The following is a 67,873-nucleotide window of genomic DNA, read 5'->3' on the forward strand; positions in this document are numbered from 1 at the left end:
TACTACCGCTACTCCTACTCCATCACTACTGCTGCACCACTGCTACTCTACATCTATACATCAAACTACCAAAGGCTGTAAATTATCTCCAACTTGAGCAGCTACAGCAATGACTTGCATAATAATACACTGGTATTAATTAAATCTAAAAAGGATCATTCTGCATTATGACTTTTTAAAAGTCTTACAAGTATTTTTTGTTAGTACTTCAGTACTTTTACTTAAGTACAGTAAGAGTTGCCATGCAGGTCTTTTACCTCTAGTGAACATTATTGTTTTTCTAATTTTAATCACTTTTACTTTTACTTGACTACACATATTTACTGGAGTAACAGCAGCAACAGCAAAGCACCACCTGCACCTGGTTTGAGCATCTCTAAGGGAAAACCTCCATCACCTTGTCCATGGTGTTGACGAGTATCTGTGATCCGTAGGCGAAGTCCTCCACTGAGTCCACCCTCACACTGCCACACTGAGGAGAACACACATTTATACTTGATGTATTGATGCTTGGTACCTGCTGCCATAGACCAGAGGTTCCGCTACTTTACTGGATTTTGAAAACTTTCTACTTTTCTTCTATTCGATTTAAGATGGAGGAGGTAAATATTGTTCTATTTGTTCCACTAGATTTCTGTTTCAGCTGGAGTTCATGTTCCTCCCTGCTTCTTCGCTTCTTTTAGTTCTTCCCTGGGAGTCAGTCTTCCTTCCTTCCTTCCCTCTGTCCTCTCAGCTCTTACTTATTTCTTTCCCACTTTCCTTCCTCTTGTTCTGCAGATGATCTGAAGCCACAAAATCCCCCCCAACTAACTTGGGGTAACTCAAGGTCCTCTTAGCTGTAAACCACATCTCACTGTCTCCTTCAGCAGATTGAGTTTGGAGATTTACTGTAAAGATTAGTAACTCTTCAGCACAGTGAGTTCATTTACTTTTGATTCTTTCTGCTGCTGCATTAAAGGATCTGCGTTCTTCTTCCACCACTGTCGACACCGTTTGTGTTGCACAAAAGAAATGTCTGTATAAATGCATTTGTCTCACCAGCCTAACAAAGCACAGCGGAGCTGCTGCACTGAACACTCTCACATCCCCACAAACTCAGCTGGTGCCGTTTCAGCTAAATAGCTGTAAACACCTTCTGAAGATCTTGACCCAAAGAAAATGTCAAACTGGAACTGCTAAGATAAGATCATGCCTCACAGAGCAGATCCTGGGATGAGCAGACGGGATGTTTTGGTACCTTGGCCAGTACTCCCAGGAGGAGCCTGCTGTTGGTGACCATCTGTTTGATTTGAGTCTGGTCACTGGAGATGACGGGCATGATGTCGGGGATGAAATGAGCTACTCTGGGGAGAAGGAAAGGAAAGGAATCAAGAGGAAGAGGAAGAAGAGGGATGAGGAGAAACAGAAAGAAAGGCAGAGGCAGCGATTTGGATCAGCATGACTCAAATTTGAGCTCAAAATACATTTAAATGACCTTTCTGAGGATGACTTGTGGGTAGTAATAACATCAGCATCACTGAAGCTTCAGACTCACCTGCCTCCCCCCAGGTAAATCCCAAAGTGTGTGAACAGAGTCCTGGGAACCTCCAGCAGGTCTCCCCTCTGGAGCTTCAGCTCGCACTTCCTGTCTGTCCTCCCCACTGTCTCTCCATCTGCCTCCTCTTCTTCCGCCGGCCTCTTCTTGTCCTTCACATCGTGTCTCTGCGTGGAGATGAAGAGCAGAGCGAGCAGCTGCAGGGGAAACATGGCGAGAGAAGGAAAGCGAAGCCGTCACCGGGTGGTTTTTATTCTCCGGCTGGGAGGGATTAGTTAATGCTGCCACGGCTGGTCCGGGATCAGAGCTGTGAAGCTTTAGTCCGCACCAGCTGAAAGTCTTGATAGAAAAGCAACAGTTTTAGCAGAGAGTTAGCAACAAATATAGTGAACGAGCAGCATTTCTCAAAGTGAATATTGTTTAAAACACACCTGCTCAGGATAATGACGTCATGGCAGAGGTGGCGGTGAATTCCTGCACTAAGTTAAGTGAAAAAGCAGCATTGCAGTGCAGAAAAACTCTCTATCACAAGTAGAAGTCCTGCTTTTAAGTAAAAATTTTAAAAAGTATCGACATTAAAATATACTTTAAAGCAGGCTGCCAAAAGAAAAAGTACTCATAATGCAGAATGGCTCATTTCTGAATTACATATTTTATATTATTGGATTATAATTAGTGATGCATTTATGTCTTCATCACTTTGGTGTTGCAGCTGGTAAAAGTGAAGCTAATTTACTTTTTATTTAATTACTGGGTGGCTTAATCAATAACACAGTACATCATAACTTACATGTTGATAATATTTAGTCTTAATAATCTAAAGTAACTGAAGTTATCAAATACACATAGTGGAGTAAAATAGTTTGATGTTTTTGCCTCTAGAATGTAATGCAGTTTAAGTAAGTACAAGCAGCTCAAATGAAGTGCATTTTACAGAGTGGTGAAAGTAGGACTGCAAGGTAAAGGTACTTTATTGTCACGTACACATTCACAAGCAGCCAGAGCTCAGGGAGGCAGCTAAGACTTTCTCAGAGTTTTGCTGAATCGCGTAAAGCTCTGAACAATAGAGAGCTGAGGATTATTACAATTAAGCAACTTCACTGTGACCATTTCTCAATTAAGTTCATACTGTGTTTCTCAACAGCAGCACAGAGAGGGAAAAGGATTATGAGACGGATAAGGACAAGGTGAACACAGCATTTCAGACTTTTATAGCCTACGTATTGCTGACGGAGTATAAAGTACACTCACTACTTCAGTATGAAAGTCCTTTTTTTTTGTTCCTCCACTGCATTTGTTTTCATATTAATCTGCTGAAGGAGGAGAGTTTCTCTGAGCTCACCTTCCTGCAGGGTTTATGACATCACAACTAGTTTGGAGCCAATCACATTCCAGTATCAAACTCACACATATGTGAGGTCGAGACTTGAAGCCTCCAGGTCCCAAACACAGAGAGTGGACTGTGACCAGCTGTTAAACGTTTTTTCACAAGGGAGGAACCACTTTCTTTTGCAGAAAAAAAACCATTTGAGACTGAATTATAATTCAAAGCAGTGTTTCTGTGTGTCCTAAAACATACTAGAGACATGACCTCTGACCTCTGGGTGTCCAAAGACAGAAAATGCTAAAGAAGTTTAAATCAAAAAGAGAATTTAGTGGGTTTTTTGTTTCTGTTTTCACAAGATGTTTCTGTGCCAGGTCACTGCTCTGCACTGTGAATGTATTTTGTGCAGGACACGGCTTGCTGTTGTTCACGCTGTTGTAATTCCTAGAGTCTGCCAGTAGAGAGAGATGAAGGTCACAGATGTACAGGAGGACTGTACTAAATATTTCCATGAGTAAGACCCTTTCAACTGTCCTGAAATGTGATTTTACATCTAAGAAACTTCAACAAGAGATTATTGTGGAGCACAAAATATAATTTAAAATATATTATAATTATATTGAATACATTTTATGAAGTAATTTTTACAGATATGTAATTCGCTTTACAAAAAAACCTCCAGTGAACACGTAATTCTAAATTAATTATCTTTACATGGAAAATATCTGGAATAAAAATGTGAAATTTCACATACTACTTATCATTAATTATCCTGGGGGGGGGGGGGGGGTTCAATCTTTTGCATGTTTAAATCTCTAAAGAAGCATTGTTGTTAGTTTGATGTACTTTCTGCACAATCTGCTACAAAACAATGACTAAAACTGTGCTTGCTGCACAATGTTCTGAACAAGAGCTATATAAACACAAATTAATGTTTATTAATATTTTGGAACAGTCTCCTTGGTATTTTACTGCCCTTTACAGCACAACGTGGCCCTGAGGCAACACTACACTCCCTCGGTGGAGGAGTGACCATTTTCATAATTGATACATTATCAGAGTCTTAATCCCTCAAATAAATAGGATGAAACTATCACTTTATGAAAAACCATCATGTGTGCATCAGTAGAGGGTTGTAATCCGTGAGTATTATTTGGCTAAAACCAATAAGATGTTGCTGAAAAAGAATTCAAATTTCACTTATTTATTGCTTTATTATTTTTCAAATAATTAAAATAAAATGTAAATATCAGAGTTCTTTTAGGATTCTTCTGTTTGAATCATAGATTTTTCAAATATTATTTGTAACCTTTTCAATTTCTAAAGAAACCCACTGATTTTAATGCCAAATGCTGCATTTAATTAAAATTGTCAAACTGAAGGTCCAGTTCAGACAAATAAATGGTTTGATTTACCAGAAAATTACTGAGGGGACCAAACAAAAGTTGAATTTCAATACAAAGACCAAAATTTAGCGTTAGCTGTTGCTCTTCTTCACTGATGACGACTTATATTATTGCCTCAATCACAGAATTCAACAAGTCCTTCGTAATTCCACTTCCTTTATTTACATATAAAACAGAGTATAAAGTGTTACAGAGTCATAAAAAATAAATTCTGTACAAAAGTTTGTGACTGTTAGAGAACAATCAGGTTGTGAAAGGATATCTACAGATATTTACAGAAGAGCTTCACAGTGCAGAGGGGCTATTCAGAGATATTCTGGATGTGTCCCGTGTGCTTTAGTAACGTCAAGATGGCAACCACAGAGTCAGAGTTTCTCAGTGTAAATATGTTAAAAGGTGTAGGGTGTTCATTCTAGACCTTGGAAACAGTAGTATACAGGATTTTTCCAGGGCTTTCAAGGCCGCGGGATGCAGTTAAAAGCTCTGGGAAAAGCTAGTGAGTCAACCTTAGTTTCGGGCTCCTTGAAGAGTCAAGAAAAGTTTTAGATTTTCTCCAAATAAACTACAAAAAAAAGCAGGTTTTCTTTCCTTTTAAGGAAGTCGTTTAAGACAAGTTGATTTTTTTTTTTAAATAAGAGGCTTTCGCAGGACTGCAATGTGAACTGCTGGGTAAATAAAAGTTCATTAATTTATGTCAAAGACTTGAAACGTCTCATTCATATATACTCTGGTTCAAAAACAAGATGTTCTCAGTATTTCTGCAAGTAAATATAGAATAACACCAGACTTTGCTCTCCCAGTACCGCCGCCTGTTTGTCTAACAGAAGCTTTAAATGACATAAACTGGCCTGATTGGACAGATTGGACAGCCAATCAGGACTGTGATGCTTTTACCTGTGTCTTCATTAAAAGACAGCTCACATTATGTGAAAGTGAAATACTATAACGAGTCCATCTGAAGCAACACTTTTAAACTGGTCACTCCGACTCTGCGGTTTCCAGACGTGTCATGTGATGTTGGTGAAATGATTACGAGTGACAAGCCGCCATATTGGAAGACGACAAAGGTTATTTCCTAAAATGACTCCTTCGAAACAAAACCTGCAGCTTATTACATGATCTTTGGTCTCTTTAACACCGTATTTTAAAGTTTAAAAAACACCTTTCACTGTTTTAAAGTTGTTTCTAAGTGCTCACCACCTTGTGGGCGGGACTAGGTGATTTTTTGTCTTTTCTGCCATTTTAATGTCTTTCTTTTTATTGGTTCAGTCCTGGTTGCTAATGTCGCTCACCCTAACTACGCTGATCTTCTTCTGTTCATTCTAAACTACTACAAGAGTGTTTAGGTTCAGTCACTATTGCGATATTAACAATAAAATGTAGTGTGATAACTACTTCCTGTCTTTCGGTCTTCCAACATGGCGGCCCAGCCTGAATTGAGCCAGCGGTGAGTCTCAAACGCTGACGCCGAGCTTCTAGCTGCACATCCACAGCGTGAAGGGGATGAGGAGGGTGGGCAGGGCGGTGCAGGAGGATATACCCAAACACACCATGGACAGGAGTCCCAGCAGCGCCGTCAGGACAATGTTACGCTGGTCCTGGATCAGCGACTTCAGCCACTCACAGAACTGCAAGAGGAGAAACCACATTTAAATTGTTAATTTGAAAGAAAAACATATTAGATTCGCTTGATAAACAACTTAAACAATTATACAAATCATCAATATTGATGGGCTACCTCTCACCCAGCTTTAGGTACACCTCGTTTTCAAAGGTAGGAGCTCTAATGCTTAACCTTTAAGCTAACACAAACAAGAAGTACTTAAAGTGCTGAAATGAGCCACTACACTCCGCTGATGAAGACCATGTCATATGGTCGAATGCTCCGGGGGGAAGGACCGCTTACTTATGCAGATTTCTCTTTGAGCTTTTCCAAACATTCCCTTCTCTCACTGAGCTAACTTCTTGTAAAAGCATCAAGAATATAATTGACCTGTTCTTTATTTTACTTTGGGCCCCCCTGAGGCCCCTGTAAGAGCTCACGTTGCCCCCCCCCCCCCCGCCCCCAACCTTTTTTAATGAACCTGTAAGAAGCAGACTTGGCTCCTGAACTGCAGGCAGGTCAAATGTTTAGGTTAGCAGTTACAGGAAGTGAAACTCGATGAGGGAAAGCTCTCTCTGCAGCAGGAGGGTGAGTGGACAAACGGGCCACACGCCCCCCTCACATCCCCCACGTTCCTACACTCAGAAAGACGTCCGCACACTAAGTTAGAGTCAAACGCCCAACTGTGGTTCTTTCTTGCCGATGGTCTGCCTTAAAATGTCATTTTATCACGGGTACAAATATATAATCTGCACTACTGTATTTTTAGGAAAATGTTCGACTTTGCTTTTTTTGTGCAATTGCCGTTCAATATATTTACATTCTGGGATTATATCTCCATACAATTAGTGGTAGTCCGCCATTGCTTTGCTGGGTTCAAATGACCTACAGACGAATGAGGGTTTGACAGGAAACTATGTGTAATCCAGTGTTACTGTTTGTAATTTGATATCAGCCTCACTTTTTCCTCTCCTGCAGCTGAATCAGAGCTGGATTGAGTTTTCTGCTAACGCTAACACAACACTTCCTTCTGCTGCTGCTTCACATTAAAGGTACTGGACGAACATGGCTTGGCTTTGATTGTGAAGCAGCCACAGGACACACAATGCTTTTACTTGTTGCTGAGCATCTACAAAACAAGACGGCAACGGCAATTTAGATGACATTGTTGTCAGCTATTTACAGAATCGCCAAAGAGTCTTTGAACCACCTGGATGAGGAAAAAAACTGTCTGCTGAGTGATTAAAAAAAACCATTTAATACCATTTCCCAAGCTGTGCGTCTGCTTATAAACCAAGACAAAGATGGCAGCCCACCGGCTACCAAAGTCTTAACTTGGGAAACGGGTCAAAGGTCTTTTATTATTATTCAGTGGACGGATTATTTTTTCATCCAGATGGTTAAAAGTCTTTGAAGAGTCTGGAAACCCCCTTTTAAACAGCCTTCTGGCTTTTTCAAACATCACTGGTTAATTATCTTCTAGAGAAACTGATGGTTACGTCTGAATGTATGCTGACAGATGAGAGACACAAACCGGGGCTCAGTGCCCTCCTTCATCATCATCAGTCGGGATTGACTCTGACTTGCTGCTGCGGTTTTGGTTCCTGGCAGGGGGCTCCGGTCTGAATGCAGCTCTTGTTCTCTCCCTGGACTTTTCCGAGGAGAGGCCCAGATTTTCCTCTTGTTTAAAAACAGTCTCACAGGCTGAAACACTCCCAGCTTCAAGCTGAGTACAGAATTTGACCCTCCTTTTAAATTGTAATCTTTTACACCTGAGCAATAAGACGGTGGAAGAAGTAAACAGATCATTTACTCAAGTCAAAGAATCATCACAACTATGTAAAAATTACTCCATAAGTACATTAGTATTATCAGCTAAATGTAGCCTACTTAAAGTATTCCCTCTGACATTATTACATTGTTAATACTGATGCATCAACGCTCACTCTAACATTCACTGTTAAGTAAAGAACTGATCTTTACTCAAATCTGTATTTTGCAAGCCCATCATATGGTTTTATACACAATCTTAATCTGAAATGTTAGTAGTAATAATACCTTTCAGGTAACTGTAGTACAGTACAAAGTACTGATAAGTAGTGGATAAGAAGTATAAAGCAGCAGAAAATGGAGATAATCAAGTAAAGTAAATCTTAGTTCAACACCAAATCTGCTTGTAGAACATCTGTAATAGTTTTTTTTATTTTAGGTTTCTGTAAAACAGATATCTTAAGACATGGGACACTTTTATAAAAGCAGCAATCAGATCTGTGGTTTCCTGCATGGGGTCATGTGCAGGCTATGATCCATTTTAATTTCTCTACTTCCACAAACGGTTCGCTATTCTCCCCCAAACCTCCCCCACAGGAAAGCACTCCCTTTCAGACCTGATGCAGAAAATAGACACACCTTCACAGATCTCGACAGCAGCCCGCGAACAGACTACAATTACAGCCTAATCCAGAACAGACCGGTCTTTCTGCAGTTTCCGAGGCTGCACGATCCGACACACTGCAGCAGGCCACCCTTTGTTAAAGCTCAAGGGGTGCGTAAAAACGCACGTGTTGGGGTCGCTTCACTAAACCAGAATAAAAAGTTCTGCACCTTCAGATACACCGAGATGAGTTTAAATTATTGTGTGTAATAAATGTGATTATAGCAGGTAGGAAACACAAAGGCAACTTGCAGGAAGTTTAGATGCAAAGTAATTGAATGTTCCACTAATGCAAATTTATTTTTAACGTCTTCAGATTGAATATATGCTGCTTCTTGGTTTAGATTATGTCTCCATTATGACGTTTAAACCGCGCAAGAACAGCTAAAGATTTGCTGTTATGAAGAAACTCCATCTGTCTGCGGCGCTCTGCACCACAACAAACTGCTGTCACTCTGCGTGGCTAGTGTGAAAATGCTGAAAGTGCATCAGTGTGAAAAGTAGAAACCAGGAAGAACCTTAGATCGATTTAACTTACGCGCGCAAGACCTACATCAAAGCATCCGCCTGCAGCCCTGCGCGTAAAAACTGTTAAAGCACGCGTAAAAAGCGCCACCCGGTGCCGGATTCTCACCTTGTCGGTCTGCAGGCTCTGCGCCGTGCCGTAGCGGCAGAAGGTGACGAAGTGCTCGCAGTTGTTCCACAGCAGGCTGTAGGACACGGCGCCGACCAGCCGCTCCGCCCGCCGGGCCACCTCCTCTCCGGACAGCGGACTCCGGCCCACTGCCCGGTCCATGGCGTTGAGCAGGATCCCGGATCCGTACGCGAAGTCCTCCACCGAGTCCACCCGGATGCTGGCGCGCTTAGCGAGCACCCCGAGCACGAGCCGCTTGTTGGTCACCATCTCCTGGATCTGCCGGCTGTCGGCGGTCACCACTGGCAGGATGTCCGGGATGAGGTGCGCCACCCGGTTGTCGCCCAGGTAGATGCCGAAGTGGATGAAGAGAGTCCGCGGGACCTCCAGCAGGTCTCCCCGCTGGAACTTCTGAGGAGCTCCGGCGGGCTGCGCAGGAGGTTCATCCCGGTCACAGCGCCTGGTGAGCGGCGGGTCTCCGCACTCTTTGCCCGGAGGAGGCAGAAGGCTGGAAAGCTTGATGTGGGCGAGGAGGAAGAGCTTCTGCAGGAGGAAGGTGAGCGTGTCCAGCATGACTACAAAACACCAGAGGAGAGAAAACTACAGAGGAAGAAGAAGACGGAGATCTGTCTCTGTTTGATTTCTGTTTTGATTTCTCCTCTGGCCTCTGGTTCCCTGTGTGCCCCCTCTCTACGGTCTGAAGAATTTTCCTCCTCCAGGGATATTTGGAGACTGGAGGGAGGAGGACCGCGTGACGTCATGACCACAGAGACAGACTGGATGAGGGGAGAGAGAGAGAGAGAGAGCGTAAAAGTGAAAGGAACAGAAAAGGGAGGAAAATAAATACACTGACATCGAGATTTACTAAAGAGTTGCTTGCCGAGGTTCAAACAAACCTGACTTTGTTTTATCAGAAAAAGGTTACCTTTGCTGTAACCACCACAGCTGTGTTAGCAATAAATAAAACAGATATGGACGATACAGTTATTCACTAAAACGGCAATGTTAGGCTATATAAATGTTATATTTAAAGCACATTTCATTCAAATGAGTAAAAACAGTTCAAAAGCATACAGCAACAAGAAGCATGTACAAACAAAAGGGTCTCTAGCTGTGCTGACTTGAGTTTTATCCCAGCAACAGATCTTCTGTTCAACAAAATCCAGGTCACTGCAGTAAATTTAAATGAGTGTGTGACCGCAGCTCAATCTGCAGTCAACAGGAAACTGGACACACTGAACCACCTGGACGTCGCTCATTGCAGCCAACTGCCTCGACGCGCTGGGTTGCGGAGGTGAAAGAAGGCAGTCAGGGAAGTTTGTTTTATGTGGGAGTTAAAGGACATATTCTGCAGAATACTGAAAAGGAGGAAAATAGATGATAAAGCAGGGTAGGCTTTAGGGAGGGGATGTCACAAGAACCGATACACCAGTACCAAGTCGATACCAAAATTCTGAAAACATGGTGATACTCGTTTTGCTAGGTACAGGTGGTACCGGAGATCCAACACGTGGAAATAGCGACCAGTACAGCTGCAGCGACAGCTCCGCCTCCAGTCATCAAATAGAGAAGAGTATGGAAACCGAGGAAGTTAGTTCGTGACTTCCACCTGTGAACTCCCTCCCTGATCGTTTGCCTGTGCATTTAAACCCTCAGTTCAGTTTTGTCTGTGTTGCGTTCTTGTCGTCAAATGTTGAGTGTTCCTGCCTGTTCTTTGTTTCATGGATTTATTCCTGGCGTTTGGATTATTTCTCAGCCCTGTTCTGGATAATTACTCTGTCTGTTTGGAGATGCCTTTGTTTGTACTTTTTACCTGCTGTGTTCCTGAGTAAGCCTGTTTTAAGTTGCTAAATAAATCTTTGGTTTGAACTGCATCCTTCTTGTCATCGTCTGCATTTGAGTCCACACTTCAGTTTACTGCTTATTTCACTCTACTAACCACAACAGAGATTCCTCAAAGTGGAGCGGGAGGACAGGGGTGGTGCCATCTAAATCTTTAGATAATGTGTCTCAGAGGTGTTTGGCCCCCCAGTACAATAGCTTCAGTTTAAGAAAAGAAAATTGCAGGGCATCCAGGTTTTATATTTACGTACATTTAGCTGACACTTTTTATCCAAAGCGACTTACAATTGCTATACATGTCAGAGGTCGCACGCCTTTGGAGCAACGAGGGGTTAAGTGTCAGGGACACAATGGTGGATGGGTCACAGTGGGGGATTGAACCTGGGTCTCTCACACCAAAGGTATTTGTCTTATCCACTGCTCCATCATCACCCCATGTTTACACATACTGGCTTAATCAACAGATATAATTTGGTATCATCTGCATAACAATGAAGGTTTGTGTCAAGTTTCTTGATAATATAGCCTAAAGGAAGCACACATAAGTTGAATAGGATTGGTCAACTTTGGCGTGCATGGAGGATTCATCGTTGTACAAATTGAGATTGATCTGATCAATTAGGCGTAAACCAGAGGGAAATTCAGATCAGGCTCTCCGACAATCTCTGATGTGGTCAGAGCATTCTGACTTTGTGCAAAGGTACAAGGTGTAAGCTGAACTGCAGCAGAGATCCACACAGACTTGCAATGTGTGGATGAATGGTGACTGTCAGAAGAGCTATAAATAGACACCGTGCACACAAACATGAAGCAAATAGTGCTATATTGCTCAACAAATGTTTCACAAGGGTCAGACAGACTGTGAGCAACTGGAGTGGAATATTTCACTGGCCGCTGATTTAGCATGGGAGGATCTGGGGCTGTGGGTTACAGCTAGTATGGAAGACCACTGGTGGCAAGAAACGCAAACATCAGACGGCCAATAAAAAACAATGTGCACTAACATTCAATGCAGAAAGAAGTTCAATTAGTGTCAAAACAAACACACAAAAAAGTAGTTTCGTCTATAAAATAAAAAAAGCCAATTATTTTAAAAGTCGACAGCTAATCGATTAATCCTTGCAGCTCTACTGACAGCTGACTCACATAAATTTGCCAACAACTCTGTGGGCTCAAAGCAAATATGAGAGGAATAATGCTTGGAGATTAACTGGTAGTAATAACGCATGGCTATCGTCCATGTAAGGAACCAGACGAGGTTAACCTGGGGGGGGGGAGGAGGGCACTCTCATATGCAGATAATGTTGACCAACAATCCTTATCCTTTGCGGGGTCCCGGGGGGCTGGAGCGATCCCAGCTTTTGCTAAGAGGTCACCAGTTCATCACAGGGCTGACGAGATAAACAACCGTTCACACCTAAGGGCTCCAGTGAACCTATAAATCTGCATGTCTTTGGAATGAGGAACATGCAAACTCCACACAGAAAGGCCCAAGCAACATTTACAAACTCAAACCCGGAACCTTTTTTCTGTGCAAGCCCCTGCACCAGCATGCCGACCTTTAGTGCTGGTCCTATTATCTTCTTTTGGGTGCCAATCACAGTGAGCCTGCAGCACTATCAACAAGATAAGGCAAGGCAAGGCAAGTTTATTTGGATAGCACTTTTCAACATCAAGGCAATTCAAACTGCTTTCCATAAAACATAAAAACAACACAGGGAAATATAAAAAGTGTCAAAAGAGTCAAATAGAAATTAAAATTTAAAATTTAGTATACCTAACCTAATTTTTTTCTAAAATGGTTTATGAATAATATGAATAATCAGGCTTTTCACCTTCCATTTTTTTAATTTCCCATCTCTCACACCAGTCAAACCTGATACCTCTTTATCATACGGTATTTATATTTATTTCCTCTTATTTGTGCTCGACACTGTGAATCCAGATTGTTTGCGCTACAATGTTGGTAAAAGCTGTTAATCTACATAAATGAACTAAACATTTGGCACAATGAGCAAGAAAAAGCAGGAGAGAGAGAGAGAGAGAGAGAGAGAGAGAAGCTGTGGCTAACTGCTAAGCTAAAATACAGTAACTAGCAAAACTGAATAGCGTTTGAGATTTAGTGAAAGTCGCTAAAAGAAGGAGAGAGTCATGAGTGCTTGAGCAGAACTACAGTAAAATTAAATGTACAGTGGATAATAAGCGTCTGTAAAGAAGAATCTTACGTCACTTTTGTGTTGAAAAGTGGTGGGACCTCAAGGCTCCGATTAGGGGCGTTATGATACAAGCGTGTCACGAGACCTGATGATGGTCAAAAACTAGATGAGAGCATTTTATATAGTATTTTGATGAGACATGAAATGCAGAAATATATAAGTGGGGGGTCTGTGGGTCTTACCCCAGAAGATTTTGAGCATTAAACACTTAATTTTCTGCATTCTGGAGACATTTTCTGCACCAATTTATAGTGGAAATATCTTTATTCATTTAAATAGAAAGAAAAAAGTTACTTTTTTGGAAAATGCACATTTGTTTCTTTTATTTTTAAATTGCATTGCATGTTTTCTTTTTGTGCAAGTAAAACTTTCTCAAAGCATTTTCATTTGTAAATTAACATTTATCGTTGCAAGCTATTTTTCAGAACATCAAATTATGCTTTCAAAAGGCGATGGGGACAAATTCAGCCATTTCAAAACATATGTAAATGACACCTATGCTACCAATAACACAAGAACCGGCAACTGGAAAGCACGCTAAGTCAGCAAAAAGTGATGATTTACTTTTCCTTCTGTATCTTCCTCTTAAATGTACTAATACCATGCTGTGAAAATACTCCACTTAAGTTAAAGTATACATGTATAAGAAATCAGGTCGGCTGAGTCAGTTAACTATTTTAAGTCCCTTCTTAAAACATGATTTTACAGGAGAGCATTTCCTGATTTTAATTTATTTTATTTTATATATTTTTGATATTTACTTTAAACATGTATTTTACTCTCTAAGTGTTTTTTTGCTTTTATCAAGTATTTGGTTTTGTGTTTTATTTTGTATTTTTTTTTTAATTTGTTAAAGCACTTTGTAATTTGTTTTTGAAAAGTACTCTACAAGTAAATATTATTATTATTATTATTATTCTCTGTCAACTTATCAAAAGTACAAGTACTCATGCTGCAGTAAAATGTTCCCTGTCAGTGTTTCTCTTCTATGTCTGCTGTTTCTGGATTATTATATTCCTGCTACATTAATGTGTACGCTGCATTTTACTGCTGTAGATGTTTAAGGTTGAGCTCATTTTAACACTTTATATCCTCTTGGGTAGTTTGATGAACAGCAATGCATCATGGTCTATAAGATGTTTGTAGCATCGCTGTCCTGTGAGAACCATATATCTACCATATTGTCACAAAGCTGTGACGATGCAGCTGATCCAGTGGGGGTTTAAATATTTAGCTAAAGGAGTAGGAATTTCTCAGCCTAACAAGGAACTCTTCATCCTGCACTTTATCAGAAACATACGACATCACCACATCTGGAGATACCTGGTTTTCACTGGACAGGAAGGGGATGAATATTTGACAGGACGAAATGTCCTCACTTTCCAAATCTGAGCTGAAACCTGTCCTCACTAAGTCAGAGGTACAAGAAAACACACAGAAGGTTTCCCCTGCCAAGCCAACAGACTGCACTCACAGTTTCCACCACAGCAAATGTTGCTCTCCCACACACACACACACACACACACACACACACACACACACACACACACACACACACAGACATGAGTGTGGAGCATCATGGGAACTCTGCAGCGACCGGTTGACACTCAAACGGAGCAATGTTGAGGCCAAAACCACCAAATGGCTCCACACACACACACACACACACACACAGCTGTGTGTGAACTGCAGACTCAGCTCTTTGTTCAGCTCCTGTTGGTTAAACAGTGGCGACAGAGACTCTCTGACTCTGCAGACGCTCACCACCGACTGTCAGTAATCAGGCCTAATAACACTGTCACTGCTCCTGCTGCATTGTGGGAAAGTGCCTCCAGTGTCCACAAATTATTCACCATTTTAAAGTTCTTGTACGGCTGCCTGTTTAAAGGATAAGTCTGGTGATATTTTTTTACATTTTTCAACAAATCCAATGAATCAAACTAAGAGTGAAAATATCTGCTAAGGAATAGTAGACAATGCACCTTTGTGTCAGTTTAGTGGTCCTAAAAAAGTTTGAGAACCACTGCTTTACACTGTCGCTTAGGGACTTTTGGTTTTGTTAAAGCGGTCAGCCGTAAGTAAAGTGTGTGATTCAGTGAAACATGTCAAAGTGAAGAGGGGAAATGATCTCATGTTGTGAAATCGAAGCATGAAAATTGCAAATTTGATGCTGATCTTCAGGGAATATTTCACAAACATGGGTGGGTGAAATGAGGAAACCCCTTGCCTCTTCATTTGAACTGTTACTGCCTCCCTCTATTTAATAAAAATAGATAACAATCTTTATTTGTGCCTCTAACAATTAAGTTTTAGGTAATGCACATATAAAGCCAAACAGGCAGGATATTCAGCTTGTCTGGTCTGCCTAATTTATTCGGTGCAGGGTAAGTTTTATATCTCTTATGTATATCTCTATTATGTATATCAGTAGCCATATTTCCATCTAATTGTCATGCAAATTGTAAGTGGACTTTTAAAATGTTGCAAAAAATAAATGAAAAATATGTGCATTTACATCAGCTGGTTTGGAGTGAATAAACCAGGATACGGTGTTACACATGGCTGTAATAAACAAGATGTATGGGTTTCAAACCAGAAACAAAACCAGTCGCATGGAACTGAAGATTGGCCATCTTAGAAAAATGGTGAGAGGTCCTCAGGAATGTGTTTCAAGTGGGCAAACTGCTACCAGCCATGTCTCAGCACGTTATGGGAATATCCAGCAAGACGCCGACAGCAGAAACAGCAGATCAGACGTGAGTTACAAGTTCGCTACATCAGAACTTATTTGGCAAAAGTGTTTCCATCTCCCATTTAGCGCATTTACTCATTTAAAAAACCAAACTTCAACTTAATTTTTTTTGCGTGCAAAATTATGGATTTCCATCAACCTTTTCTAATGCGATACTTCAAAATATGCGTAAACAAACGTTGATGGAAACACGGCAAGTGTGTGTATTACTATGTTTATCAGTATGTCTGTTGGTTCTCTCTGTGTCGTATGATGTAAGGCCTACGTGATTGTGCTGCAAACTGATTTCCCAACGGGGACATATAAAGAAATAAAGATTGAGATTGGTTGGCAAATCATCCAAATGGAGTCAACATCTTAAAATCTTGTGTCACAGTTGGTGTTGTAAAAGTTAGTGTTGACTTATTACCCCTCCAAAAAGTTGTAATATTACTTGACTTATTACGGGGTATTAAAAATACTTCACATTAAGCAGCTCATTTTAGAAATGAATGCAAGATTCATTCAAGAGCAAGATAAACTTTATTGTCCCCTCAGGAAATTTGTCAGACTTCAGAATCACAGACAGATCCTGAATACAGCCTGTTCCAAACACTAACATAGTATTGTTGCAGCAGTCTAGGAAAATTACTGTAAGGCGCCACAAGTCAAGATATTAAAGGGAGAGATTCTTCAGAATAAACAGTTTTGTCAGATTTCATCTTCATCATCTTCCTCTCAGTCTGACTGTGTGGTTTCAGTCAGAGAACAGGACTCTGAAACACCAGCATTGTTTTAGTCTTTGCTCCATCATCCGCAGCTCGTCCAAGTGTCTGAATGCTGCTGGAGGGACGCCACCCCCCGGAGCATGATGGGTAATTCACTGACTTGTTACACTGAGGACTGAAGCTGCTTCTCATTTCTGACACTCACTCATTCAACCTCCTCCTGCTTCCTTTTACTTCCAAAGAAGAAGAAGAAGAAGAGGATTTTGGGGGATTAAGGGTAGATTATGGACACACACACACACACACACTCTGAGCCTTCACCCCCTGCTGACTGGTGTTGAATGACAGTGGACGGATGAGATTTAGCTGCTGAATGCGTGTTGATGTGACCCCGACTGAGCCGCAGGAAAAAGGTGAATGGAGCTGAGTGACAAGATCTGGATGCTCATTGTGTGTGTGTGTGTGTGTGTGTGTGTGTGTGTGTGTGTGTGTGTGTGTGTGTGTGTGTGTGTGTGTGTTGTTTTGCCTGGTGTTAATGCTCTCCAGCAGTTTGGGGAGGAGATGTGGGACATTTTAAGAGGATAAACCTGCAGCTTATTACAAACAAAAACTAAATTAGCATCCTTCTCACAGGGGAAACTGCAGGTTTTTGTCTCTGCGTCGGTCTCAAACAAAAGTCAGAATTTTTACAAATGTTTTCTTCACCTTGTGAAAGTTATAATGTGATTACTTCCGCTCCTGTTTTTTAGGATTGTTCATTTTGTCCCCTTTTTTCCACCTGTGGCAGACAGATGAATCCATCCCTGCTCCTGATGGCTAAACATCTGGAATTAACACACAAGATGCACCAAAGTGAAGCGTTTGAAATGTTGTCAATATTTTTTTGAGCACGACAGATGCACAGTTTTGTTCAACCGTTTAAGACCCACAATAACCAAGACTGTTTGAAATATATAAACAAATAAAATTTAAGCGTGTTTTATAGTAACTGTAAAGGCGTCAGATATGAGAGCTGATTGCAGAACAGTCTCATAACTGATGAATAACACAGGCGAGGAACTGATAGAGTAAAATAGCAAAGAGGCAGATATTTAATGAATTTAAAACAAAAGGACACAACCAAAAGTTGCTTGGATCGCTATGAAAACACACAAGGAGGAGTTAAAATCAAGTGCATTTTGTTCAAAAGAACCAGGACTTTTGATTTCTTGATTGACAGCCAGATAGACCAATCGTTTGTGTGCCTACTAAATGTACTGATCGGTTGTCAGTGAACATTTTACCGACTCGTTCAGTGTTAGCGACCGCCTAATTTACAGGAGACAGGGTTTTGTCTGCTCGCTGTCAGTAACATTTACACCCAGCGATATCGTTGTGATTTTCTTTCAGAAGAAATGATGTATGTTTGAAGCTGCTAGTCTCTGGTTAGACGGGCACCTTTCATGATCAATTAAGAAGTTCAAAGAGTCTTTGAGAACATGTCAGAAGAACTAAAATCTAATGTTTCATCAAAAGCCAGTGCCTGAAGTTAAGTTACGAGCAGAGTTTGATTTGAACATTAGAATCATTTGTGATTATATCAAAAAATATTGACCAGTTTCACAATAATTTACAGATGTAAACATACATTTAGCACATTTAGAAATCATTATTAACTCTCTCTAGACACAAGCTGATACAGACGCTGAAAGCTCATCTGAGCTTCAGTTTGTGTATTTTACAACTTGTCAATGATGACGTGATCAGTCAGCCATCTGGTTTGTGTTGTGCCTTTAAGTTGTGATACTTTGGTTCTGTTTCCTTGTTTGGGCCCCTCAGTTCCCATAATTCAGCAAACTGATATCTTGAACAATAGCTGTCTTCTAACTTTGTGTCAACAGTCTGTCCACTTCCTGTTTTAACATGACACAAATCAGCCAGACACAAAGAACCTGATCAACCCGATCCAACACCTTTGGGATGAACTGGATCATGAGCCAGACCTGATAACCCAACATTAGTGTTGGACCTCACTGATGCTCTACATCTGGTGGAAAGACATAAACACAGAGAGTGGAGTCTGTTAGAGAAGTCACAATCACATGTTCACCTATCACATACGGGCCTGTTAGGGATGGTGAGACTAACATCGGTGCTCCAGCATAAAAGTTCAAGATGAGACTGGTCCGAATAAAAAAAAAAAACAAAAAAAAACAATCGTATGGTATAAAAGTGGTTACCTTACATTTAGACTGAAGTGTTTCTCTAATCTCCACCACTGTCAGCTACTCCGGAGGTCGAGGTGTGTCTCTCAGATTAACACGGAGGATGAAGAGTTACATGTTCCTCCGAATTCCTACAAATAACAAATGTTTGGGGACTGGATTTTTCGAGAGACAAGACGCCTTCAGTTGGCACAATATGCCGCGTATAAAGTACACTGACAGCACGACTAGCAAAGTATTGCATCTTCCTAAAACTGTTTTAACTGTTAAATGTGTGAGGGGATATAAATGTGTAACTGGAGACAAAGAGCAGGAAAGAAGGACTGCTTTAAAGCAAGGTCCAGGCCCAGTTTTATTCTCTCTTTTGTCAGATACATTTGTTAGAGTGAGTTAAAGTACTAGAGAAACGAATGTTATGTCATTTATGGTTTACTTTATGATTAATACATCCAAATCAAATCAAACTCTCTATACCACATTCCACTCTGTAGCTTGTGCTTATACTTTTGCATAATGCCTGTGACGGACCACCGTCACTACGGTTGAGTATGCGCTGCGACTGCCATACCAACAAGCGTTGCGGTCAAGTTGCATGTTTGGTAGCCTGTAGGCCCGGATTCAAATCCAGGTGGGGTGACTGCTCTTGCCCCTCTGTCACAATGCTGTGTTGAATTGCAGAAATGGGGTGAATCGCACAGTTCTGCATTGGTAGTTGCTTCATTTGTACCTTTAATGTATCACATTGTTGGCAATGCATCGAGATGCTCATCCCTAGGGTGTAATGTTTTGGATGTCCTCATACTTTTGGTCATGTTGTGTAATGTATCTGGTTAAATGAAGCAGAAAAAGTCATGATTGTCTTAACGACAGACGGCTTCAACTTCTGTACAGTCGAACTTTGGGAGTCCTCGTGTGTGCAGACAAAAAGAGAGAACGGGACACCAAAAGAGGCATAAAGACAAAAGAATAATGACTGACGGGATGTAATTTATCTCCCTTTATCCTCCATGACAGAGGGAGAGAGAGAGAGAGAGGTTATGAATGTGTTGTTTCACCTCACTGTCCGTCAGTCTGAGCAGCACAAAGGCGACATCATGACAAACGATACAACAGACGACCTGCAGCTCTCACACTGATTAATGGACACACACTTGTTCCCAAGCTGTCTGCATGTGATGAATGTTAATCACAATCTTTCATCCGCAGTGTGTGGGAGTGACGCTGAACCTGCTGTTTGTGGGAAACAAGCTGGTGTTGAATCATTAAAGGATCCGTTCATCCCTCCGTGCAGATGGTTTGGGTTTCACTTGTTTTCTGCCTCCACACAAAAACAACTGGAGGTGACTGCAATTTAGCTTGTGGTGCTCGTTAAAAACATCATGAATCAATCAAACAGCAAAGTCTTTTCACAAACTAGATATTCTGCTAAGAAAGAAAGTGGGTGAGTTTCATAAGAACAGTAAAGCATTTTCTATTGAAGAAATAAGTTTGTATGAACTGTTGACATAACAGTGAAGTGGGTGAATTAAAAAAACACAAGCTCACGTGAAAAACAAAAGATTTTTTTGATTTGTGTGAGGCGAAATGCGAAAAGGGGGCGGAGCACGAAAGTCTCTTTACAGAGTGTTTGATCATCATTTACATTTTAAGATCTTAAATTAACAACATATTTCAGATTTTTGTAGAGCCGATCATTAAAAACGTCTTGAAAAGTTGATCAATAAAAACAACAAACTCCAAATACTGGAGGAAAATATACGCAAAGTTCTTACATAAAAATAACCACAAATTCAGACTAAATTCACTAAATCAATTAAAACAGACTGTTGGAGAAGCTGCTGTTTCTCTACCCAGTACAAAAAAAACTGCTGGCAAAAACTTGAATCCACAATTGTAAATAATCTTTTGAATTTAAACAGAAGTTACAACATAAAATGTATGATTTTAGGGGAAAAAAAACAACTCTTGAAACAGACCAATATTCACCTGGTGTCTTTGGACTAGAACAACATGATGCTACAGAGTGCAGCCTTGAGAAGAAGAATTAATGTCTAACTGATGACTAATTGGTTACTCGGGTTATCAGTCACATCAACCAGCTGATCCTCCCATCACTAGCATTCACTTCAATACAGCTAAAGTATTTATTTCACAACAAACATGGAGCACACGATAAATCTGGCACATGACAAAATTGATAACATATTGTGTATTTAAGATTACAGATTCTGAATTTTATACCTGTAATGTGCAATTATACATAATACTTCTTATGCACACATTATTAATACCTGTACTGTAGATCAATATTTTTGGAGTCTATATTACCTCTAAACTACATTAAAAACAATGTAAAAAAAGTGTCGGCTGTGGATTGTTCCTAATGTAATGTTAGTTAGCTAACGCTAGCTAACTTCCTACTGAATGTAACGTAATAAAGCCCTACTGTTCTGCTTTTTTAATGAATAGAGGCCTACCCAGCTGTACAGGAACAGTGTTGATCGTTCATTTCGTTGTCTTTTGTCTTAATCGTCGGGGGATGCGGTGGTTCACTTTTACTCTGTGATTGGTGGGCTTTAACTTCTATCTTTCATTTTTTTCACATCCATTTGTTTAACTTATTTTTTATTTGTCCTGGAATCCACATTTAAGCCAAGCTGTTGTTACTACGAACAAGAAAACAAATGGTATTGAGCTGTCATTAATGCTTCAGAATATACACACACACACACACACACAAGTTTCTGTCTTGTTGCTGTCGACACCTTTTGCTGCTCGGCTTCCTGTGAGACATTTACTGGTTAACAAGCCTGAGACACACACACACACACACACACACACACACACACACACCTTATTGAAGTAATGCAATTCCTATACCTTAACCATCACAACTGCATGCCTAAACTTAACCCAATTGACCCTTCGCTAAGCCACGCCACGAATACACAGCTGTTCAATCACAGCGCAGTATAGGACTCTCTCCAGCTGTACAGGAACAATGTTGATCCTTAATATCGTTGTCTTTTGTCTCAGTCGTCAGGTGATGCGGTGGTTCACATCGACTCTGATCGGTAGGCTTTAGCTTCTGTCTTGAAGCTGAAACCAAAACTGAAAAAAATAAACTTCAAATGTATATTACAACTGCAAAACGGTCTGCTTCTTTCTGAGATCGTTTTTTTCATACAATTAGACAATATTTCTCCAGGGAGTGCAGTAATAGACAGTGGCAGCACCGTGATAAAAGTCCGACAGGTCCGACAGTTTGTCGGTCTTAGCAACAGTAACTATGCGGCGCGTGGCTTAGCGTAGGATCAGTTGTAACCGGAGTCCTAAAACCACCTCTTAACCCTCAAAAAGCATGTCTACCTGTCAGGACACGAGTCCCCATTGGCTAGTGTGTCCTACCAGGATGTAAAAACATGAAAACACAGAATCAACAACATTAATTTAAACAGACGTTTTGTTCAAGAAAATATTTTTAATCTCTTCAGTTTAGTATCTACAAGATCATACAGAAAACAACTCACTCTTTAAATGCATTTAGTGATTTTCTTGAGTGCAGAAAGCAATCAATAATAAATCAAATATAATATATATTTATAAAGAATTATAAAAGAAGGCAAAGTAATTGTTTTCTTCTTTACAACATGCTACAGCTTACAATTTACATTTTGAGTCATCTAAGATCTTTAATTACAAGTAATCTTAGTACAGTTGAGTTTCAAGTGTAAAGTTAGAATTGAAATGGACGAAGAGAAATAAATTGTAAAGAAGTGTTCAATTTGAAGTGGTGCTCCCTTTCAATAAAAACAACACAGTGATACAAAAAGCACCTGTGGCTCCACAATGAGGACCGTCCTGCAAAAAAACGTCACCTGAAAATCCGACACCGTGACACTGTGTCGTTTTCCGATGCAGTTCGGACATTTTGAATAACGCATTGGCAGTTCGGTCGCAAAAAGAGACGCGGCAATAGAAAGGGTCAGCGGTTCAATAACAAATAAGCAAAGTTCAATAAGATGCCGATGAGCAAGGCACTGCAGCTATTAGTTGCCATCATGAGCTATTTCCAGACACGGGAAACGCAACATTGTTGGCTTCATTTAACTGTCGAAGTGATGGCTTTTTTGTCTTTCATGACAGGAGACCTTTACTCAAATGTTCCTTAACAAATAACCCCACAATGCTCACTCGATGTATTTGGCAGCTAGTGCTTAGAGAGGAAGTGGTGTTGATGCTGGAAAACAGCTGTGAGTTGAAAAGTTTAATTATTTAAGGACAAATGGCTCACTGATGTTTTACAACTTATTTTGCAGTTGAAGCTTTAAGTAATGACCAGTGTGAGCTGATGGTTTTCGAGAGAGACATCTGCCTACAAGAACTTATTTTTAGTTAATATCTTTACTGCAGCTGGCCATTTGGACATAAGTTGAAACTATGAGGAAGGTTTGATTATTACAGAGCAGACTGATCTGACATGATAAGAATCTCCTGAACAAATCAGCTGCTCTTTAGTGTGTCATAGCTTATTAAACAGATTTTCTTTGAGCACAGGCGATGATACCTGCACAGTGATCTTTCTCTCTGTGTATGTAACCTGGTGCTGTTGCCTTCACGTTAACCCGATGCCATACAATTCAGACTTGAGTTCTGTTGAAAGTGAAATGTTACTAGGTTTAACCTAGTAAGACTGCTGTTATGACTTATGTGTATAGTCACTTTTACATACAAGAGGCAGACAAGTGCAACTGACCTCACATTTAATTAAAGAGTGGCATGTCTAAAAACGCTGCTATAGAGTTCAATAACAATAACAGATTTTCTCCCAACTTACACAATTTGAAGCTTGCTGTTGTCTCCATTAGTAGATTTAAGTGTTAAAAGGAAACATTTTCTCTGGTGTTCCACAAGGCTCAATGCTTGGACCTGAAAAAGTTAAATAGCACTGGATGGATTAAACTGAGTTTTGGTGCAGACATTTGTGGTCATCAGTGTCTCAAAATAATGAAAGCAACTCAGATTAATATTTCAGAGTTTGACCAAAGGTAGTCAAAAAACTTGAGCTGCTTTACGTCCAACTCAAAATAATTTTTACTATAAAAGTTGTGACGGACATTCATACTCTTCAGTCTCTTAAAATAAGAAAGGAATACAAGCTCTTTCCTTGACTGATCTGGCAGAGTTTGACTTAGAGACTGAACCTGAACTGCTTTAACTTTAAACGTGGTGCCTTCATGTTTCTATTGTTTTCAGAATAATAAAAGCCACACTGGTGTCGTAAAAGGTTCAATGCTGGGACACTTTCGGGGGGAGATGATGGTAACTTAATATTCAGGTTATCTAATTGAATTACTCATTTTCCTATTCATTGTAAACTGCGAGATAATATAACTACTGACGTATGTATTTGCACTTATTTCCCATCGTCAACCGCTTATCCTGTGTACAGGGTCGCGGGGGGCTGGAGCCTATCCCAGCTGACATCGGGCACAAGGCGGGGTACACCCTGGACAGGTCGCCAGTCCATCACAGGGCCACACATAGACGAACAACCACTCACGCTCACACTCACACCTACGGACAATTTAGGGTCACCAATCAACCTAGTCCATTTTAGTTCTAATTTAAAGAAACTTGATCATTGTCAAAAGTGGACAAAAAGTCATACTGGTAGCAGATGATAAAAGCACCTTATATATGAAAAGACTATAATATATTTCTTATAACTCAGCGTCTCAGATTAATGTCCTTATGAAGGTCGGCATGTTACACTGGCCTCTTCTGCTACTTTAAAGAAAAATAAATTGAGCATTGTTTGATGATGATGAGGATTTCCCAGAGGTCGGATGTGCCAGAGCGAGGCTCAATAACAATATGTGCTAATTCTGAAAACTTATGTTTAGACCCAGATATTGCCTGAAGCAAGGTCTGATATTTATTCATCATAGACAAAAGACAGCACCCTAATTACTAAAAGATGCTCAAAAAATGGGCAACATTTGATTTTCTACACACTCACGGCTCATTGCTTTTGGGTAAACATTAAACAGTCTGTTATTTTGGGGTTGAATGAAGAATTGGATGAAGTGTTTCTCCAAATAACTCACGCACAGTGTTGAAAATATTTGCTGGAAATCACGAGGTTGGAATTCTGGGAATGTGCGGGACAGATCTTTTGCTCTCAAACCTCATCTGCATCATTAAAATGTGACCGCATTTTCACATTTCATATAAAGTGGTGAAATCACAGCATGGATCTATTTACAATTTGGGAAAACGAAAACAGGAAATGAGCGGGAATTTATATTTTAACACCTCACTCTACACTGAGCACTTCTTTTCTTTTCCCCTTTAATTGGTCTGATTTATACTCATGCAACTCTGCTTTCAGTTCATGTCTGAAAGGATTTATATGTTGTCATTTATAATGGTTTGACTGTGTGTAAAAGTCTTTAAACGTCTGTTTAGAAGACCATTGATTAGTTACTGTTCTAAGCAGACTCTCTGATGTGGCTTTTCTCTGGGTTTGGTTTCACCCATTTGAGGAAAAGCTGAGCAGAAATGTATCCAAAGAGCCAGCAGAGAGTTGGAAATCCAAAGAGGAAAAGAGTCAGATGGTATTTTTTTCTTCTTCCCTGATTAGAGAAAACTGCAGCGGCATGAGGGAAAGATCTGAGAAAGGGGGATGTGATTCACAGGAGGTGGGTGAGATGAATTTTCAGGCACGGAGGAAGCTGTGGAGTGACTGCAGCTTCAGTCTGTTTGCAATTATGGAGAAACAGACTGGAAGCCAGAGAGCCGGTTTGGTGGAAGGAGACACACATTCCTTAGGGGCGGCGAACACGGGAGGCGGGTCGTGTCGAGGTGAACGAGCCGGGGGAAACCAGGCGTCGCCCCCGACCTGAGGCCTGCGAGCTTGTGTCTCCTTTAATGTCTGACTGGAGCGTCTCGCAGCCGTGGTCTATACCTTTTTTTGTTTACCCTCTGAAGGAAAGCCAAACCACCACTCTCTTCTTCTTTTGAGGAAGTCAGAGGTTAGGGGCAGCTCCCCGAAAGCTGGTACAAAGCTGGAGTCCAGGTTGTGACTACAACATTGACCCCCAAAGAATGTTCTCCATGACCAAACCTGGTCTGAGTTTGCATGACTAACTGTCTCCGTCTTTTTAGTCTTTCATATTAACTCATAGAAGCTACAATAATGCTCCTGTTAAAGGACTGTTCCAGTGATTTAGTCCATGAGCTTCAAATCATTTCATGTTACTGAAGAACATTATCCTCGGGGGTTCTTACATAAAACTGTCTTGATTTTGCATTTAAAGGATAAATCTGGTTTATTATAACTTCAGCACTCATGTTCTTAGTTCTGTCAGTAATAACAACGTTTATTTGGCAGTCAAACTGAAAGTGGGCTCACCTGAAATGTCACTAATGAAGTATAATTATAGGAAAACTGCACGCACAACCACGGTAAGTATGACAGGTCGAAGTGAAAGCAGGAAGTGGGTCTATATACTGCGATGGATGTTTACAACAGATAGTTTGGGTGATCATTTTACTGATCACCTTTATTTTCACTTCTGAATAAATTTGTATGAACTGTTGGTTTGTTTCTAACTAATCATTTGACTGCTTGTGTTTCTTCCCCCGTCAGACTTCCTTTCAGCGATGTCATCAGATCTCAGATATGAAACTCAGCATGACATTACCGTACCTACAAACAATATAAGTTGTAATTAACTAGAATTAGCCTTTGAGGATGTTCCTTATGCTCTTTTGCCGTTTCAACAAGCCGCTGTAAAGTGCTCTGGTGGGAAGAATGTGCTTCAGACACCATCTAAATAATGAAATTCCCAGGATCCCTCCGTTGCCTTCAGTAACATATTGACAGCTACTTTCTCCAAGTACTTGAGATCCGGGTGAAGAACTTGACACGATATTGATGTGATAAACATAAATGTTTACCTGGGAGATTGTATGTTAAATGTACGTGAAGCAGCTAAATTCTCTGTTACTGAACTACAAAAACACACACGATTGTGGAGGGGTGTTACGGGCTGATATGCCTTTCCCTCACAATCTTTGCCACAAGTTTAATTTTAACCTTTACAATTACACACGTTTTACAGCAGCTGGTTTGTTATTTTAACCAGCAAAAGCGACGGTCAATACCACCTAAAACAAGAAGCTGGCACATTTTTTTTGTGCATTGATCTTCCCTAATAAAAAAGGGGGACGAGATTAAAGGTTTGATAAGAGATTTGTTAGATTCTGAGTTTAATTAATCCAAGTGGAAACTGGAAACGAACCCAAAATGGAACGGCCTATAAAGACCCAAACTTAACACTGAGGAGGGGAACGTTTGAACATGGGAGATAAATTATCTTCCGCTTATCCGCGGTCAGGTCACGGTGGCAGCAGGCTAAGTAGGGTACTCCTGACATCCCTCTCCCCAACAACGCTTTCCAACTCCTCCGGGGGCATCCCAAGGCCTTCCCAGGCCACATGGGATATGTAATCCCTTCAGTGAGCTCTGGGTCTAACCGGGGGTCTCATGGACGTATGCTATCGTATGTTTTGGTTCCTTCAGGTGAAACTGTTTTATTTGACAGTTTCCTGAATGCTCTCTTTTGTTTATCAGTGTGGATAAAATCCTGTGACTCTGTTACATCTCACAGATTAAGCCCCTTGAGGCTGATGTGTGATTATGGACTTCACTCAGTGCACCAAATATAAATTAAATTTTCTTGTTTTCTTCAGGTTTTCCCTTGTTTGGGTTGAGGACTAAACAAATCTTTTTTTTTGATATGATCCATCTGGGTTTCTATGGAGGGAAAAGTCTCACCGGGGAATTTTCTTTGCTTTCAGTCTCATTTCTTCTTGTAAAGGGTTTTTTATGTCTGCCTTTCCCACAGCTCTCTCCCTCATTAACTCCTCCTTTCTCTCAGTGTCTCTCACCCAGCCACTCTCTCTCTCTCTCTCTCTCTCTCTCTCTCCCTCTCTCTCAGTCCACCAGCGACTTGACGTCAGGCAGTCCTCTCAGCTTCAAATCCAGCAGCATCTGACCGTAGGCTTTACCCTGAGAACAGAGAGGAAAATAAAACAACGCAAGCATAAAGGCTGTGGTCGTCCTTACAAGGAGAACAACATATGTGTTTCCACCTTAACGTGTTTGAATTTACACATTGTGTGCGTTTGAGCTTTATGAGTCAGGGCCCGACTGTGTGAGGTGTTTGTGTTAGCACATTGTGAGTGTGCGGGAGCAGTATGTGTGTGTTTCTTTGATGCTTTGCTGTGGATTCCAGTGAGGTGGTAAAAAACTTTACCGGAGCGTCTGAACAAGGGATGGAGAGGAGAGGAAAGGAGGAGGAGGGTGAAGGAGTGCTAAAGAGGACCAAAAGGAACTGGTTTCTGATGTTGCCACCATGAAGAAGAGGAACAAACCAGTTCTTTCCAGGCTGAGTTTTATGTTTTGTTGGGAATACATACAACAACGGGAAATGTAACATATTACAACCCCAATTCCAAATAAGTTGGGACGTTGTGTAAAACGTAAATACAAACAAAATACATTCATTTGCAAATCCTTTTCAACCTATATTCAATTTAATACACTACAAAGACAAGATATTTAATGTTCAAACTGATAAACTTTATTGTTTTTTGCTGACGCAAAGTGGAAAAGTGTGCTGTGGTCTGACAGGTCCACATTTCAAATTGTTTTTGGATATTATGGAAGTTGTGTCCTCCGGGCCAAAGAGGAAAAGGACCATCCGGATTGTTAACAGCACAAAGTTCAAAAGCCAGCATCTGTGATGGTATGGGGGTGTGTTAGTGCCCATGGCACCATTAATGTTGAAAGGTACATACAGGTTTTGGAGCAACATATGCTGCCATCCAAGCAACGTCAAGACAATGCCAAGTCACATTCTGCACGTGTTACAACAGTGTGGCTTTGTAGTAAAAGGGCGCAGGTACTAAACCGGCCTGCCTGCAGTCCAGACTTGTCTCCCACTGAAAATGTGTGGCGCATTATGAAGCGCAAAATACGACAACGGAGACCCCGGACTGTTGAGCAACTAAAGTTGTACATCAAGCAAGAATGGGAAAGAATTCCACCTACAAAGCTTGAACAATTAGTGACCTCAGTTCCCAAACGCTTATTAAGTGTTGTTAAAAGGAAAAGTGACGCAACACAGCGGTAAACATGCCCCTGTCCCAGCTTTTTTGGAACATTTTGCAGGCATCACATTCAAAGTGAGTGAACATTTGCAAAACACAATAAAGTTTATCCGTCTGAACATTCAATATCTTGTCTTTGTGGTGTATTCAGTTGAGTATAGGTTGAAAAGGATTTGCAAATCATTGTATTCGGTTTGTATTTACGTTTTATACAATGTGCCAACTTAATTTGAATTAGGGATGTACTTTATAAACATTAAGTAGGTGGTTATGTACAGCAGGTGTACATGTCTAAATACAGAATATCCAACATGCAGGATTTGTAGGTGGACAATATGTACATGTTAAAGGAGACCTGTTATACTTCTTTCCCAGTCCTATATTATAGTTCTGTCACTCCTGTGTGGCAGCTTTGCATAATTCAAAGTTCAACACAGAATAATTTTCTGTGTTAAACTGACTCTTTATGAAGGCCTTCATTTCAGCCTCTGTCTGAAACGAGCTGTAGATGCTCCTGTCTCTTTAAGCCCCCCCTCTCAAAGCCGACTGTCTTCTGATTGGCCAAGACCTGAAGCATGTTACCAGGCTGTTGTTGCTGCTGAGCAGAACAGGCAGACTGAGCGTTGCCGTGCTGTTGCTGCGGGAGCAAATGACCATATATGGAACACCGGCTCCATCTGGCTCAGTAAGTCGTAGAACAGAGCCGTTGGTAGAAAAAGCAGTTCAAAACAGAGCGTTCAGATCTGAGGTTTTTGCTCACAGTGATTTCTTTTAAATACTTTAACCTCATTATTTGAAGCTTTGGCCATGTTTAACATGAACATCCAACATTGTAGATAAGTCATAAAATATGGAAAAGCATAATAGGTCTCCTTTAAAGCACAGTGTGTACTTTAAACAGTAAATATATAATGGCAAGAGTGATATTTGCACTGTATCTGAACTGGGAACAGTGAATGTTTTCCCATGCATCACAGGATATCTGCAAAGATTCAACTTCCCCACGCTGAGCTGCTCGCTGCAAAACAGTTACTGGACACATCAGAAAGAGGAAGAAGCAGATGAAAGAATGAAGCTCCAGTGTTAAGAAAGAGGAGAAAGTCAGTAGTGTGTATGTGTGTGTGATTGTGTTTGTCTTTTGTTTGTTACCTGGGGGTCGCTGCGTAGAGACGCCACCCCTCCCCCTCCCAGCGAACTCTGCAGGACAAAGTTGAAGCCATGGATCCCCGGCAGAGTGTATCTACAAACCAAACAAAAACACAACCACACCCTTGTAACCACGGCAATGCAAACTTTCATACTTTGTAAATGTGCTTCACTGTAAAAAACACACACACAGCCTGCCAGCACAGCAGGGGTTTCTTGCACACGATGTTTTTGACGTTTGAATAAGTTGGTTGTCTGGATCCACGTGGTTTGTGAGTTCAGTGTGTGTGTTTTTAGCTTTTCTGTGAGATTTACAAGAAGTGTGCGTCAGTGTGTGTAGTTAACCACACTGAGGCAGCATGAGTGTGTTTGTGCACATACGTGTTTGCAGTTGCACAGAGGGGGGAGGGGATCGTGTGTGCGTGCGTGTGTGAGAGAGCAGTTAAATGTGTGTCTCTGGGCCTCCTGAAGGTTTAACGAGCGGTTGAGGTGCACTAATGAAGCGTCTGTGGCAGCAGGGAGGGGGTTCAGGGTGTGAGAGGAGATGCAGGTCAACGAGCTTTACAGCCTCCATCTCTTCATTACGCTAATCGCTAACACGCCGCGCGCCGAGTCATCGCTCAAACATGTCCGCCAGCTGTACATGTATTCAACCATTTCCCCATGTCCTCCATCATATCTGCCGATTAACACCTACAGCCGCTCAACTAGTTCACTGCGGAGCTACTTGAATTCCCTGGTAGTTTATGCAGCTTTGGCATCTGAAAGTGACCGCAACAGCGACCACAAGTGGTAATTACAGAGTATAAGAAGATGCTGTGCTCACGTCTTGTTGTACCTGCGACCAGGGTTTAAAATTATCACCCGCCACGAGCCAATTGACAGTAAAAAATAACTTTGGCGAATTAAATAAATGGAGGTCAGCTGATGCTGGGGTGGTGATGGGGCAGTGGATTAGGCACATGCTTTTGGTGTGAGTTCAATTCCCCACTGTGACACTTCCACCAATGTGTCCCTGAGCACGACACTTAGACCCCTAGTTGCTCCAGAGGCGTGCGACCTCTGACATATATAGCAATTGTAAGCTATACATCAGCTAAATAAATAAATGTAAATGAAACGCATAAGTTGACTGAATGCGTTTTGTTTCGATTCTGCACGCTGCATGTAACTTATGTTGCGGCTAACTTCACTGTTATCTAGCTAGCTCAGGATAGAACGGCATATATATATTTATATGTCTTATGTAGGGCGGCATATAACGATGATTTTAGTATTTGAAGCTTCGATAGATTATTTCAACGATTCAGTGATGCGTCGTTTAAGAAGTACTTTTCCTTGCTGGCTTTGTAGAAACATGGCGGCGCAACATGGCGGCGTCCACGTAAGAGGACCTGCGGTGTATGTAGATAGAAGTGGCTCATTTTGAGGTATCAAAAACATAACGGTTCATTATGTAAGGTCTTTACACAGCACTGAAAACATAGTTATGTATACTATATTGCATTTCTGTCAATAGATCCTCCTAAATATTACACACTGGACCTTTAAGTTAGCTAATATTAGCCACCATATGCTACTGCTCATACCAGTAAGGCTGTGTATAGTGTATTGAATTATTAATATTGAGTGTATTGAACTATTTTAAAAAAAATTTGTATTCAATCTGTAAAGCTTCTTGGGTCATAGTTATCCAAGGCAGGTGGAAAAAGGGCAACTGGTCATTGGCAAGATGACCAATACCGCAGGATTAGCTAGTGCTCCTGGCAGTTCTGTATGGTTGCTGGAGACACCCGAGGTCTGAACAACCACCGTCGGCCTCACCTGAGGGCCGATGTGAACATCTGTTTAGTTTCCTGGGAAGAGATGAAAAGGTAGGTTGACAGTAAATGGTATTGCAGACCTCTTTCCCATTCACATTTGGCCTTAAGGTGAGAATGCCACAGTGTGAACAAGTCCAGCTTTGTCCAGCTCCCATGTTTACCTTCTGCCTCAAAGTCTCTGATCTGACAGAAAGCTCGTCTTTGTCTGTGAGGAGTTAAACAAATCAATACTTTGTTTGGAGACAAACTGAACATCAAGTTGAAATCCTCCGTTTCTGTTGCGTCATCACTGCTGTGTCATCACAGAGTGATTACCCTGGAGGTGGGTTATGACAGTCAGTAATGTTTATAGCGTTGTGTCTTGTTTCAGTGGAAGTTGTGTTCCTGGTTTCTCTCAGTCAGTTGTGGTTTTCTTACAGACGACAGTATGATGGTTTGAGTTGCAGACGCCTTTCAGTGTCTTCACCGCTTTGTTAAATCTTTGTCAGTGTGGTTTTTGTGTGGTTTGAAAATGGAGCCAGCATGATGCTGGTGGACACAATATAACAAACAGCTGTGAAATGTCATGCAAACAAAAGGCCCAGCAACGCATACCATCTCTAACGAACAGTTATTGTCATATTATGTTTTTAATTTTTTTTTTTTCTATAGAAAGTTTTTAAACTGCTTATTCTTTTTGAACTCAAGTCTTCGCTTAACAAAAAGACTACAGGAAATCACTGCACCAGGTAGCTGGTTAAAAAGAAATATTCACAATAAACAACATGTTGATTTGTGACTTTTACAGGTGTTGAACTGTGTTTTTTTGTTGTTGTTGTTGTTTTTTTTACTTTGAGCAGAGCCAGGCAGTGGTTTCCTTCTGTTTTACAGTTTTTATGTTAGCTAGGATAATTGATTACTGGCTCTAGATTTTCACTTTAAGCTGGGATGGGTAACGTTGGAGAAACTAACAAGAGACAGCTAGATTTTGAAAATATCCAATCCTAAAAATGCCACCCCGTCCCTTCAGGCCTCCTTCCAAAGCCACTCCCTGAAAACACATGTTCATAGGCTATAAGTGCACCGGCAGAGTGCGTGCAGGCAGGCCAGCCAATCGTTTTATTCGGAACGAATGAGCATTTAATTTATTGATTGCTGTCGGGATATAAAGACAATTTCCACCCCCAGCTTTAAACGCAGCTCTTCGTTTAATAGTTAACAGCTGAGCCGGCTGGGCAAAACACGGGTCTAAATGGGATATAAATGGAGAAAAACTGTGATGTCAAACACAATACAACCACTAAGATGATAAAATCAGCTGTGATGTGTTAATGAAAGGTATAAAATGATGAGTTGCAGCGTAGAAAGGTAAAAGACTAGCATGTCAATGTAGGGAATTTATCTTTTTGTGACCTTGGAATTAAAAACATTTAATCAAAACTGAGCTGACAGTGTGACGTGAGAAACGTGCTGAACAGATAAAAACAGAGAGAAGAAGAAGAAAACCAATACGTAGGAGGTTCGTGTGGTTTTCTAACAGTTTGAATATTGTAATAGCTGTGAGCAAGTGTGTGTGTAAATGCCTCTCTGGCTCAGCTGTGGCTAATATTTGTTCACCCGCAGATTGTACAAGTTGTTTTTCGATGTGTTCCTGCTCGGTTGTCGGGTTCCTGAAAGCCAATGTCTCACAGCGATTTCACCATCCACCGGTGTGAATCGCTGCTGCTGCATCCTCTGTCTGTGTGTGTGTGTGTTGTGTTGAAACCTGTGAATGTTGGGTGGAGGAGTTGAAGTGCCTGTTCCTCACTTGTCTAAAACAGAAGTGCAGTGTGAACACAACCACATCCTCCCTTTGAAAAACACACACACACACACACACACACACACACACACACACACACACACACACACACACACACACACACACACACCTGACTAAAGTTGTTTTCACACCAAGTCAAAAAAACCCCACACAAGTCACGGTAATCAATTATCATCAGCAGTTCGTATTTTAAAGTAAACTACTGTATATTCCTAATGAATTGAGTGTAAACCTGTTGGGCTACAACACTTTAATATATTTTCATCGATTTTTAATGATTAAACTATTTCTGAACCAGTAGACGGGGTGTGATGCTTTTATTTGTTAAGAATTATTTGTCACTGGAGGTCCTCAGCTACATTTGTCTAAGGGCCAGAATTCTTCAAAGCAGACATTTATTTAGGCCCATTATTGTTTCATACTTTTAACTTTAACAAAGTTAGTGTTATTTTTATTAGCCTATATATCAGTGTGAACAGACTCCTAACAAAATCCATTATGATAACTAGATACTTAACTGGAAAATTCTCTCACACCTCCGTCAAGAAGGCCATTCACTGGAGCCTAGTTCACACAACACGATTTTAAGCCCGATTTTACCATAAAACTTCAAATAAAAGCCTAGTCCCAATTAGAAGCCTGTCCATTTTACTGGCCTGGTGTGGTTACACGTTTTGATAAATTGTTAGACGCCCGGTCTGGTTTTTCTTTGGATGTATAATACACCTTAAAGCCAGTGCAAGGCTGCTTAGATTGCAAACAACTACAAATGTTAAATCTTTTGTCAATTTGGCCATGCTACACATGTTAGATTGTTCTGTTAATTTTAAAAGACAAAAAAATTTGCGCCGCCCACAGAAGTCAGGCAATAATGTTCCTTTTCTGTGATCTGATTTTAAGCTGCTCATGGCACAAATCTGAGAACAGCCAAAGGTCTGATAGCTCACTGTGGTTGCTTTTTCTACTACTTCCTGCAATATTTTTAAACAGATCCAATGAAATCATGAATTTCATCGCCACAGACACAGTTCACAATACTGCAAATACATAAATGATTCTGTAGTTTCATCAGGGTCCATTCTGCGGGACGAAAGATAAGCATTAACGAGCTGCCAGTTGACGACCCCTGCTGTACGCATTAGAAAGATTATTCTTGGTGAGCTACTTGATTGTTTGTTTTGTTTTGACTTACAACAAGATTAGGAATCTACAGATATGCTAACAGGTCACTACCATTACCATGATCACCTTCTTCCTGTTAGCATGCTCACATTCGGTAATTAGCAGTAAACAAAGTACAGAAGAAGACGACAACTTTGCAAACGATGCCAGCGACGGTCGTTCAGACTTGGCCCTTACGTGACCCCAACGACTGTTGTTCCAACAGTCAGGGGCACTAATGAACCAAACGACTTGTTAACAACCCCACAGAGGTTAAATAGCTGGGATTCCAGGAATGGAAACAAAACACAATCACATGCACAAACAGGACCTATACACATGCATTAAGCTGAGGCTGATGGGAATGTCACTCTGCCCTGAGAGCTCAACACACTTGAAAGACCTCCACCAATTTGACAACACATGCGCAGCAATTAGAAAAAACAATGCAAGTATTATCACAAAGAGTACAGTCAAGAGCTGCTCGATATGAAAAGCACAATGAGATAAAGAGATAATGAGATGATGTGAATTGGCGCTATATAAATAAAATTGAAATGCATTGAATTTGAGTAGCATAGACAACAATGTTTCCAAAGGACACTAAAGACTGATAAACACGCCGGGGCACTGCTGGGATACGCTTGGCGTTCCTTAAAAAAAAAACAATACCAAAACCAATAAATATCTCAATACTGAGTTCACCAAGTTCGGACTTCTGTACTTTAAAAGCTCGGACTTGGCAAGTTCGGCTCGGGAGTACAAACTCCCAGGAACGGGAGCACGCAGTCAGTCATTCAGCAATTGGAACAGCAGTGGACTTGATGACGGCCGGACTTGTTAGCGGGCGGGACCTCACATCTCCAAAAACGTCGTAGCAAATTTTTAAATCAGCTCTGTCTTCAGAAATCAACCACATATTTGGAGTTTAAACAACTATATTCCCGCATAAAAAAACTCTTAAAACTACTATATGTGACAAAAGAACAGCAGTATTATGAGTTACAGTGGTGAGTTTTCTCCTCTGACATTTCCGCTTGTTGGTGGTGAAATGCATTATGGGATAGCTGGCTATCAGAAGTCCACACAAGTCACCACCGATGCAGCCGGGTATTTCACTTGGCGAGATGCAGACTTTTGAAGTACAGACAAGAACGCAGATTGAGAAACAGCCCATGGCTCCCGACAAGTGCGCACCAGCCGTGTGCAGCACTTTTTAGTGTCCCCTGGAAACAGTTTCCATTGCCTTCTTTGCTACTTGCAGGTTTGTGTATTTGGTTGTGATTTGTGTATTTGATGAAGATGTTTTTTTCTATTTGCTTGGGTTTTTCTGAAGTTGCTGCGTGTTGAGCTCTCAGGGCCACCGTAGGAATTTGGTCATAAACCAAAGTATTCAACTGAAACATCGGAGACATGCTGTTTACTACAAAAGATAAAACGTCCTCCTCATCCCTGTCTGCTTATGAGTCTTGATTTAAGTTTAGTCCCAATCGCAGTGAAAACATGTCACACATCTTCAGACCCAGGTGGCTTTTGGGCAATAAGTGAATTCCCAATCAGATTTCAACACCTTATGTGAACACTTGTACATCCTTGTTTCTAACTTCTTCCTCTCTCACCTACGCTCACTTTCTTTCTCTCAGCAAACACTTAAGGCCCACTTATACTCCTGCGTAGGGTCATGCAGAAGTATAAATTGCCCTTAACACAGTACTTCTTTGCTCACCGTGTGACAGCGTTGTTCACCCCTGGCTGGATGAGGTGCGAGAAGTATTCCTCCACCACAGAAGAAGTCAGGTGTTTTTTCAGGTAGGGGAAGAAGAGGGGATGACGAGCTATCACTCCTAAAAGAATAAGACAGAAAGAAAAAATCTCTTTCGACTTCTTGTTGATGCAGTTTGGGGCTGTTTGTCGATCAGTCATGTTTCAGTCGTTGCTCATGAATACGACCCAGTCATCCATGTTTAATTTACTACAAATAAACTACCACTTCACATAGTTAGATGACAAGATTTTTTACCTCTCCGTCTGTGTGTGAATTTTAAAGCTACAGACAACAGCCAGTTAGCTTAGCTTAGCATCAAGACCGGAAACTGTGGGAAACAGCTAGTCTGGATCTGTCCAAAGGTAACAAGATACTCCTACCAGTAAGCTTGCAAAAAAAACTAAAAGTAAAATCGTCAATTTAATGTTTTATGGGGGGATTATGTGGTGGACTATTTTTTGGCCCAGACCAGTTGCAAGGCAAACACGGGAGACTCCAGGTAAATAATGTTTCAAGCCAGGATAAAAAACTAGAAGTTTTGTTTCCCCCCCCCACATTTACAGTGTTTATGCTAAGCTAAGCGGCGGCTGGTGGTAGCTTCATCTTTAACCAATCAACTTTCTCAGATAACACTGCAAGAAAGAGAACAAGTGTACGCCCCAAAATGCCGAGCTAATGCTTTAAAAATGCTTTGATTTTAGTTTGAATCAAACTAAATCTGCACACAGGACTAGCTCCCATTAATTTTAAACTGAAGCAAGGTTTCAATAAAAGATACATTCAGAGAAGGAGCCAGCAAAGACTCACTCAAAGGACTCCATGTTGCCCTTCAACTACTTCTACTCCTTCTACCAGAGTACTGTTCAACCCATCTTGCTCTACTGCTCCACCTGTTTCTGCAGCACGCTTTCTGTTACAAACCGGGTCAAACTGACATGATTAACCAACACCGCACCTCAAGATAATATGTCTGCCTAACAGCCATAGCAGCCCTGAACAAGGTATCTCGAAGAGGAAACCAGGAGCCTTCTTTTCAACAGTACAGTCTGTTCTTACAGTGTATTTGTTGGGAATGATATGTGAGGTATGAAATGTTGTATGCTAATTGGTGATGTACAGTGCTGTGAAAAAGAATTTCCCTCTGGGAAAATAAAGTCTGAAGTCTAATATGTAATCAGTAAATAAGTGCATACATTTACGAGGAGTAGGAAAGTCCCTGTCTTGATAACAGATATAAATGAACCTTGAACTCACAGAGATCTCATGCTGTTAGTACAGCGTGTACATCTTTGTTTGATTCTTGCCTTTAGTTTGCTTTTTAATTCCGCACCTGTGGAAGTTTTTACCCTTTGTGTCTTTAGCTCGCAAGCTAGCTAGCTACCACCACGCACAAAGGACTTTCTGACATGAGCAGATCCTCAGCGAGGACGTGGCCTTCATGCAGTTTGAATCATTCTGCTGTTACATCAGTTTGGTGACATTAATACAGCAGACTCACACGTTTATACTTGTGCGGCTACTTGTTCTTCCACTTAGTTTAAAAGCGCTTCTCACCAATGTTAGCCGAGTCTCCTTTGTCTCCGCTCCTTGTGTAGGCCAGCTCCTCCAGTCTGTAGCTGTGTGGTCCACTGGGCAGCTCTGGACAGAGACCAGAGAAACGAACATGTTTGTTTGGTGATAAAACACAGGAGGCAAACACAGAATCAAGCTTTAAAGTTGTTTAACATCTCCTTTCAGTGACCTGATTTAGTCTGCTTTCAATTCAGGTCTTGAGGTGTTTTTATTGCTGTATAATTTCGTGTGGTTTCACTGTGTCAAAGTGACTTCTTTCTATTTCTCTGTTCATGTTCCTTTTTATTTTACATTCAAAAACGTAGCCTAGCCTGCTAGCCTGCCACTTTCTGAGATGAATACAAACCTGACAGCACGACGGGGGACTCCCAAATGTTGAATGGTGTAAACAGACAGACACCTTAAATCGCTACTGGCGGAAAAACAAGTCTCAACAGCCTCAAGTACACCGTTACAATGGGAAACGTCCACTCGGAGTGTCCGTGGGTTTCATGAAAGGCGCCATATAAATCTAAGTTATTAGTATTTTTATTATTATTAGTTTAGACACAGTTTTCACAAATATTTTCAGCAACTGTTTTTTATTTTTGCGAGTTGTAGCTGCAGCACTGTGTGGTTTATATTCCCTACAATGATACCGCAGCATGCTACATTACTGTCATCTACCCCCTCCATGTTGTTTTATAAAGACAACTGTATGAGGGTCATCAGTGTGTGGCAGGTAATCCATTAGTAATGCCTGCCTGCTTCCAAACACACACACACACACACACGTTAACGTTTATTCATTCTTTGTTTATTTTAACCTAAACACAGAAATAGGTCACATAAATAAATCACAGCTAAAGTTGGTCAGAGACTGTTAGACCATGTGAATAAATATTAAAAGCAGCAGCTCCGTCTTTTCTTCCTGAATTTGAATGTTTTTATTCTCTAGGTTTGTTTTTTTTTTGGTGATTGGAGAGGCCTTCCTGTTTCCAGCCTGGAATGTGAAGGTAGGGAAAGCAGCCAGTACTCAGTGCGTGTGCATCTTTTCCTTTTATTTGTGGGGTCCAACCAGCTTTGTGGAGACCAAAACGCTGGACCCGACAAGTTTAAAAGGCTGTTTGAGGGTTAAGACTTGGTTCTAGGGTTATGGTCATGTAGTTGTGATGGTTAAGGTTAGAGTAAAGAGCTAAGGAAGGCATTACGTCAATGACGGGTCCCCACAAATATAATACAAGGGTGTGTGTGGACTTGCTTTTTGTGTGCTACAATTCGATTTCTGTTCTCTTTTGTTTTTGTAAATAAATGTAGTTCCTCTGCTGCGTCAGAACCTCGTCATTAACGCTGGGTTGAGAGTCTTCACTGCATTCAAGGAGTGTCCTAAGCTCTGCTGAGTGTGTGTGTCTTTGTGGCTGTTTGTCTGTAGGGCCATGGGAATGCAGCGCTGGTGAAAGGATGAAAAGCGGCAGAGCTTGTACTTCTCAGGAGACGCCAAACACACACACACACACACAGAGAGGAGGTTGGTCTGTGTGTCATTTGTTGTGCGTTATGAGATTTTAAATGTGAATGTTTATATCATTTGATTTATTTTTCATGCATGTCCCTGCTTAGACGTGCTGAAGTGGACTTCTGTGTTGTTATATGGAGGTAATTGGAACATGGGAACATGTCGCCCTCTGTAGGCAGACATCAGTAACTGCACACAACAAGTTACAGTAATATCTGTTTATCAATAACTGTTCTGGATAAATATTCATTTATTCTATTTCTAATCACCCTCTTATTTGAGTTTACTGAAGGCTGAAGCTACACACCTCAAACACAGTCCATCACAGGGTGTCTACATGTATCAGCAAGTTAATGTAAGACTTTTTAATGCCATCGTTTAGTTAAATTTAAACAACATTTTGTTCTGAAAATAAACATCAAATGTGAAAATAAAGGTACTCTCAGTAAATATGCGCTATACATTTTCAGTTTAACACAGTAATAAAAGTAAGGTAAATTAACAATAACTGGTTGAGTTGAAGAACATTTGTCCAAATACATTTATTAGTGTGAAAACAATATATTTCTATGCTGAACATCATTTAGACCCCTGTATTATTAGTGTGCTTCTCTGTTGTTTACTTTATAGATTACTTAATAAATAGGTAAATATCATCTTCCTGGTGTAGATTGGACTGATAATTGCACCACCTTTTACCCAAATATTGGTGGATTTTTTACCCAGGAATGTTTCCTGTGTGCTCGTTTACCTGTGTCAGGTGCGTCCTCCTCTGTGGTGGGAGGGGCTTCCTGCTCAGGTGCGTCAGGCCCCACCTCTGTGAAAGACTCCACCAGCTCTCCACCGACATGAACGTCCACCTGCAGTGAGGTCAATAATGAATAACTGTAGCAGGATTTTGAAATTTGATATGAAAAATGTCTTTAGGTTCAACAGTTTCTGTGGAGCAACAGTTCATTCACACTGCTAGCTTCCCTATGCTGCTGGCGTTAGCTGGCTTACTGCTAGCTATAGCAATATACTGAAGTTCCAGTTCAGTTTTTATTACAGCTAGTTTTCCCGCTACAAGTACTTATTCACCTAAGTGACCATAAAATAACTAAACCTAATAAAAATGATTGAAATCTTGATTGTACAGAATCGTTATACTTTCACCAAACAAGTGAGGAAAAGTGAAGGACAGCAGCAAAAACACACCTTTAAACATTTATATTTTTACTGATTTAAGTGCTGCTGGTCAACTTCTTGCCATAAATCTACATTAGCTCTGGATCCAGTTACACCAGTGAAGATTTACACGCCACTAAATTAAAACAAACTAGCTCAAACTAGCTAAAAATAGCAGACTGACAAAGCTAAAGATAGCTTGTTAATATAGTTTGACCCGTTTAGGTAAATATGGTCTGTAAATCTGACATTTGATCTGCTAAATAATGATGCAAACTGAGAAGATTTTAAATTACATTTCACAAAAACACCACAACACACATCAAGATCACAAAATGTTATCTTAGCGGTTAGCTTAGCTTAATAAGATATTTCCTACTTACGTTTAACAGTATGAAAACTACTAATACTGAAACACACAACCTTCTCTATCTATCTATCTATAAAAATAAAACAAACACATACCTACATATAAATCTGTTATTTTTGGAAGTAATGCTAGCTTGTGATGCTACAGTGACTTCTTGTTTACATGGCTGATTTTCTAGCAACTCTAGCAAATGATGTAATCTGATTTAGTAAATCACTAGTCTGAAACAAGCTACACCTTAAGAAAGTCTTCGCACACAATCTGAAGTCAAGATAACGAAGACACATTCATTTTGTTGACACAGTTTTTTGTGACTCATCAAGTCCATTCTTTGTGAAAAGTTCTTGAAAAGTGTTGAGAAAACCTTTTTACATATATATTTAAACAATTTGCAGGTCATATCAAACTCACCTTCAGCTGAGGTTTGGGGTGCAGGAAGAAAAACGGTTTCAGGACAGGAGACCTAGAAACGACAGAGACAGAACGAACGAGATGTGAAAATAAGAGGACACTGTTCATTTATTTTGTGCACAAAGTCGGCCGCTAACGTGTGAAAACTGCTGTTCTCCAGATCTTCTATTGGTTGTATGAGGATAAATTAAAATGTCTGCTCATTGGGACTAAATGTACATATTAATAAAATAAACTCACACTCTGGGTCGTCCGCCCACGATGCCGGTCAGTCCAGGAGCTGTGAGCCAGGAAAAAGAAAAAAAGAACCACAAAGGAATGTAAAATAAGCTGTTCTCCTGTTACCTTTAAAGCACACAAAAATAATAATCTTTGTAGTTTTAGCAGGTGTAGCAGCTGGTCTGAGGTCAGCTCCGCTTCCTGTGCCACTTACACTGCAACAGCAGCATGAATCAGAAACCTCCCAGGAGTCACAGAGTTCATGAGAGTGTTTGTGTGGCAGATTTGAACTTTTGACCATAAACAAAACTCAAATCTGGTTCAGAAGGTCACGACCCACCTTATCAGCAGTAATACACAGCCTGCAGCCAGCTGACAAATACCCCCTCTTCACTGCGTGAGTGTGAAACGCGAAAGTTTAGAACAAACCGCCTACAGCAGAACGTGCTGCTCCGTTTGTACGTTCCCTGCAGAATATTTAGGTCCTTACAGCTGCAAGCACAAGAGGCTTTACAGTATGAAAACATGTGAGCAGTGTGGCTGTAGAGATGAAATGGTCTGTTATCCCAGAGAGAAATATCTCAACAACTACAGGAGGGATTGAATCCACTTGAATCCTAATAACCTGCAGGTAAAATGTTGCTCTTGCATTAGTGTTGTAGCAGCTAAATCTACACTTGAAGTCACTGAGGGCTGATGGACAGGCCTCTAAATGACACGCTCGCCCTGCCTTCAGGTAAATGCAAAAATCCATAACACAGCCCACAATAGGGCTGGCCAATAAAACAATAATGATAATTATTGCAATATAATTTTCTTCAATAACAATATAATAATTGTTCAATATATCGTTAATTAATATTTTGATAATTATCGATATCAAATGATATGAAATGTTTTTATTGGGATAACATTTTTGGCCACATCGCCCAGCCCTAGCCCTCAAACATCCACTGAATCAAACATTTCCTCATTAAACACTGTACAGCTCTAAAGGCGTTTCCCCTCCGTCTAGCAAAATAGTCAAAGTTCCTACTTAAATTGCATCTGACACTAAGCAGTAACGTGACACCTACTGTAGCCTCCAGTGTTCTGCACTCAACACAAAAACCCATACATGGCTCAAGTATATTGACAATTTGTATGCAAGAATCAACACGCTTTACTGTTTTGTACTAAGAGGAAAAATATACAAGATGGGCGTCAATTAAATTTTGGAATACAACTGCAAATATAAAACTTCTCAAATAACATTTAACAAGACAAAAGGAGCCGCAAATTTACAGTGAGGTACGCACATTTTTGAATGTTGCTGGTTAGTTTCTAAGACTACAGATGTAAATGAGCTGTAGTTTATCAGATTTGCACAGATTGTTGCTAAATTAAATCTGATCCGAATTAAAACTCAAGACCTTTTCATTACACATTTCATTGTTTTGAACTTCATTTTGTACATTTTCCTCACATACAGGACTTAGACATGTTAATTAGATTATGTTTACCAATTACCCAAAATACAAAGTGATTCAAGGAAAATCAAGTCCTTATTTGGTGTGACCACGCTTTGCCTTCAAAACAGCATCAACTCTTCTAGGTACACTTGCACAAAGTCAGGGATTGTGTAGTCACATCACCAGGTGTGTGATTAAACAATTAAACCGAACAGGTGCTGGTGATCATAAATTCAATAAGTAATCATCAATCATGATCATTAACTGAAATATAAACAGTTGTGTGGGAGGAATAACACTGAGTGAGGAACAGCCAAACTCAGCTGACCATGTGAGGTCGCTGAAATGACATGTAGTTTATCTGATTTGCATAAAATGTCCTCAAGTGATGTCACCCGAGTCCGTGTCAGTTGGGGCTGAAAGTTGAAAACGAAAGTTTGAAAATCTAAAACTTCTGGAGGATTCAGAGGAGTTAGAAAGAGGTGAGCTCACCGGACCTCTGAACCCCACTGCTCATCTCTGCTGCAGGCTACATAAGCTGCTGCTAGCATAACACACCCTAATCTCCCACACTACTGATGTGGTCTGGTTGCATTGTGGGTAATGTAGTCGGCAGGTTTTGACAAGAAAGGAGCATGTGGGGAATAAAAATAACATTATCTGTGTTTCTGGTGCATCCATGCTGATCCTGGTTGTAAAAGTGTGAAGCTAAATCTGCAGAGAACGCTTTTAAATCATGGCACAGAGCCAGAGCTGACCCTGATGGTTTGTTTGCAGCTTTCTTCTTCTTCTTCTAATTTCATCAGAGAGCTTTATCATTTGCACCACAGTTTATATGGAGATCCAGTTCATCATAAAGGCACTTTATTGCAGTGTTTTGGGGAATAAGAGGGTTCATGAAGGAAAAGCACTTGTGTTTGTCGTACCCATGCCGGTCCCTGCAGGAGCTATTTCTCTGGCAAAGAGTTCAAGAGCTTTCTTCTGTTTGTGGTGGACGGCCATCCAGATAACTGCCTCTCTGGAGTCCTGCAGACACGCAGAGAGAAACCATACAGTCATTTAAATATAATGTTAAAGACATGAAGCGTGTTCAGTCGTGTATCTGTGTTTTGATTAAATGCTTTGTTTTTTTTTGTTCTCCTGTTGAGTTTTCCAAAAACTGGTTTATTAACGTCCCCCTGCCTCCAAATATCAAGAGGACAAGAAAGATGAAGGACAGAGGAAGAAGAAAGTAAAAAAAAGACAAGGAGGAAGACGTGGAGAGAAACAGCAAAGAGAGAAAAAAAGGAGCGTGGGAGGTTACGGGCGTGAAACAGGCTTATCTCCGACCCTGACCTGCTTCCGGTAGAGGAGAGGATTTGGATGGACGGAGGGATGAAGGGATGAGGAGAGAGTCTGTGTCAAACTGAGAGAAAAAAAAATAAGAGTGATAGAAGGAGAATTCAGAGGCGTGAAATGGGCTTAAGTGTGACCTGCTTCTCAAGACAGAAGATGGAGAGAGGGGACGAGCAGTGGGGAGAAGAGAGAGCGAGAGTAAGAAACGAGGCTTAAATCATACCACAATCCTCCAAATGTTAATCAAAGAAGATGTTTAGACAGCTGATGAACAATGGAAGCTCTGATTTTCAAATGTGCTCTTTTGAATATCTAAATCGCACTGATCACCAATAATCACGAAGGGTCAAGCTATGAAGCTAGGTGTAATATCTAATGTTTATAAGGAAAGAAGCATAAAAGGGAGGAAATATTCGTCTTTCCCCTTTATAATCTACGTGTGCTACCCCATTTATGTTGTGTTTATGTGGGATTTTATTTAGACTTTTGCGCCCCCCTTCTCATTTTTACACGTATTACCTACTTAATTGTTAAATTTTTTTGATTTACTGTATCGTGTGTATATATTGTGGGTTTTTTTATCTATTGGAAAAACAAAGTTGTGGTGACGCCTCTAGTGACACAGAATTTATTATAAATTTAATATAAATATATGAATCCTGTCTGGGAATATTAGAAATATGTACAATTAAAGGTCAAGAATTAAAGTTTCCCAGAGGAGTTTTTAACCTCTAGTTGTGCTACACTGCAACAGGGAAGAAGAAACTAGTGACCAATGTTTAGATTTATTATAACTTTATAACACTGTCAGCTGATCCTGGTCCCAGTCTGCAGCGTTAACTACAACCAAATCTAGAAGAAATCCAGTAAGCATGTCCTCTAGACCCCCAAAAAACTCAGAACATCACATAAAAAATGAAATAAACTTATCAAAAGAGTGTGAAGGAGCAACAGTTCTGCCGTCTATGCATTGTGTTGCAGGGACATCTATTAAAGTTAGCATGCTAACCGGCTAGCCTTGGGCCGTCATGTCTTGTAATATCACTTTGAACCACAAAAGGTGATTTAGCAACAGCTTATAAAAGTAGCTAAGTGTATAAGGTTAGTGCCAGTGTTATGTTTGCTAAGGTTGTTGAAAGAAGGAAAGACCTACAGGAGGGATTGTGCATTTTCTTGTGTCCTGCAATAGTTGGGGATGGAAAGCCCAATTTTCTCTATTTGTCTGGAGTATGAATTAGACAGGTGTCCAATTGTTACACATACAGTATCTACTTTAGAAAAGAAATGCCAGGCCTAAAAACAAGAGTTATAAATGTATGCACAGTTCTGCAAACTCTGGGTTACCGGCAGATGTTATATATTTGTATTAAAACATCTGACACATGTGGGTTAGAGAGCAGAACAGCTAGATGTGGGCGGTGGTGTTACTCTTTAAACTGCTGCCTGGGAACACAACTAAAACTAAAAGAGAAGGTGTGTTTAAGACAATGGGAGTCGATGTTGGTGTGTGTGTGGGTGTGTGTGTGTGTGACCTTGCTGCGAGCGTTGGCACCATACGTGTCCTCAGCTCCGAGGACCTGGATGTTGACGGCGCTGAAATCTTCCAGCCCCAACTGCGTAAACATTCGCTTCGTCCTAAAAACAAACACACACGCACAGAGTTATTCTTAGACATCCATAAAGTTTCCTACTACATACAGAGTCTTCTCTCTTGTACACACCGTTTGATGATGCTGTCTGCAGTTCGTCTGGCCTTTTCTGCTGCTCTTGGTCCTCCGACCGGACACACTGCTGTCGCCCTGAAACCGTCCATGTAGGTAGCACACACCTGGAGAGACAAAGGGGGGCGACAGAAAACAGGATATAAAAGTTCCAGTTGCAGCAAAAAATAACACGATCATAAAACAAATTTGATAGAAGCTGTGTTGGATTAATTTTTGCAAAGCAGGAAAAGAGACAACACAATAAAAAAGTGAAAATGTTTACCTTGTAGTCATGTGATGGAGCGGAGCCTTTAGCCCCCGTCACTCTGACAGCGCCTCCTTCTACACCTGAAAACACACACACACGCTCTGTAGATTAGTTGTTGTGAGAAACTCTAATGTCAACAATGCTGATGATTGAATATTAATTTATCAAGCAAAAGTGCTGATCTCTGGTTTCTCAAATGGGACCGACACAAAAACATACAGTTGAACACACTTCTCACATACAAACTGCATCAATTGGCCTCTAAGGTTAAACATTTGACAGTAAAGGCGAGACACCACTATCCATAACGACGATTTTGCCCCAATCTGCTATTTTGCGAGAACAGCCTGATGAGTTTCAGAGGAAAGTTCTTTGTTTTTGGCTATTTCGAGCCTGTAATGGGAACCACAAATGTTGTGCTAAACTAGTCTAAACACTTTTATTGCTTCTTTAATCAGCAACAGTTTTTAAGCTGTTCTACCGTGATTGCAAAAGGAGTTTTCTAATGAACAATTAGAATTTATAAACTTAAATTAGCAAACACAACATGCCATGGGAACACAGACGACAGAGACAGAATAACAACAGAAAAACGCATTTCAAAAATGTTTTAAATTGATTTGCATTTCAATGAGTGAAATAAGTATTTGACCCCTCGACAAAACATGACTTTATGGAAAAACCATTGGTGGCAATCAGAGGCCAGACGTTTTTTGTAGTTGGCCACCAGGTTTACACACATCTGAGGAGGGATTTTGTCCCACTTCACTTTGCAGATCTTCTCCAGATCATCATGGTTTCGAGGCTGACGTTTGGCATCTCGAACTGTCAGCTCCCTCCACCGATTTTTTATGGGATTAAGGTCTGGAGACTGGCTAGCTTAATGTGCTTCTTCTTGAGCCATTCCTTTGTTTCCTTGGCCGTGTGCTTTGGGTCACTGCCACGCTGGAATACCCATCCAATGCCCTGGCTGAGAGAAGGAGGTCCTCCCCCAAGACTTGACCGTACATGGCCCCGTCCATCGTCCCTTTGATGCGGTGGAGTTGTCCTGTCCCCTTACAAGAAAAACACCCCCAAAACATCATGTTTCCACATGATGTTTTGGGGGTCATTCCTTCTTCTCCAAACACGGCGAGTTGAGTTGATGCCAAAGAGCTCGATTTTGGTCTCATCTGACCCTCCTCTGAATCATTCAGATGTTCATTGGCTGTTCCGCCAGTGTATGATTGTGTGTGAATGGTGACTGCCGATGTAGTGGAAAAGACTAGAAAGGCGCTATACAAATACAGAGCATTTACATTCTGGGCTGACTCCTCACCGTTCTCATGATCATTGCACCTCCACGAGATGAGATCTTGCATGGACCGAGGAAGATTGACAGTTGTTTTGTGTTTCTTCCATTTGCTAATAATCGCACCAACTGTTGTCACCTTCTCACCAACCTACTTGGCCTTGTAGCCCATTCCAGCCTTGTGTAGGTCTACAATCTTGTCCCTGACATCCTTGGACAGCTCTTTGGTCTTGACCATGGTGACCATTGAGCTGAGATTAGGAGCACTCCCTTTATTGGCGCTTTTCCAGTACAACTCTCCTCGCCTCGGTCGTGCTCCATTTTCCATTGCAGATAGTACAGAGATAGTACCCCTCAATGTAGCTGGTCGTCATAGCAACACCACATACAACTGCCCCGACGTAAGGTTCAATGCGGCACACACACCAGCGACCCACACAGCTTTCTCTTTATTAGGGCCTGAGCATGAACCGTGCGAGGTCCCTATTGAAACTGTAAGGATTTTATTTATTTTTTTCTGCAAAGTAAGCTCAATTTTGGGGGCCTAAACATACTCGAAAACTCACCAAACTTTGCACACATGAAAATTTCGTATTTTATGGGTTTCGCGCATGGGCGTGGCAAAATGACTCGCTAGCGCAACCTAGAAAATTGGAAAATATTTGCACCTCATTCACGTTCAACCTACATGCACGAAATTTTCTGGGGACATGTATCATGTCCAGACGCACAAAAAAGCCTCAAGAACCCATTCCCTAAACTCAACAGGAAGTCGGCCATTTTGAATTTTACGGCCATTTTTGGATGATTTACACACTCCGTACTTTAACGAACTCCTCCTAGGCATTTAGTCAGATCTACTTCAAATTTCTGCTGTGCCTTTTAAAGGCGTTGACAATGAAAAGTTGTGCTATCTGTGAGTTTTCGTCAATGGGCGTGTCCGTGGCGTGGCGTCAAAAATCAACTCTTTGCCATGACACAGGAAGTTGTTGTAACTTCAGTGTACATGCTCACATCTGAACAAAACTTTACGTGCTTGATAACTGTCCCGCCCCGAATACATCTACAAGCCGATTCATTTATATTCGTAGCGCCACAAAGGGGACACAGGAAGTGACTTATAACACCTTCATTCAGCGTCCAAAGCGCGTAGCAAATTCACAGCCACAACGGCAGAGCTCCAGAATATGCATCACGGTCACCTCGCGCCCCGACGCGCTACACGTGCGAGGGCCCGCCCAACGCTGCTTGCAGCTTTAATTTAAGTTAAAGCGTTTCAACAACAAGCGGTATGAAAACTTTCCAGCTGTGTTTTCCTCTGCAGTTGTTGCTGCAGCGGTCTATAAAACTTTCTGTTGCCGGCCTCTGTCTGGCGCTCGCAATGATGATGCAGTGAAAAGTGACGATTCTCTCTGACCAAGCAGTAGTCTACTATGTTTTCAAGTCACATTTTAGTATCGCCTCAGCTCGCTTGGAACCTCGACGAAGGTGATACGAAAAAAAGTACAGGTACAACTTTTCCACAATGGAAAAACCAAACAAAGGCGATTCGAGTCGAGCTGGTACTGTTCAGGGAAGAGTTTGCTCCTAATCTCAGCTCGTTACCTGTATAAAAGATACCTGGGAGGCAGAAGTCTTTCTGATTGAGAGGGCGTCAAATTTATTTCACTCATTAAAATGACAATCAATTTATAAAAACGTTTGACATGCGTTTTTCTGGATTTTTTTGTTGTTATTCCTTCTCTCATTGTTCAAATAAACCTACCTTTAAATTTATAGACTGATCATTTCTTTGTCAGTGGTTAAATGCATTAAATCAGCAGGGGATCAAATAATTATTTCCCCTCACTGTGCATCAACAGTTTTCCCTCAAAGTGCGACTTTCCTCACTTGATAAAACTATCTTTTAAATTGTAATTCAGAATACAATTAAAACGGTATTAGTTGTCTCTCGCTGTCACTGCCGTACATTTTTTAAATAACGTCCCATGGTGGTCTACTTCAAGAGGAAGGACCTCTCTATTGCTCAACATGGATTGTCCTAGAATAAAAGTGAAAAAAACAAATGCTTGTGACGATTGTTCTTTAAAGAACACGACATTTAATATGGATATTTACACTTTCAGCCACTTGAGTGTGTTCACTGCAATGGCCTGCTGACCACACATAATACACATTAGATGGTCAAAGATGCTTCCTGCTAAAATGTTGGTCAATACTTTTTATAATCATTACACCAGAGGAACTAACTATGTGACTGCTGTGTCAACTTTCAATATGCAAAAAAAGTGGAAGATGTTTTTGACTTGAACCGGACTACAGACTTGCCTGTGGGTTCATTTTCAGTTCATGTCCCCGGCTCCCTCGTGTTACAAAATAAACTACAGGGGTCATGAAGTGGACAAACAAGGCTGGGGAGTTCAGCTGAGGCTCAATTAGACTGAAATATTTACATATTTAGCGACAGCAGCAGCCAAAGGTTCGCACTCCCTTTTGAAATGGGACATTGTTGATCCAGGACTCCCACATTGTAACATCACAGTCTGCTGCAGATCAGACGAAATCTGCTTCAACACAGGCTGAGAGTTCACTCGAGGTCTCACGGAAAACTGAATTACTTGTGATTTTACCAGCCACCGTCTTCACTGAATATTACCCAACGCCTCGTCTTTAATTGATGAAACTAAACTTCCAATAGAAACACCACCAATCTGCATGTGAGTTGCTCTACAGCATAGTCTTTCGAAGCCCCCCCAGCTAGTTTTCTTGCTTAGTTTCACTAAATTCCTGGATACCTATGGATCATCATAATGTTATTTGATCCCAAAGACTTAACAAATGAGCCAAGATGGCCTAAAACTGTTTGACAGACAATATCTCACCTCTCATTTTGGTAAATATTTGATTATATCTTTGTACAGCTTGTATCACTTAGGGGTGTGCTCACTTTTAGACATTAATGGCTGTCTGATGTGTTATTTTGAGGGGACAGCAATATTTCCACTGTATTACAAGCTGTACACTCACTACTTTACACTGTAGCAAAGTGTAAAGTGTAAATTTCTTCAGTGTTGTTACATGAAAAGATATAATTAAATATCTACAAAAATGTGTGTACACATATATACTCTAATATACTATTTAAGGTTTTACATTACTCTCAGTTTATACACACAGAAAACAAGCATAAATTATGTAAAATTATTACGTAGGAGGAAGGTGGATGTTAAATATACAGTATGAACAATATGAACAACCAACTGCTAGTAAGAAGTAAATAGGGGTGGTGATGGCGCAGTGGACACTGTGTGTCTGGAGTCAGCTGTTCATCAGAGTGAGGGCCTGTGGGTAGAAACTATTCCTGCGTCTGTTTGTTTTGGCGTCCAGTGCTCTGTAGTGCCTACCAGAGGGGAGGAGCTGGAACAGATTGTGTCCAGGTGACTTCAGACCAAGGTTATTATAGTTTATAGTTATTATAGGATTTTTCATTAGGTTTTATTTTCATTTTCTTTTGACTTTTTGTTTTCAATTTCAGTTTAGTTTTTAACGTGCGTTTGCTAGTTTAGTTTTTGAAAAGGCTTAGTTTTAGTTTTTATTAGTTTCTTTAGCCAAGCTCAGTTGAGTTTAGTTCAGTCCAGTTTAGTTTTTTCACCAAACATTAAAATACAAGTATAATCATTAGAAATAATGCAGATTTGTGAAAAGGGACACCTTTTCTCAGCTGTCTGAAGCTTGTACATGTACATGTAAATCTACTACCCAGTGGTCCCAAGAAATTCATTACATCAGTCTCTAGCTCTATCATTCTTGGTTAAATAGGTAAAATACAATAAATGGAGGTGAAATACAATTGATGGACAGGTAACGAAATTGGAAGGCAAATATGACTGGAAAACAGTTATATTAAAATCTAAACATTTATTAATCAAAAACTAGGTATTAATACAATGTGAAGCACAAAGAGATATCAATGAGCCCATAAAACAAACACACACTATCTGATGTGCAGTAAATATAATGACCAACACAAACGTTAACCCAGCACAATGGTGAGCTCACAGTCAATGTACTAGGGACAAGTTTATCTCACATGCAAGATGAGCTCTAAGCCAGAACATCAGAACAAGGAAAAGAAAACCAGCAAGACAGTGACTCACTACCTGCAACCCAAACTAAACACAACTCTGTACAGCTGTTGCACTCATTTTATTGTGTACACACGTTTGTATAAAAGATAATAGAAAACATATTCAAATCCCACCAACCACGCAGCCGATCCCTACCTGGGTCTCGCCGGCTAATTTAGTTAACCCCTAACGTTACATGGGGTCTCCCGTTGGCCAGACCAACTGCCCCACAACGTCAGTTCCCTCGACTTCATATCCACTCAAAATGTAGGCCGCGGGGGGGGGGGGGGCTGGAGCCAATCCCAGCTGACATCTGATGATCTCGCAAATTTCTTTCTGTATATGAATGTTCAGCAGAGAGCTCGAGTGCTGCAGGAATATAAAAACAGCGCTGATGGGACATTTATAGCCTCAGTGAAAAGGTTCCTATTAATGGATTCTGTAAGTCCAATATTTGTCTTACTTCTATCTGGGGGGACGCTTTTGGAAGTACAGTTCCCATGATGCTTCCTGCTGAGGAATGTAAGCAGGAAGTATAATGATGCCGAGTCGGATTGAGTCAAGCTGTGGGCTTCGACTTGAGCCCTTTTTTAAGCAAATCTATTTGTTGACATTTTGGCTAATTAGCACCATTAACAGTATGCTGACTAGCAGTGCACCCATAGCTGCAAAAACAGCTATCACTGGGTTATTTATATGTACAGAATATTCTCTTCCATTACTACCCAGAATAATGCACATGTATATATCCGCAACGTTGTTCTTCCATTCCACATTTATATATTTCTACATTTATTTATGTTGACTGTATGTTTGTCTACGTTTAGCACCTTATCACCACAGCAAATTCCTCGTATGTGTAAAACACCACTTGGCAATAAAGCCCCTTCTGATTCTGATTGTGGCTACTTTAATGCTGAAGAAAACCCAAAAAAACCAGTTGATTCTCAGGCAAGTTCTGCAGTAAAGGAGCCTTTTTTGATAACTTTTGATGATCGCTTGATGATGGCTGCTGAAGTTAGAAACATTAGAAAGTTATTTTGGGTAACGTACCAACTAGTCTGCCTCCATGGAAGATTTTGTATGTATTTTGCAGAGTGAAAGGTATTTATTGTTAAATTAATACTTACTTAGATTTAACTACAGAGCAGGTGTAAACTCTCTCAGCTGGCTGTTCCTGTAGATCACATTCAACCTATTTTCATGATATATTGTAGCATGAAGAGTTTCTGTTATGGGTTGAATTCATGTGAAATATTCAGGATTTTCTCCACATCATCTGAAATGTAAACAACACACATCACTTGGACTACTATTCAAACAGAGCGTGTGAGTGTAATCACAAAACTCTGCGAGTGGTGATACCAAACCTCTACCAACTGAGCTACACAGCAAATAAATAAAAAACACTGATTTAATTACCAAAAATGGGACAAAAAAAAAGACTTTCTTATCAGTGAGGGAGGGTTCAGTAGGGGATCAGGGGAAGGTTTATATGTGGGTTAGATTCTGCTGAAGAGATCTAGACGGGTTCAATCAGGGCTGATGGATATGTGTTTAATTTAAAAAAAGGGAAACTAAAGCACTGATAGCTGAGTTTATAAGAGTTTATTGGAGGTTCAGAGGACGGTGAAGGTTCAGTCAGGGGGCGTAACAAAGTTTGTTTCAAAGTTTGTAAGGTTGCCAGATGAATGTTTAAGGGTTATGAAAACAGTGGACAGTTCAGCCTGCGGTCACGTCCTCAACAATGACTCGTGTGTGTGTGTGTGTGTGTGTGTGAGAGAGTGTGTGTGTGTGTGCGTGTTGTGTGTGTGTGTGCGCAGTACCTGGTACTTCCTGAATGAGCACCTGGCTGAAGTCACAGGTGACGTCAGGCAGCAGGTATCGTCGCGGGTCGCCGATCTCGTACACCAGCTGCTCCGCCACCGTGCCGAAGGAGACGAGGCCGCCGGTCTCAGGCGGTTTGGAGAGGACAAAGGAGCCGTCGCCGGAGCACTCCACCACCGGGAAGCCCATGTTGTCCCTGAGACCAGAACAGAGTTCATCTCAGTTTTCTATCAGACATTTGGTTTGTCAATGAAACTTCTTACGGGACTTCCACCTGTAACCTGTCTGTGAAAGCTGTCAGTCACTGAACAACTGGACCAGGACCCTCCTATTCAGGTGGACTGTCTGACCTGTTCAGATGGTCTGATGATTTATCAAAACTGCTGGTCAGAACAAAGACCTACAGGATCGTAGGAAACGTAACCTTACACTGTGTGTTTTTCCAGCACACAAAAGTTTAGCTTCGATTCAAAATTTCTGAGTTATTTTCCTTCTGTTGAGTTTGTGTTGGAATTTGGACCTGGAAGCGGACAAATCAGTTTCCCCAGACATTTGCAGACATGTTTAGGTGTGTGTGTATAAACTCTGAGTCGTACCAGTCAGGAACTTTGTGCCAGTCGGTGAAGATTCCTCCTGTACTCTGAGCGCCACACTCAATGAGGTGCCCTGCAAGACTGACACACACATACATATTAATTACAGCGTTATTTCTTTGAGGTTTTAGCATTTGTTTCATTCTTCTGATTTTGTTCATCTATAATGGTTTGTTTACTTGATTGCAGAGGGTGTCGAATGCTGTGAAGCCTCTTAATGAGTGTGATTGGCACGTTTCTGTGTGTGTGTGTGTGTGTGTGTGTGTGCGCGCGCACACGTGTACCTCCCAGCTGCCAGCAGGTCATAGTCATTCCTCTCCCATCCAAACTGCAACGAATAAAAATCCCACACAGAAGTTATATTCCTTAAAAAGAAAATTCCCCCCCAAAAAATGATTCACCAGGGGTCTCATTTATAAACGGTGCGTACGTACAAAATAGGGCTGGAAACGTGTGTACGCCACTTCCCCAGCAAAGTATTACCTCTAAGTATTGTAGGCTTAAAGCCTTTCGAAATAATCAAACACTCGTTTGATTGATTTTCCCTGAAGTGCGCAAACCCCCCCCCCATAATTTCAGATAATTGGCGGCGCTCAAAAAGAACCATGAGTGAGGATAATAAACACAAACGGAGATTCTGTTTCTGCAAAGGAACGCCTCAACTATGGTGGACAGGAATCATATTAATTACTTGCATGCAGCGCAATTTATTCCCATAAATAAGGTGAACAGGAGGACAAAATTATTTCAATTGATGCCGTTTTCAGTGCGTCAGTCGAGTAAATATGAGAGCAGAGTTTCATGTATTGATATCACATGTTTGTTGCCTTATCGGGCCAAACGCCGTGCGCCAGCGTGTGGATGTGATGCGCTGCTTGAAAAACACGATATGGAAAAATAAATAAATCTTATTGTCATTTACAACAAGTCACAGTCATATTTCTTTTAACTCGTTGCCGTGTTGTTAAGTGAGTGGACTGTTTGTGTAGCCTAAATAAATGTTTAAACACAAGTGAGGGGCGTTTCACTGACCATTTATAGGCAACTATGGGCGTTTAGAGGTTCGGACATGGCGCTCCCTCACATGCGCCACATTTCAACTTGATTGTGATTTATAAAGGAAACTTGCTTACAAGTGTGCGTGCGCACGGTTTTATAAGTCTGAATATTTTTTGGCGTACGCCATTCTTGGCTTTTGGGTGCACGTACACTTTTAGTGAGGTTTCTACGTCTTTTAAATGAGACCCCTGTTTATTTGAATCCAGAGTTTCTGCAGGGGTCAGCAGGTTAAAAATAAGACCATTTTAATGTAAAGTCGAAAACAATTTAACACGTGTTTCACAATCATACCAGCCAAAATACAACAGTATGTTGGAAAACCACTCTGACCGAAACACATGGAGGGACTGAATGATACTCTGTCACAAAAACAATCCCACTTTTAGTTTTGAGGTGTTTAAAGGCTCCTGACAGCCGGCAGTCACATGCAGAAATCTTTACAACGAACATTACTGCCTCCAGCAGCCAAGAGACAAGAGTTAAGAGTTATGTAGCTTAAACTGGGATAAAAGGTCAGAGCATTAAGAGACACACACGTTTCTATCAAACATACGGTGTGCATGAGCGGGCCCAGAGTCACGGCGCTGTCCACACAGCGTCCAGTCACCACGATGTCTGCCCCGAGATCTAGACAGCGGCGGATAGGAACAGCCCTGAACACACAGAGAGAGAGAGACATGCACCTTTTAGTTTCACTTGATGTCGTTGAACTGAGGTAAATATTTCAGTTTGGGAGATAAGTTTTAGGCTTTTTTTTAATCCAAAAGTTAAATTCACTTCAGAGTTTCTGTTTCGTGACACCTGAGTTTAATTTTGAATAAAGCGAACATTAAAGAGTGTCGGTGTGTTGGTACCCGAGGTAAGCGTTCATGCTGTGCAGCGTTTTAGGTAACTGTTGTCTGCTGCCGTCATCCACCGTCCGGACCTCAGAGAGGCTGCTCCTCTGGGAGGAGGTTGAGACGAGAGGAAATGAAAGGGGAGGAGTGGAGATGGGGGGTAGGAGCGAGAGAAGAGGCGAGGAGAGGATTAATATAATAAAAAGATAATAATGATGATGTAATGGCGTCATAACAAAGGCCTTACGTGGGGCATGAGGTCATCGCCGGTCACGACGGCGACTTTGAGATGAAGGCCAGCCTTGTTGATGACTTCCTGTATGGCCGCAGCACAGGCCAGAGGGTTCACGCCTCCTGCGTTACTGACGACACGAATACCTGCGGGGAGCAGAGGCACTGACTCATTTACATTGTGAAGGAAAAGAGGCTGCAGATTCATTTAACCAATCAAACATTTAAAAATGTGAATTAAAACCACTATAAAATAAGAATAAAACAGGATTAAATAAAATAATTATATAAGTAAGAATGAAATTAAATAAAATCTCAGTTAAAGGTCCAGAATATAAGTAATAAATAATGGAAAACTGGATTTAAATCCAATAACATAAACTAAATCTAGAAATAGAAAACACTGAAGTAGTGTGTGTTTTAGGAAAAGATTTAAAAGATCACGCCGACTCTGGATCAGATAAAAGACTTCAAGTATCTCATACTACGAATAAATAGACAGAATTAACCAATAAGATCCGAGTGTGAAGAGACTTAAACTCGACTGGATGCTCAAACCAGCAGAGGGCAGAATCCGTCCTGTGGTTTCTGTTTAGTTCACTCACCCTTCCTGTGGATGTCGTTGATGAACGGAGCGAGAGCGACCTGGACGAAGTCTGGAGTGTAGCCCAGATTCTACAAGAGGACAGGGACATAACCATCATCTGCTGGGAGTCATTATAGAGGAGGCAGAACGCAAACGTTCAATAAATGTTTGATTTAACTCAGTTGAATCACGAACGAATCAGCACTTATATTAGCACTATTAAGTTCCTTATTTTGTTGAGGAAGAGGGACTGAAAAAGGATTTTACTTAATTTTACTCATCCATATTTGTTGAAAAAGGATTTTATTATAAGTGATCCTTCGTTGGGCATCAAGAGTTTGTTGTGACCATAAAGAAAAAACACAATTAACCATCTGGTTTCTTCAACTTTCACGCAGGAACAAAAATCATCCTTTAAACTTATTATTAAAATTGTGATTTGACATAAAATTTTGGCCATATCGCCCAGCTCTACCACAGAAGCGGACAATAAGCTTGTAATGACTTTATTTGATGTCGTCTTAAGGTGAAACCACAGAACCCGAATCATACCTAAAAACTGCAGATACTTTGTTTAAGGAATTAACTTTAGTTTGATTATTATTTAGATTATAGGAATCAGTTTTCAATCCGTCAAAAAATTATTAATATTTATATTAAAATCAACATAATATATTTATTTACAGTTTAATACAGTCAAGTATTGAAGAAAACTCACTAGAGTCAAAACATTGGTCTTGTTTCACTGCTTTAGTGCATCGCCGCCTCCCACTGGTGCCGTGTCGCCATCGCACACAGCCAAGGAAAGATACTATGTCTTAAACTGCAAATTTAAACATCTGTTTACACATTTCTATGGCAGAATATTTATTTATATAATAAATAAAAAGGTTCTAACTCCATTTTGACCAAATGTGTAGGTACTGTGTTTTCCTCTTGTAGGGCAGCAGGTCTCAGGTCAGTTACACATGTCGATGCACACAACCCGTTCAGGGAGTAAAGGCAATATGAAACTTTACGGACTTTCAAGACTTCCGAAATGATAAAAGATTAAACTAGACTACACTTGGTGACTACTGAACAATGGTCCGTGCCTCAGTTACCATAACATGCAAAACTGCCTCCACACCAGCAGCACGCGTGTTATTATTAGGCGTGCAAGACGAAATAACTTGGTGTGTAAAGACATAAAGATGTGCGACTCACAGGCGTCTTGGCCTTGGCGGCGGTGAGCAGAGACATGGTGATCTCACTCAGGTAGTCAAACACCAGGAAGTCCAAATTCCCACTGTAGATCAACTGAGGCACTGAAAACACAGAGAGAAAGATTCATGCACGCGAACACAGTCATTTTCAGCCTTTACACACTGAACAAGAGGAGATTAAAACACTTGTTCATTTCTGTGTTTGATTGTTTCATTTTTTAATGTAGCTTTTGTAAATCACTCACACTTTGTGGATATTTGAACCCCAAGAAGTGTCAAAGACATGGTTTCACTTTTTTAAATATATTTTTCGTAGGGTCCAACTTTGTCGTTCTCATGTTGTTATAAAAGCCTGATTACTGTTACATACGTGGCAGAAGTCAAAGGGAGCATTCAGACCAGGAAAGTTCACTTGCTTTGGTCCGGACTAAATACATCGTTGTTTTTTTGTTTTGTTTGGTCATCCATTTATTGGACAGAAAGTCTGGAGCAGGACGCTTTTGATTCACAAACCGAGCTAGACATGCTGACAGCAAAAAGCTCTGCCCGTCTGTCCTATGAGGTAGTTATCAGTGCAATTACAGACACAATCTGCACTGTTACCATGACTACGAGAGCCTGCTGACTCCAAAAAAGACACAGGGCTTTCTGCAGTTGGGTCAGATCGAGGTCCGGGTAAATGTACCCGAGCTAAGTACTGGACTACTTGGGGTACTTACTACATTTTCTAATCTCTACTTCTACTCCATCACATTTCAGAGGGAAATATTGCGCTTTTTTCATTCCACTGCATTTATCGGATTAACTTTTAGTTACTTTGTAGTTTAATAAAAGTTTTTATGCGTGTCATTTTATTTCAGAAAAGTTGTTGAACCACGCTTGAGACAGTCACACCACCACCGTTTTTACAACAACTGGTCCTTGTAAAACAAATAAAGCTTTAACTGTTAACTTTAAATCATGACAAAATCATTTTTATTCATTTTACATGTAATGTAGCATTGTAATTGCCATGTCATGTCAAAAAAGATGTACAATATGTGTACTGGCAGTGAGATTTTGGGCAAAGTAAAGTTTCTGATGCAGAAGTTTTATTTGTAAAGTACAAGCTCTGAATACTTAACAGTAGGAAAACAGCAGCGTTTATCCTGCGAGTGTAAGTGAAATATATTTGAACAGGAGTCATGAAGTCACCAGAGGTGGAAAAGTGTCTCCTGTGTGGAAACACAGACTGAACACCTGTGCACAGGTGTGTTTTTAGCATGATGAAGCTAACTCACCTGCGGTGGCTGTGTCCCCCCAGAACCCGGAGGCGCAGCCGACCCGGACCGGTTTCGTGCTGGCAGAACTCGTGTAACCCCTGCGGCTGGTTTTGTGTTGATGTAATATGCTGGAGGACAACTTAGCAGGCGAGCTGGAGTGCAAAAACCTGAAGTTTAAAAACAAAGTGCGGCAGGCGTCTGGGCTTCTGCCGCGCGACGACCGCCTGAAGGCTGAAGGCGCGTGGCGGAGTAAATGTGGAAAACTGGACATTGTAAAAGTATTTACAAATAGAGAAGAGAGGAGAGGAGAGGAAAGGAGAGGGGTGAAACTACTCTGTCAAGTTCAAGGTGCACAGGTCCATCCATAAAAACAGTCCGACGGGAAACACGTCACAGCAAAGGGGTTCAGTCCATCCGGGTTTTCATAGAGAGTACTTTCCTGTAAGTACTGTAAAAAGTACTGCATAGAAAATATTACTTATGTAACGGTACGTAGGTATAATCAGGAAAATGTACTTCAAGTATTTAAAATAAAAGTACTCAAAGCAGAAAAATACTATTCTGTCATTAGATTAGGAGGTGTTCAGATGATTTAGTAAAAGTAGAATATATTCTTATTAAAAGTATTAAAATTAAGCAACTCAAAGATTTAAAATGGCCCCTGTGACTGTTATAGCCTACTATTATTATATCATTATTATATCATTAATCATGCATTAATGTAAAAGCAGGAATTCACTGCTGTAGTTGTTGAGCTGGTGCTCATCTTAATCTGTTTTGTATCAGACTGCAGCTAATGATTGTTTCCATTATGTATTCATCTGCTGACTATTGTCTCCATTAATCGACTGATTGTTTAGTTTGTAAAACAACAATTTTGAAAATAGTGAGAAATGCCGTCGCAGTAACCCAGAACTCAAAGTGACACCTTCACAATGCCGCATCCAACCAACAGTCCAAACCTCAACGTTATTAACAGACAATGAAGTTATTACAATCATGAAAAGGAAAAGCAGCAAATCTGCAGATGTGAGGAGCTGAAACCAACAAATGTTTCACATGAAAAATTACTTCATCAATTCATCAAAATACTTGCTAATTAGTCAATAATAATAATCATCATAATCTTTATTTATAGAGCACTTTTCACCATGAGACCATGTTAAACAGTGCTTTCACAAGTGCAAAGACAATAAAACACATAAACATATAGCAAGATACATGACAGAAGTAAGAAAACACTTAATAATTAAAAAGTTAGAAGGATCAGTCAGTCAGTCAGTCAACAAATCAACTCATCTGTACTGCAAAATATCTGATTTGTATAAATAGTAACTAAAGCTGTCAGACAAATGTAGTGCCGCAAACCTCAACTTTTTACTTTGGTACAGTACTTTTTTGTTTGATAAATATTTTACAACACCCACTTTATATCAGTAAATTCTTTTCCGATCAGGTACAAGAACGTTTCTGTATATGAGACCAAACAAATATCTAAATATATCTTAAAAACTGAAGATGTGTGTTTGTGTAGGTGTTGAACTACCTGCCCACAGTGCTGGCGGTGCCACTGGTTACCTGTGTCAGCTGGTTCCTGCCTCTTTCTCTTTCTCTGTGTTCGGCAGCTTCATCCAGCCCCTCGTGTACCTGATGAGGAGGGGAGAGTTTCCCACTAGGGCCTAACAGTAGAGAGCTTCCAGCGTTTCTTACAAGACTAGGTGCCATATTTAGTCACTTGATTTGTTTGGTCTCGATTTCTGCAGATTTGGGATTGCAGGTTTTATCTGCAAGAGCTGAAACACATTTTAATTGTCATGTAAATACACTGTCTCCTGCATCAGTGGTTTGGCATCATGCAAACAACTTGCTTGTGTTACTCCCATGCAAACAAAATCAACACAAAGAGAGTCAATCATTTTTATTAGGACACCTGTTCCCATCAGACAAGTTCAGAAATACATACTGCTCACAAGGTTGGTCTATTTTACTTTTTTAACAGATTTAAGACGTAATAACATTTAGAGTAAAGCTACTCTACTATTACTTATATTATCAGCAATTACTACCATTGAAACATCTTGGATTTAATAAATAAATATTTACCTGGAACTCAATGACAATGGTTAATTATGTCTCCTGTTTTTAATTCATGTTTGACTTGACAGTTGTCCTTGTTTTTAAATCTTTTTTTAAGTCCACTTTGGATGAGTCAGCCAAATGTGTTCGCTGTGCAGATGCAGATAGATGAATATATATGTTTGTGATGAATTGAAGGATGAAGAGTTCTTCTATACTGATGGAGCTAAATAAACCATTACCTTCTGAGCTCAGGAAAGGTTTTGGTGATTGGGCCCATACGTTGACAAAATAGGCAAAGTGGTGCAGTTCAGTGTTTTATTGTACAGGCCGGAGCTGGAAGGCAAACAGGCAGATACAGATACAGGTAACAGGTCCAGGTCTATTGTTTTAAGCAAGGCTTAAAGTAATAGCTTGACATTTCCAGAAATGCACTTTTATATTTGCTTCAATCACTGAACTCACCCTGCCTTTATATAGGACAGACAAATCCAATTAAGAACAAATCTGTTCACATGAGTGGTTCTTGCATGGGACCCGGGAACTTTTCATTTTCCATCATCAGCACAGGTGATAACTTGCAACTTCTTTTAAGTACATACTGTAAAGTGTGCTCCCTTGTGTTTGTCTCCCTGACTCTTTTTGCTCTCTTCCACAGGCCATGTCCGTCAACACCTCATCCTCCCTGAGTGTTACACCTGTCTCTCCTCCCCTCTCCTCCTCCAACACCTCCATCTCTTCCATGTATGTGGAATGCATGGAAGTCACCGCCAGCAATGTCGTCTTTGACATGTATGTCGTTGCAAACGTACTCCTCCTCCCTCTCTATGTCCTCGTCCTCTCCATGGGTTTCCAACGATGGAGGCGTCCACACTCTGCAGGGCAGTCAACGAGCCACTCCGACTACTTCACCTACCACATCGTCACTGTGGAGATTTTTGGTATCTTTGGATCACTTTTCTATATTTTGGGCTTCTTCACAAATAGTATGACGGTGTTTTTGTTGGGGATGTTTGTAGCCAGCATTATTTTTCCTGGACAGACTCTGTTTCACCTCCTGACCTGTGTGGAGCGCTACCTGGCTGTTGTTCACCCCGTCACCTACATGCGCCTGCGAGAAACAGGCGGGGTCAGGATCAGAAACGTCAGCATTGTGTGTGTTTGGCTGCTGTGCTTTGGATGGATGGGGCTCACAAAATTGTTCTTGCCTGGTTTTCCTGCCATCCTGTTGCTCTGCATGCTGGGTGTTTCAGTAATTTTTATATTTTTCTGCTGCCTTTCTGTTCTCTGGGTTCTGACTCGCTCAGGGCCGGGGGAGGTGGGCGGTAACAAGGAGCGAGTTGACCAATCAAAGCAGAAAGCTTTCCACATAATCTGTGCCATAATGGGAGCGCTGCTGTTGAGGTTTGTCGGACTTCTGGTTAGTTTTGGTTTGTCCTTTCTGCACTCGATTCGTCAAGAAGATTCGTGCGTGTTGATGGATTTAGGGATGTTTCTGACTGTGCCCAGCAGTCTGGTTCTGCCTCTGCTGTTTCTACACAAAACAGGGAAACTGCCCAGCAAGCAAGTTTGCGTTTAAAAGACGTCTAATAGCCGTCTAAACACAGCCCAGGTGTCTAGGCTAAAACAGGGCTGAATTTGGGCTATCAGTGAAAGTTTAGTAGACCTCTAACTATAGCCAGAGAATAGACAGCTTTTGAATGATTACATATATATCTCTAATAGACAACAGAATAACGGCCAAATTATCTGTTTTACTCAAATATAACAATCCATCCAAACAAATTAAAGGTTCAGTGTGTAATATTTCTGAGGATCTATCGACATAAATGCAATATAAGATCCATAACTATTTTTGTTGCACTGTTTTCAGTGGTGTGTAAAGACCCTACATAATAAACCATTATTTTTTTATTACCTTAGAATGATACATTTATATCTTCGAAGGACGTTGCCTCGTTGCATCTTCATGTTTCCACAGTAGCTGAAAACAGACAAACAGCCTGCAGAGCTCATTTTGTCACTACGTTCTTCTTATTCTACTTCTTGTAGAATTCAGGCAGTGCAGACACTCGTCACTATGTTGAATACGTGCATTCAAAGAAGAAGAAGTAGTAATAATATACTGCAGGGATCAGCAAATGAGTTTTGCATTGGAGCAATTTCTTTTATCCATTAGGCAACATATTTAAATTGAATGTTGTGGTGTTTCCAGTTGACCGAAACCGAACCTGAATGCATATTTTAATTACTGTTTGAGTCAAAGTTTTCCTCTTCTACTGTGAAGATTTCTGTATTTGGTAATTAGAACTGACCAAGTAAATACACAAGTTAAAACAACCCACCAACATGTCAACATGTAATATTTGGGTTGTTGTATATTTGTGGATCTATATATTCATATTTGCATTGTAATATACAGTATTTGACGTTTATTCATATTTGGATTGTTGTATATTATATTTGGGTTGTACATATTCAGTTTTTTTTTATCAGTGGGCCTAGTAAGTTTCATTTCTATGTTTGTTTTCTTGTGAGTTCTTACACCATGCAAAGCTGTGTTGATGTAGTAATGGTTATTTTTTTATTTAAAATAAAAACACGGCATTAGACCTTACACCATTATCTTTTAGTATCTGCTACCTTGTTGTGTACTCTCACTCAATGATTACAGAAAAAGGTGTGTTAATGATATGCGGGTGCTCTGTAGCTGATCCTGCACCCTGAGCAGTCAGATAGAAAAAGATTTTCCCCGCCGAATGTGTAAAGCGATGATCGGAACATGCAAAGAACACATAGTCTTGTTTATTTGCCTTCAACAGGCATCAATATCTCTCTGGTTTGGCATCATGCAAACAACTTACTTGTGTCACTCCCACACAAGACAAAACCAACATAAAGACAGTCAATCATCTTTATTAAGACACCTGTTCACAGACAAGTTCAGAAATACATACTGCTCACAAGGTTGGTCTACTTTACTTTTTTTTAATGGATTTAAAATGTAATAACATTTAGAGTGAGGTCAGCAATTGCTACTATTAAAAACATTTTGTATTTAATTAAAAAAATAATGACCTGGAACTCAATGACAATGGTTAATTATGTCTCCTGTTTTCAATTCATGTTTGACTTGACAGTTGTCCTTGTTTTAAATATGTTTTAAGTACACTTTGGATGAGTCAGCCAAATGTGTGTGCAGATATTATTATGTTTTTACAGTTTAAAATGAGAGATTTTAAAGTGTATTTAATAACAATTTTAATATGATAAGTTTTAAGAATTTGCATTTTTTAAAACTGATAATTTGTGTTTTTGAAGCTTAGCACATAATATGCTTAATATGAATTTCCAGAAAAAAGCTTTTGCAATTGTTTTAAGTCTTTGAAGCACAACATGGGTCAAAAGTGACTCGGCTGAGTTTTAAGTTTCTGTATCTTTGCAAAAAAATTAATTTCATCATTCAGGAATATCTAATATTTTCTTAGGTAAAACAATTGTAAAATAGACGTTCCTGTTTGTTCATACAGAAAAAAATGAAAACAATAAAAACAATGTTTTGTGGTAATAAAAGAACACGATATTCAATGACAACTTGAAATTTTAAATGATGAAATAAAATTATTTCAAAACATGTAGCAAAGAAACACTCAGCCATCCATGTACTTACATAGGAAATTAATACAATGTGCATTAGAAGGGGTTAAATTCTAACCTTCACGGTGGACACAGGATAAAAAGATCTCATTGGTTACTGACCGTGCCGTTTTTTTTAACTCTCTTAAAGATCTCAGTAGTGAAATGTAACTAAGTACATTTGTACTGAAATGAAGTACCTTAATTGTATACTTGAGTATTCCCATTTTATACTACTTTGTACTTCTGCTTTGCTGTACCTCTGAGGCAATTATTGTACTTTTTCTCCACTACATTTGTCTGACAGTCCAATTGATTCAGTGTTGTGTACAGTGTTGTACCCTTCCTGTCCACTGAAAACCAAGCATCTCCAATTGTGGTGATTTTGAGTGTTTGTGATGAATTGAAGGATGAAGAGTTCCTTTATACCGACTGAGCTAAACAATTATAAATAAACTACTTTCTGAGCTCATAGTATTGGGATTTGACCCAAACGCTGACAGAAAAGGCAAAGTGGTGCAGTTCAGTGTTTTATTGTACAGGCCGGAGCTGGAAGGCATACAGGCAGATACAGATACAGGTAACAGGTCCAGGTCTATTACTTAAAGCCTTGCTTGACGTTTCCAGAAATACACCTACTGTAAAAATTCAATCTATAGCCTGGGCTTCTATTTGCGTCAATCACTGAACTCATCCTGCCTTTATACAGGACAAACGAATGCAATCATAAACAGTTTACTTATTTTTGTTGTTGAATTCCACAAATTCTCTTAAATTGTTCATTTGTGCCAACTGAACCTTCACTAAGCCACGCCCCCCATAGTTACTGTTGCTATGTCTGAAAAACTGTTTGACCTGTCGGACTTTTATCACGGCGCTGCCACTGTCTGACAGTGTTACTGCACTCCCTGGAGAATTTTTGTTTCAAATTTTTGGAAAAAGCGACCTTAGAAAGAAGCAGACAGTTTTGCAGTTGCCTTCTATATTTGAAGGTTGTTTTCAGGCTGTCAAACTGACTCAAAGGCTACATTCAGACTGCAGGCCTTAATGATCAATTCCAGTTTTTTTCCCTGATCCAATTGTTTTTCTTTAAAAGTTCATATTACTGCTTAAATGTGGTCCATATCAGACTACAGTGTGAACTGTCCGCGGCCTGAAAGTGACCTGCATGCACAGAAGAATAACACGACGTCATATGCTGTTGTACAGAAGTAAACAAGGAGCAACAGAGTCTCCCATTTTTCATTGTCCTCTCACGGGTCACATTTCTCCTGAATAATGACAAGTGTTCGCAACTTTCTGTTCTTCTCATTGTGCGCTGTACAACACAACTGCCCCACAACTCTCTCCACTGTGTCTCCACGGACAAATATTATGCACAGAACTCAGAAGAGAGCTTGCAGTTCGGTGGATTTCAGGTTTAAGACAGGGAGTCTGTGAGCAGATGATTGCGAGGTAGAGGAGGAAGAGAGCCACATGTTTATAATGGCTTATTGTGGAGGTTTTTTGTTCACCGCGGCTCCGTCTAAAGCAGAACAGCTGCTCTGGAGTGACGTCAAAGTCGCATCAATTCCGACCTGAGTGTCCAGACTGAGGTCGCATTTAAAAAGATCCAACCTGTATCGGATTTGGACCACATATGGAAGTGGCCCAAATCCAAACTGGAAAAGACCAGATTCCATTTGACTTGGCCTGTTCACACTGTCATAAAAAGATCAGAGAAAAGAAATCTGATTTGGGTCACATTGGCCTGCAGTCTGAACGTAGCTAAAGTGAACCACTGTATTACCTGACTATTGAGATATAGGACAACGATATAAACATTGTTCCTGTACAGCTGGATAGGTCTCTGTTCACTATTACAATGATTAAAAAGCAGAACAGCAAGGCTATATAACGTACCATTGGATTTGTTTTAGGTTTTGGAAAGAGAATAAGTACGTCTCCTTTCATTCTCTCTGGGTAGCTACTGTAACTATTACAAGTGACCCAGGAACAGCGTTTGACCAGATCTTGGCAAAATACAGCAAAACAAAGCTAGAAAATGATTCCTTTTGCATATGAGTCAATGGAGCGCAGCTATGACATTGTCAGACCTCAGTTGGAGAGAGTCCTATACTGCGCTGTGATTGGACATCTGCGTATTCACGGCGTGGCTTGGCGAAGGGTCTATTAAGAACAAATCTGTTCACATGAGTGGTTTTTGCATCGGACCCGGGAACTTTTCATTTTCCATCATCAGCACAGGTGATCACTTGCAACTTCTTTTAAGTACATACTGTAAAGTGTGCTCCCTTGTGTTTGTCTCCCTGACTCTCTTTTTGCTCTCTTCCACAGGCCATGTCCGTCAACACCTCATCCTCCCTGAGTGTTACACCTGTCTCTCCTCCCCTCTCCTCCTTCAACACCTCCATCTCTTCCATGTATGTGGAATGCATGGAAGTCACCGCCAACAATGTCGTCTTTGCCATGTATGTCTTAATAAACGTACTCCTCCTCCCGCTCTATGTCCTCGTCCTCTCCATGGGTTTCCAACGATGGAGGCGTCCACACTCTGCAGGGCAGTCAACGAGCCACTCCGACTACTTCACCTACCACATCGTCACTGTGGAGATTTTT

The 67,873-nt window shown here is 40.6% G+C and overlaps 3 protein-coding genes across 3 annotated transcripts in view; all 3 read right to left on the reverse strand.

Moving 5' to 3' along the window:
* The window catches only part of lratb.2 (lecithin retinol acyltransferase b, tandem duplicate 2), a 5,828-nt gene extending 4,082 nt beyond the window's left edge, over nucleotides 1-1,746 (reverse strand). The window contains exons 1-4 of the mRNA XM_046065433.1: nucleotides 1,657-1,746; nucleotides 1,535-1,614; nucleotides 1,238-1,343; nucleotides 398-472 (exon numbers count right to left, since the gene is read on the reverse strand). Coding sequence (XP_045921389.1) covers nucleotides 398-472; nucleotides 1,238-1,343; nucleotides 1,535-1,614; nucleotides 1,657-1,746 — 351 coding nt within the window. The remainder of the gene's footprint in view (nucleotides 1-397; nucleotides 473-1,237; nucleotides 1,344-1,534; nucleotides 1,615-1,656) is intronic.
* Nucleotides 1,747-4,403: 2,657 nt separating this feature from the next.
* Nucleotides 4,404-9,749, reverse strand: LOC123979725 (lecithin retinol acyltransferase-like). The gene is made up of 2 exons (XM_046063733.1): nucleotides 8,936-9,749; nucleotides 4,404-5,892 (listed from the first exon to the last, which is right to left on the reverse strand). The coding sequence occupies exons 1-2, from the start codon at nucleotides 9,506-9,508 to the stop codon at nucleotides 5,740-5,742; spliced, it is 726 nt and encodes a 241-aa protein (XP_045919689.1). The 5' UTR covers nucleotides 9,509-9,749; the 3' UTR covers nucleotides 4,404-5,739.
* A 17,151-nt stretch (nucleotides 9,750-26,900) lies between these two features.
* Nucleotides 26,901-59,892, reverse strand: lratb.1 (lecithin retinol acyltransferase b, tandem duplicate 1). The gene is made up of 20 exons (XM_046064909.1): nucleotides 59,561-59,892; nucleotides 58,282-58,382; nucleotides 57,095-57,164; nucleotides 56,506-56,636; nucleotides 56,277-56,365; nucleotides 55,976-56,075; nucleotides 54,648-54,691; nucleotides 54,367-54,444; nucleotides 53,770-53,966; nucleotides 46,541-46,605; nucleotides 46,276-46,382; nucleotides 46,087-46,189; nucleotides 44,146-44,245; nucleotides 41,790-41,829; nucleotides 41,550-41,601; nucleotides 40,353-40,461; nucleotides 38,089-38,172; nucleotides 36,496-36,613; nucleotides 29,988-30,078; nucleotides 26,901-27,735 (listed from the first exon to the last, which is right to left on the reverse strand). Exons 1-20 carry the CDS (start codon nucleotides 59,811-59,813, stop codon nucleotides 27,661-27,663), a joined length of 2,007 nt encoding a protein of 668 aa, XP_045920865.1. The 5' UTR covers nucleotides 59,814-59,892; the 3' UTR covers nucleotides 26,901-27,660.
* Nucleotides 59,893-67,873: the final 7,981 nt, after the last annotated feature.

Source organism: Micropterus dolomieu, linkage group LG12 (assembly GCF_021292245.1).
Source record: "Micropterus dolomieu isolate WLL.071019.BEF.003 ecotype Adirondacks linkage group LG12, ASM2129224v1, whole genome shotgun sequence".
Lineage (NCBI taxonomy): Eukaryota > Metazoa > Chordata > Actinopteri > Centrarchiformes > Centrarchidae > Micropterus > Micropterus dolomieu.

Bases quoted from the DNA above. Each gene is read 5' to 3' on its own strand.
- LOC123979725 (XM_046063733.1), bottom strand. From the start codon at position 9,508: ATGCTGGACACGCTCACCTTCCTCCTGCAGAAGCTCTTCCTCCTCGCC. The intron at 5,893-8,935 runs GTGAGAATCCGG...CTCCTCTTGCAG, and splicing joins AGAGCCTGCAGACCGACAAG to TTCTGTGAGTGGCTGAAGTC.
- lratb.1 (XM_046064909.1), bottom strand. From the start codon at position 59,813: ATGTCCAGTTTTCCACATTTACTCCGCCACGCGCCTTCAGCCTTCAGG. The intron at 58,383-59,560 runs GTGAGTTAGCTT...CTGTGTTTTCAG, and splicing joins GGGGGACACAGCCACCGCAG to TGCCTCAGTTGATCTACAGT. The intron at 30,079-36,495 runs GTGAGCAAAGAA...TTTGGTTTGTAG, and splicing joins GTGAACAACGCTGTCACACG to ATACACTCTGCCGGGGATCC.